At 35.4% G+C, this 72089-nt stretch overlaps 1 protein-coding gene, 1 non-coding gene and 1 pseudogene across 2 annotated transcripts; 2 read left to right on the top strand and 1 right to left on the bottom strand.

Moving 5' to 3' along the window:
* The first annotated feature begins 669 nt into the window (after positions 1-669).
* On the top strand, positions 670-10163 carry GULLO3 (D-arabinono-1,4-lactone oxidase family protein). Its single transcript, XM_028083245.2, has 3 exons — positions 670-1482; positions 7270-7528; positions 9200-10163. Exons 1-3 carry the CDS (start codon positions 733-735, stop codon positions 10027-10029), a joined length of 1839 nt encoding a protein of 612 aa, XP_027939046.1. The 5' UTR covers positions 670-732; the 3' UTR covers positions 10030-10163.
* Positions 10164-40697: 30534 nt separating this feature from the next.
* Positions 40698-46155, top strand: LOC146884209 (uncharacterized; annotated as a pseudogene).
* On the bottom strand, positions 41241-41347 carry LOC114172935 (small nucleolar RNA R71). Its single transcript, XR_003602420.1, has one exon. It is a non-coding gene; the product is annotated as a small nucleolar RNA R71 (small nucleolar RNA).
* Positions 46156-72089: the final 25934 nt, after the last annotated feature.

Genomic DNA, 72089 nt, shown 5'->3' on the forward strand with positions numbered 1-72089 from the left:
AATAAAGAAAATATTATCATAAATTAATTTTCTTATAGACTTTTCAATTATAGTTATTATTGTAATTATTTATTTCTTAATATACTAAAATTTGTAATTATTTGTTTCTTAATATAGATTTATCACAATAAATAATAAAATTTCAGTCAACAACATTACAAAAATAACTTTTATTGTTGTTAATAATTGTAATTAATATTGACTGAAAATAATATCAATAATCAATGTTTATCAAGCAAAAATTATTAATTTCATTAAAAGAAATGAATCAGGACTAAATATAATTAGTGTATATAATATAATAATTGATATAAGAAATAATTATAAATTATTTTAAATATTAGTAATTTTGAATTTATAAAATGATATAACTTAGTTAATGTAAATGTAGTGACTAATTATTTTGGCTTTTAACTATTAATTCTTTTTCATATTTTTGTAATTTATGTTAATGAGTATCTAAAGAGTGAATTATCGGAGTCTAATCGGCCTATTTACCTTTTAAGAATATATTATATTAAAAGTGAATTCTCAAATATCAAAAGTAAAAAAGTTTACGTTGTAATTAATTATAATAAAGTCATACAGGTAAAATTTCCAATGTTTTTAAAATTAATTTATTGTGGAAAGAAAGTATATCCTTATTTGCACTCCAAGCAACTTTTAATAACTTGTTTTTCCTCACAAAGATTTATCTTTCTTGAGTGCTTCTACATCCGCAATATACCACTGATGATACCTAACAAACCGAAAAACTTTCCCTCGACTCCATCACCACCATCATCAATTTTCAAGATGGCCGGTGGCCACCGGCTTTGTTCTCAGATTTTGGGATTCATTCACGCACTTCAATTTCTGTGTTCAATCACAACCGTCCACGGCAAGGTCCCACAGTCCCCGGTTGAATGCAGCAGTTCCGGGTGCATTCTCCGCAACTCCTACGGTGCGTGGGGTGACCGCAGGGACTGTTCTGCCATCAACGTCACATACCCAACTACAGAAGAACAGCTTCGTTCGGCAGTGTCCTACGCTGTCCGAAACAACCTCAAAGTCAAGGTGGTCACCAAATTCTCGCACACCATTCCCAAGTTAGCATGTCCCCAAAGTGCAGGCGCCACTCTGCTCATCAGCACAGAGAAATACGACTCCGGCATCGAAATCGATGCTGTGAATATGGCGGTGACTGCGGACGCGGGTGTGGGGCTCCGGCAACTTATCGACGCGGTTGAGAGTGAAGGGTTCAGCTTGGTGGCTGCGCCTTATTGGGAGGGTGTGACGGTTGCCGGAGTTATTAGCACGGGGGCACACGGTAGTTCGTGGTGGGGTAAAGGTGGTTCTGTTCATGATCATGTTGTGGGGATTACTGTTGTAGTCCCTGGTTCCAGATCTGAAGGGTATGCAAAGGTTTTGAGGTTGGAGGCGCAGGACCCCATGCTTAATGCGGCCAAACTGTCTCTGGGAGTGCTTGGTGCCATCTCCAAGGTCAGGGTATTTTCGTCCTTTACCTTTTTTAATGCTCAATTGAATAATGATATTTTACTCTTTTTTTTTTATATTTATTTTTAATTTATCATTTTAATCATTTCGAAATTATTATATTATATTATTAAAAAAATTCAAGAAAAATAATTAAAAAGTAATTAAAATAATAAGTTAAAAATTAATAAAAAAATATGTTAAAATATCATTATTATATTATCATTCATGATTTCTTTGTCTCATGATTAAGATTTTCTGTCGCTTAGTAAATAGGTGCATGATGAGAGATTTTTTTTTTCTTTTATATCTTTATTATTTAAGAAATAAATTATTATTGTTTAAAATTAGTTAGGACAGTCGGTTTACATGTGAATGAACTGATGTTAATACAATAATATTGTTAAATGAGTAGTTTTTAAAATAACATTAAATAAATATTACATCATGACTTAGTACGATAAAATCTTATAAATTCTTAAAACTCAAAATACAAATAGAAAGAAACATATTAATAATATTTATTTTAAAATTTTAAGATATATAAAAATATTTTCTGAAAATAAAATAAATACTTTATTTAATATTTTTAAGAAAAATATATAAGTAATATTTATTTATTTTAAAAAAAATTGTTGAAATGTTTTGAATTAATTTTACCAATTTATCCCTTTTTGACCCGATTCTGTTCAATCAGGTTATCCTTAAACTAGTCTAAAAGTAGAACTTTATTATGTCAGAATTTTATTCTGTCATATATTTGTTCCCCAAACAAATCTCAAATGATTTCTTTATTTTTGTAAAGATTCATTTTTCAATTTATCAAATTACTTTCTTTTATTTTAATCTTTAGTTTAAAAATAGTATATATATATATATATATATATATATATAAGAATTGCAATAAAAATATCAATTTCAAGATATAATATTTTAAAATTTCAACAATTTATTTAAATTTGTATAGTACTTTAATGACGGAATTACTTGTTTCCCCGTTATTTTATATCATAAAACATAATTTATTTTTCCTATTTAAAAATTTATTCAAACTTATCTGGTCCTTATTTTCAAAACTCCATTATTGTGTTAAACTGGTTCAAATGTTAGCAAGTCTTTTCAGTTTGGGCGCAGCTCACTGAGAACAGCGTCTTGCATTTATTAAGAAATAATACTTTAAAGATAACTTTTACAGGAATTATTACTTCCTTAGTCTCTTGAAAATTTGCTTTTAAAAGTAATATAATCGTTGAAATAGTAAACTTTTATATTTGTCAAAGAAATTAAAAACTTGAAAGTTTAACTTTAAGAGTAATATACTCATTAAAATAGTAAATTTTTATATTTATAAAGAAAAAGAAAAAGTAAAATAGTGAAAATAAAGTGACCTATGAAAACTTGAAAACTTATTAAGTGTAAAAGTAACATGTTTCTAAGTTTTATAAGGATTGTATTATGTCAAATAATCAGTACCGTATAAACGAATTATATATGAGTATACATAGTTTTTTATGCACATTTAAAATTTATATTAATTCATGTATTTAATTCAATTAGTGATTTATCGTTGCAATAATTTCACGGGTTCAATACTATACTAGGTTTTAATAACATTGAGAAGAAGTGAGGATAAAGGGAAGGGTTTTTTTAACGCTGTTAAAGTATATAATGCTGTTTTTTTAAGATAAAAAAGAAACAAAAATAAAGAAAATATAGTTATTAATAAATAAGATAAAAACAAGTAAAAAATGGAAAAAATATTTTAAATTATGTAATCTGATTGAATAGTGTTTTGGCCTTTGAATTTTTAGTTGAGGGAAATATAATTAGTTATTTGATTTAGAAAATAGGGAAGAGAAAAATTGTTAAAAGCCATTTCTTTTATCTCCCATTTATTTATTTTTATCTGTTCTTACTATCTATTAATTGACTTAAATTATTCATTTTTCAAAGTACTTTCTTTCACATTTCTACTGTTGTCATATATTAAAAATTTAATTTTATTATTTTATGTATTTCTATTTCTTGACGTTTCTTTTTTTTTCTATTTTTTTTAAATAATCATGCTTGATTAGTATAATTAATAATGCAGTTTTATTTTTATAAAAGTAGCTATTTGATTATGACATTAAATAAATTTTGATCTCAATAATCATTAATGTAATTTTATCTTAATTAGAGGACAAAGATGTTCATAATTGTTATATAGTTGTAATTGATAATGGATTTGATGCACACTAAAATTTATCATCTATTTATCATTCATACATATTCAAAAGAAACAAAAAATAATAATTTGAATGAGTGACAGAAAGCAATATAAAAAAAGGGGAAATGTTTCCATAAAATAGTGCAATCCTCCCATAAAAAAGAATATGAAGAAGTGCTAGAAATTCAAAGAGATTGCTTTTTTTTTTTTTCAAAAAGTAAATGCTTTACCTTTCAAAAGTTTCAAGCCTTCATCCTTCAAGTCTTCAAAATTGAAGCTTTTATTGAGAGGTCTTCGATCATTAGAGAGATATTTTTACTTATTTCTTGACAGAGAATTTAGAAATTCTAAAGTCCTTGTTTTGATTAAAAAACAAATATATGAATAAAAGACAAAAAATGATATTTTTGTCTTTAAAATGTATGACATTGTTTAAGGTATAATTGGTAATCTTTGATTTCATTATAATTATATTGAAATCTGGAATAATTAACTCCACTAATTAAAAATCAAAAAACGATATTTTTGTCTTTAAAAAGTTTATTATATGAATTTATATTATTTTAATTAGTGGAGTTAATTATTCTATATTTAAACATAATTGTAATGAAATCAAAGATCATCAATTATACCTTAAACAATCTCATACTCTTCAAAGACAAAAATACCCTTTTTATTATCCATACATTCATCTTTTAAATACAAAACAAGCATTTTAATTTCTAAACTCTTCTAAACTCTCTACTAAGAAGTAAACAAATATCTCTTTGATGCTCGAAGACTTCTTAATAAAAGCTTTTGAATGTGAAGACTTGATAGCTGAAGACCGAAAACATTTGTAAGGTATAAAAGTCTTTAATTTTTGCAAAAGAAAAATATTTCTTTGAAATTTTTAGTATTTTCCAAATTCTTCTATGCCAAGAAGATTGCATGTAACGTCCCATTTAATTTATAAACGCAATTAAAGGAAACGCCACACATAAGATAGCATAACAACGCAGTCCTGGGGTTCCCAACATCACCCCTACAAAACTAGGCACACCACGATGCCAACAAAAGAAGGATAGCTGTTTAACTAAAAGTTACAATCTAAAAACCACGAATACAGGAGTCATGGCCCTAAAGAAAACACGAAGGAAAGAAGTGTGAGATCCAGCCCAGATGGCTAAGTAGCGGAGTCGCCATTCCCTTGTTGCCCATGAGAACCTCGCCCATCTGCTCCCATCAACCAAGTTGATGATCATCGCAAGAGAGAACAGCTACATACATCACAACCATGCAACAAAACGGGTAAGCTAGAGCCAACAACGTATTCATCATGCAGTCAAATATATATTTTTCCTCATCTCAAATCCACATAGCAACCAAACATGTTATGACTCTTCATCCAATACACTACGACTCGACTCGACTCATCCGGATACGTATAACTTAGTCGGATTCAGCGGATGCTTGCACTTGTGGTGGATATCCCTGCTCGACTCTGAGCTGCTCATCTCCGAGCTATGTGTTACAAGTGTTACGATAAATCAAATCTCCCTCACCACAAGGTTAGCCCTAAATGAATTACAGGCCTCCTGCTACTCTCACCACAGGAGTCAGTCCGCTCTAAGTGAGACTAACTGGCCCCTTAGAGTGTCAGGATGCAGTCCTTATCTTGAATCCTTACCTAGTTATACAAATGGGGCACCACCATGGGCACCCACTAACAGGGGCCATGGAATTACGTCCCGACCACTGAAGCGTAGCCCCGGAGGTCTCACCTAGAGACCCCAAGGAATTACACGCTGACACGGACCAACATTCATAATTCAGCAATAAGAGAATATTAAAATCCTAATTTACAATTCCATATCAACCCTTGAAATCAATTCCTCATAGGCATCACATCTCAAATCCATACCTCTGATCATCACCACCCCAATGAGTCTAGGGCCTCGTCCCATATTAACACCAGGTTCCTTTAGTTCCACACTACTCATTCATTTCACATGCCAAGTTCCCACAATACCCATTATTCATCATTTATGAATCATGTCATGCATATATATCAATTCGTTAGGCATATAAACATACATACGTACATGTATTTCATCATCGCAGTCATACCCAAGCAATTCCAATCATAAGAGAGCAAACACCCTACCAACCACCACACTGTCTCGCCCAAATCCCTCGCTCAGGCTGAAGGGTCTCGCTCAAGCGAGACGTGCTTGCTCAGGCGAGTTCCTCTTCGCCTAGGCGAGGGCTCACAAAAAGGGCAGGAGCACGCACGGGATCTCGCTTAGGCGAGATCCCTCTCGCCTGGGCGAGTTGCCTGCTCGCTCAAAACGTTGAGCTGGTCGCCTGGGCGACCTTTCGCGCAGAAGCCCTAGGCGAGCTCCCTGTTTCATCTCGCCTAGGCGAGACTGACTCGCTTGGGCGAGATTAACAGGTCTCGCCACATACAAGGCATACAAGGCATCTTCACACATCAAATCGAAGCATTCATCCATAAAATCAATAACTCACTCAAGAACAGCCAAGACAACACCAAAAGACTGGAATCCTAACTTCCCGTACCTGGAAATGGGTTCGTACAGGACGTTCGACGCGTAACCAAGGAGCACAGCAGCTCTAGAACGCACTAAGGAGTTGGAAACAGAAGGTACACGGAACAACGACAGATTAGTACTAAACCCTAATTGCGAAAATACAAGGGAAAAGCAAAAAGGGGCTCCGATGATCTAGAGGGGGTACTTACGTGGAGTAAAAGCTGATTCGGAGCTAGCTCGAGGGGCTTGGGGAGGAACCCTAGCAGAGCTCTAGTGCGGAAGGTGGCAGTGACGGCTGCGGAGGTTCTGCAAGAGTGGGAGTGAGCGTGGAATTAGGGCAACCTGAAGGCTTTTATACTATGGACCGGCCTTTAGGCCCAATACTGTAGGGCAGCCCACTAACTTTTAGGACAGGAAAAATGGGGCCTTACATTGCACTTTTTTTATAAATTTTTTTCCTTCCTTCATATTGTTTTCTGCCGCTCATCCAAATTAGTACTAATCAAATAAATTATTAATAACAACTGAATAATTCTTATGAATATTTTTGTTCTTCAAATAAAATAAAATTGCATTAATGATGGTTGATGTCATAATTCATTCACATTTGATTATGAACATTTGTAAAAGTAAATCTGCATTATTAATTATTCTTAAGTAGTACCACACCTCTTTAAATTATTGGGTATTTTAAATTAAAAATATTATGAGATTTTAATTTTTTAATTAATGATTATACGATGTTGGAAACTATGGAAACCGGACATATGATTTAATTAAATATTTGCTGACAAAAATTAGGAATTCTTAAATAATAAATTAATATTTAACTAGCGTGTAGAGTAAATATTCCTAACTACAGTGAGATTATCATAACATATTTTTTAAATAGTCATATAATATAATTGACTTTTAATACTAAATATGTATGGTTAAAAAAACTCCCTTTTGTATTCGATAAATATATATAAAAAATGATTTATATAATAATTTTATTATATATCTATGGTTGGTTAAGTTTGATAAATGAATGTGAATGTTGAAGTACAGGTAAAATTATCAATCGAGCATAGGTTGAAAAGAAGCATAACGTACAATTTCACAGAAAAAGAGGATCTGATCGAAGATGTATACGTAGAGCATGCGAAAAAGTACGAATTTGCAGATATAACTTGGTATCCATCAAGGCACACAGTGGTGTACAGATATGATTCCAGGGTTCCCTTAAATGCCTCCGGTGATGGTCTTAATGACTTCATTGGATTTCAACCCAATTCCATCCTCATATCAGAATCAGTTAGAGCAGCAGGTATTTCTTCTATTTTCTCCACAATTTTTATTTTACTTTTTTATCATCACACACTGCCTTTTATTTATACAAATAATACACTTTACTCTCTTACGCAATCGATATGAATAGAGTTATAGCGATCCAAAATTAAGCACAAGCCATCACAATAGCTTGTTGATTTGCCAACCAAACTCTTTTGTATGTGATAAGTATGAGTGACTGAGACTTAGTCCAATTATTTTTACAACAAAATAAAAGAAGTCAATCAAGAAACAACAAACTGGATTAACGAAATTCCTAAACATAAATAGGCATTTGCATGGGACAAAGACAGAATCCATAAATTCAATCTTAAAAAAACATGGAATCTTCGAATTTCCTCCTTGATCATAGTAAACATAAAAGATGCGATAAAATTTTCACAGAATGAAGGAGGGAAATGTCAACAATGATTAATGCTAATTATGTTTATTCTGGTCCTGAAAGATATTGGAAGGTGCTATTTCAAAATTAAACCATCACAAGATGTTTGAATTTAATAGAAGTAGTAAAGGATTCTTGGTCAACAAGAAGGTCAACCCAAGAGAAATTTTACCAGATTGAAAATCTATCGTTAGATTAAATGAAAGGTGCTATAAAAAGTTTCACCTCTCTGTGTTGTCTTGTGCTTGCAACATGCAAACTTATCTACCGTGATTTTGACATGTACATTAATCTTGTGTATAGACCAGATTGAATCAATAAAATTTACTACAATTTGTTCGGGGAGCTTAGACACAAAGTTTTACATTTAAAATTCAGTTTTGTGGATATCAAATTCTAAACTAGCATGTTAAAATATGTTATTTGTACAAAGGAAAGTCACAATGTGTTATAGGGGAAAATGGAAACTGATGTAATTATGTTAAAATTTAAAAACTTATGCTAGTGGATGAAAATTTCACACTTCTATTATCTTCCTAGATTGTTAAAATTTAGAATGTGTCATCATTTTCATTTCTTGACGAGAATTGATTAAGTTCTTAAATGTTTTAGATAAGGTAAGTTTAGTCTCTTCATGAATAGTTTTTTTTTTTTTAAACTCTGGAATTCTTATCTTGTATTATATGTACTGGTAGAGATTAATGGTGAATTTGCAATGAAATAATTTCAAAAGATAAAAGAAAAAGTTAATAAAAAATTCATAGAAGTTAAAGTTAGTGAATAATTTAATTTATTGACTTAATCAAATCTCATAAGTTTTTATAATTTTATTTATAATTACAAAAGTACCACATTTTGTGGTTAGCGTTTTTTTTTTTTTTTGTAAAATAGGAAATTTTGAAAATAAAGTTTTTAAGTTAACTTCACGTCTTCTTACAAAAGCTTTTACAAACGAAAAATATACATGGTAAAATATGGTATATTCATAATTAAAATTTAAAACAGAAAATAAAAACATAATTCAGGTCAAATAAATCTTGGTGATCAAAATCATAATACATGTATATATGAGATATAATGGACGAATCATATTTATAGGTACGAAAACATATTTGATCAGACATTAATACTTTAACACAATAAATTTTTACACTGGTATTACCTTCACCACTTTCATGTTTTTTAGTTATTATCGATTAATGTGAAATGAATTTCTTTTCTGTCAAAGAATCCTTTTCTTATTTCACCCGAAAAAACTACATGCAGAAAAACTACTTGAGAGAACGAGAAACGCGAACGGGAAATGCTTAACGGCAGCTACAACTTTGGGCTTCAAGAAATTAGTAGGCAATGGGTTGAAAAACAATGGCCGAATGTTCAGTGGCTACCCTGTGGTGGGTTACCAAGGAAAAATGCAAACTTCAGGTTCATGCTTATATTCAACAAGATTTGACACATCATGTGCCTGGGATCCACGAATCAAAGGGCTATTCTTCTACGAGAGCACAGCAATCTTCCCTGCATCAGCATTTGGAGACTTCATCCGTGACGTGAGAAAACTTAGAGACCTAAAACCAGAAAATTTCTGCGGGGTGGACAACTATAACGGGTTGCTAATTCGTTTCATCAAGGCCTCAAGTGCATATCTAGGGCAACATGAGGATTCTGTAGTGGTTGATTTCAACTATTATCGTGCAAATGACCCATCAGATCCCAGACTAAACCAAGATGTGTGGGAGGAATTGGAGCAATTGGCATTCTTCAAGTATGGGGCTAAGCCACATTGGGCTAAGAATAGGAAGGTAGCGTTCTTAGGGGTGCAGCATAAGTATCCAAAGTTTGACATGTTCATTGCAGCAAAACAGAAAATGGATCCGCAAAATGTGTTCTCCAGTGAATGGTCTGATGCTGTACTTTATGGGAAGGAAGCAGAAAAAGTTGATGGGTGTGCGTTGGAGGGACTGTGCATATGTAGCGAAGACAGACATTGCAGCCCACAGAAAGGGTTTTACTGCAGCCATGGCCTTGTGTACAAGGAAGCTAGAGTTTGTAGATATTTACAATCATCCATGTCACCGTCATCAACCATAGCATGATGTGTCTTTTTGTATCATATAATTGTTTGAAAGATATTGATAAAAGATGAAAGTCAAAAAATGAAAATGATAGTATAATTTTCCTTGTTTGAAACTGTTTCCACTGAATAAAAGTGTGACATTTATAATGTATATATGTATGACTACAAATGCAGTAAATAAACTACGATATCCTGCTAAATAGTTTGGTTTAACATTCAGGGTTCTGTATGTTCGTTTCAAATATGAAAAATGAAAATTGTTTAACTAAAATTTGAAACTAGTTAAAGTAGTGAAACAACCCCTTTGATATAGCTTTATTGAAACCAATAAGGGCACCGCTCCAACTTGAATCATTAATTCCACGTGGAATAGAATGTAGCAGAGATGAATTTTGATAGAAGAAGCGTGAAGAAGAATCAGGTTTCAGAGAAAGGGGGCGCATAGCAGAGAGAAGAGTCAGAGAGAATTTTCACCTAGACACCTCAGCATGTGCAGTCTTTCCACCATATATTCTCTTTCTGCATTCTAGCACTTTTCCTGACTTTCATTCCATATGTATCCGCCGACACTTTTCCTGACTTTTGCCTCAACCAAAGAAGTTGTCAACCACAAAAGAAAGAAGAAAAACCATTTTTGATGATTCAAAGCCATGTAGTGAGCGCTAAACGTCAGAAAGCCAACACTCAACGCTATTCTTCTCGTAATTTTGTGCGTTGAGCACTAAGCTACCGCTTAGCACTATTCTTCTCGCACTTTTGGGTGCAGTGCCAGTGCTAAGTGTAAGATCTGAGAAATTTAAATAATTAAATAAATAATTATTTAATAAATGCGGGTAGTAGGAATCTTTATGACATTTAATATGGATTGTTATGACGTGAAAAAGTACTAGCTCAAATGGTTGAGAGTACTTGATTGTGTGAAAGGACTTGGGTTGAAGTCCTAGGTATGCCAATTGCATGATATTTGAATGCTATATTTGAATGTGTCTAGTGATAATGTAATCCTAAAACTATATGAGAATTATCACAAAACATATATTTGTTGAATTGGTTATGCATTGACTTTGTAATTAAGTGGTTGTGGGTTCAAAACTTGCTAAACACAAATTTAACTTTTTTTTTGCCAAATTTTCTTTTGGCATGAATGTGAAAAGGCAGAGGAACCCTAGCTGCTAAGAGGGGCAGCCAAGTGGGCTGAGAAACACCTTGTTAATGACTAATGAATAGCCATCAAAGCCTTCTTTAATTATTTTTCGTTTTGGAGAGTAAATGGAGACTTTTACTATAGTAATTGTGATAGAAAGGAGTGGTAAGGGTGTGTAAACGACTATTTTGAGTGCACTATGAGAAGAGATGATCAGAACAACCACTTGCAACATAGGCAAGAGGATCTCAGACCAAATTGGTGGTGAAAGAAAGGAGCACTTTTGTGGATCACATAATAAGCTTGGAATTTCAAATTGAGCAAGAATTAACAGGTTAGGGGAGTTCCTTTAAGTGTGTATATGCTTTGTAATTGTTTTCGTGTTATACTACATGAATATGATGCCTCTACATGATTAAAATCCATTTGTTTTCGTTTTTCTGGAAAATCCACAGAAACCGCCTGGCGGCTTTGAAGGTGCCGCATGAGGGTTAACCAATTCTGGGTTTTCGAGATACAAAATTCAAAACTCACACAAAACAGAATCCAACTCACAATTTTGTATCCCTTTTCTCTTCCATTGTTCCATTTGTAAGTGTGTGCTCTCCATGACAATGGAAAGCTAAACCCATTCTTGTTGGGATTAGATGTAGCCACTAAATTCTTGTGTATTTGCAAATGTTTTGAATATATATATGCCTCTTTCATTAAATGCTAGTATTCTTCTTTCTTCACTTAATGCTTGCTTTGATGTTGCCATTCATTGCATGATATCTGATTCATTGGATGTGGAAATATCTTTTGAAACTTTGATTTGGAACAAGAAAAGTCAATTAGGCTTGTATCTAGGAATGGGGCTTTACTCATTGGTTATCTTAAACCTTAATGCATAAAGCTGGTTTTGTAACACCCCAATTTTGGGATGTCACGGAAAGTTAGAAACTGAACGCATTTGGTGAAAAGGGATTATCATTGAAAATGTACTAATGAAAAAAACATTTTATTTGATTTAAATTACATATTTCAAAACGCCAATTTGTCCAAAAAAAATTTCAAATAACAATTGCGAAAAGAAAATTACATTGTCTTCAGTATCTTATTTACAACAACTAAATGAATTATAAAACTCCCGAGTTCACTCTAGCCTCTCGTCAGTCTACTCCATGCCAAAAACATCTGCATTGTCATTTGCTTCCGTAAAACACACGTTGTAAGATCATCGCACACACAACAAACACCCAAACAAACAAATAGGTGTAACCTAACCATAAACAATGATATAAAAAAAACATCCAGAAATAAAAATGACAAATAATACTCAACATCTCGTCCATGTAAAACACTTAAGCATTACAATCACAATCAAGTTTTGGTTTTAACAGATGACTACCAAAATCCAAACAACCATCCCAAACCAAACAGACTATCACATTCATCTAGAATTCTTAAACATAGTAATCATAATCAAGCTTTGGTTTTCCACGACCTTTTACCCCACAACAACATCTAGTTTCCTAGAAATAGATGGTCTGATGTGTCTCGCTATCGCAACCAGACTATCTCTCTTATTCCTCAAGGAATTATGAGTAAAAACGTCGATGCATCGCATACCATGCACTATACTCGCAACGAGCTGAAATAAGGTGAAACATCTTTCTCCTCCCCACTGCTTCACACAGGCGAGAGAGTAAAACACTCAGACTAATCCTCTACTATTGCTTCACACAGGCGAAGAGGACCACTTTCCAGTGCTTCACATAGGCGAAAAAGTCTTTACTGGGTCTCTAGGTACGGAAAACATCACACAACACTTAATTCCACCAAAAGCCTTTAAGCAAGGCAAAACACTCCCAACATGCAACACATGAGAATTACACATTGCCAGCAAAATACACACCATCACATCATGCACGGGAAATAAAGTTTCATAAAAAACCCATAAACTTACTAACCAATACATTCAAGAACGAACTCAACGTGTGACATTCATTCAAACACAATATAACATCACATACAAGTAATTATCCTCAAACCACCGCTTAAACTCCATAACCATGCAACCTATGTCTCTTACTATACCCTTACGTAGCAAGAACGAATCCCCATGAAACTGTTTATCACAATTCAAAATATTTTATGCACAAGTCACATCACCAGTAAGAAGAAAAAAGATTAGGGTTGTGAAGAGAAAGAAAATGTGAATAAAGCATAATCACATACAAACTAGATATCTCTTCAAGCACTAAAAGAAGTATAATAACAAACTAGTGGAAGTAATTAAAATGCACCACACATCGAACTTGTAATGGTGGAAGAAAGAAACCAAAGAACCCCACATAAACAAGTAAGTATTGCAACCCCAAAATCTTACAAAGAAGTACATGATTATATGTGGGTCCCCTGAAACTAAAGGTGTACTAAATGAGAGAAAACAAAGCTATTAAATAGTTTTTAAAAAAAGAAACGTGGCTGCACTTAAAACAAAGGGGAACAATAAAAAGAAAAATCCTACCGAAACCATTCACAACTAATCATCATGTGCCCATGAACCATGCAAACCAAGACCACCAATTTACGTATGATAGTTCTGGAACACAATACCCTCTCAGCCCCATCATCCCATCACTTATACAGGATTTTAACACTTTAGGTTGCCAAGAGAAAAAGGAAGAGAAAAGTAACTATACATGTACGTGGTTAAAGAAAAGAAATAAAAAACATGTGGGCCTCAAGGTATTCCACCAACCAATTAACATGAAAAATGCAAAAAGAAAGAAAGAACCACAAATAAAGTGGTTGCACCAACCCTTACATAACGTGATGCATGGCCAACAATTTGGAATTCTCTCTACACTGTAAACATGCACATTATCATAGTTTCTAATGCCCAAAGTGCTAAACAATTATAAAGCCATTGATGGATAATATTTGTGAAAACAAAGGACTACAACATGGCAAAACAATCAACATTAATGTGGTTGCTTGAGTCATATGTCATATGCTTCTTTGAGTTTTCTTATTCTTGTTTCTAAGTATTTGAGCTATTGCATGAGATCTATGCCTTTTGTTGTAGCATGCTCCTTGAAATTGATTTTGACCTAATTTTAAAGGAACTAAGTGTTCAAGACACCCTAAAATATCCTTCTCATCATCTTAAGTACCTAGTTTTGAAAAGAAAAATTATTTTCATGACCAAAAACAGTTTGGCCGAGAGCTAATATGTTGCTTGGTGAATCCATTTGGCCATTTTTACTAGGTGTTATGCTACCAAATTTTATACTTGGATTTTGGGTGATATTGGCAAATTAGTTCCATGCTTTAACTTGGTTATGATCTTTCTTGGTGTATGCATAATTTGAGGTATAATCTTGGCTTGTTCAGATGCTTTCCATAGAGTCTTTAAAAGTGTTTTTCATTGCTTTAGTCTTGTTCAAGTTTTGTCTTTAAAACAAAATTTTCTTAGAAGTTAAACTTTCTTATTTTTGTGCTTTTCTTCCTTGTCACTAGGTGTTCTTTGTTGTGTCATAGTAGTTTTCTTTTCTTGAAACTCTTGGGATGTTGTGGCCGAATCACTTGTCTTGCATTTGAAAGGTTTTGAACAAGTTTTTAAAAGTGTTTGCTTCACTCCTTTGGTGGATTTTGAGTGCTAGCCTTGCCTTGTTACTTTGGGAGTGTGATCTAAACACTTGGGTTGCATTTTGGGTTGGATTTGGTCTCGATTTTCATGTTGTCTAACCCCTAATCCATTTATTTTGTTTCGGATTTGAGTGTTTTTGTTGTAGGAATCATGGCAAGTTCATCAAATGCACCTACACCAAACAAAAACAATACATTGATGAGATTGCTTCGGGATTTGGAGTTGTCTAGGAAGGAGGCCTTTGAACAATTGAGAAAGGACAAGGAGCAAAGTGACCTAAGAATCCAAGAGCACATTCAAAGGCTTGAAGCTAAAGAGCAAGAAAGAGAGGCTAGGATTAGAGCGTATTCTAGGCGCAAACCATCACAAGAGAAGCAAACTCCAAAGATTCCTAAGTTCAAAGGAGAAAATGACCCAAACATCTACATTGAGTGGGAACAAAAAGTGGACCAAATTTTTACCATTCATGTAGTTAGTCATCAAAAGCAAGTAGATTTGGTAGTCTTAGAGTTTAAGGATTATGCCATGACTTGGTGACATCAATTATGTATAGACAATATTAACCAAGAGTCACTCTCGACTTCTTGGAGGGACCTTAAAAATTTGATGCGGCTAGATTTGTTCCTTCCTACTATAGGAGGGAGACTCTTTTGAAGCTCCAAAGGCTGTCCATGCGTGTGGATGAATATTACAAGTTAATGGAGTCTATGCTTCTAAAAGTAGGACTCCAATTTGAAAGTGAAGAGGAAAAGGTAGCTAGATTTGTGAGTGGGTTAAGGAGGGACATACAAGATTTAGTAGAGTTATATGAGTACTTCTCTCTTGACAAAGTTTTACATTTGGACATCAAAGTTGAAACTCAATTGCAAAAGAAAAAAGAGGCCAAGAGGAGTGGTTAATACAATGACTACTATTCTAGTACTTGGAAAGATAAAGAAAGAAAACATGATAAATCACCACTCAAGAGTTCCAAAGACCCACCTCCTAGGACTAATTCGTCTAGGCCTTCTAATGAAACTCCTAATTCTTCTCAAGGTACAAGGATAAGTTCTATAAAATGTTTTAAGTGTTTGGGATATGGGCACATAGCTTCAAATTGTCCTACCAAAAGAACCATGGCCTTAAACCTTAAAAGAGAAGTAAAGAGTGAACATTCTTCTCCCCCTTCCCCCAAAAGTACTTCTTCCCACACTTCTTCTTCAAGTGAAAGGATTAAACCCCTTGAAGGTGGATTGTTAATGATAAGGCACCAACTAAGACAAGTTTCCAAGGAACTTGACCCTTCTCAAAGACAAAACCTTTTTCATTCAAGGTGTCATATCAAAGACAAACTATGTCCCCTCATAGATAATGGAAGTTGTGTAAATGTGGCTAGCACAAGGGTTGTGGACAAGCTTGGCTTGAAAACTATCCCTCATGCCAAGCCCTACAAGCTATCATGGCTTAAGAAAGAAGACACTAAAGTAACTCAACAAGTCCTCATTAACTTTTCAATTGGAAATTTTAAAGATGAGGTGTTATGTGATGTTGTGCCTATGGAAGAAACTCATATTTTGTTAGGTAGGCCATGACAATTTGATAGAAAAGTCTTTTATGATGGCCATGCTAACACCTAAGCTTTCTCCTTCCAAGGCAAGAAGTTCACACTCCTACCTCTCTCACCCAATCAAGCAAATGAGGACCAAAATAAAGTGAAAGATAAGAGAAAAGATGAAAAAGAAAAAGAGCAAGTTACCTCCAAAGTGTTACTTGCCTCTAAAAAAAGATTTTCAAAGCAAGATGGACATCACCATTCTTTCTTCTCTTGCAAAGCTCAAAAGAAAGACCCAATGCGCAAGCATAAGAAGAAGAGTGATCTAGAAAAGAGGGATGGCCTAACCAAAGCTAGGGGTAGTATCCTTAGAAAAGATGGAAAAAGAGCTCATAAAAGGGAGATGCAAAACCTCCCCCAAATCAAGTCAAGCCCCATCTACAAAGGCTTAAAGAATTTGTGGTCAAATTCTCTCCAAGAAGGGGAGAATGATGAAGGATTGACCCTAACCAAGGATGAAGGCACATGCTTAAGAAGACTAAGCATGTTTAGAAAGGAAGTTCACTGATCCTTCATCCCTTTCATTTGTGTTTGTTATTTTTGATTCCCTAAGTTGACTTAGTTGAATCAACTTTAGTTGACTTGTTGACCTTTGACTAGGTTTGACTTGTTGACTATAGTTGACTTGACTTATGCCAACATGCTAATCTATGTTTATTTGCTTTGTAGGTTAATTAGGAGTAAGAAATCAATGCTAGGTGGCGCATGGTGATTGGGGAGCATAAATGATGTGGATGAGAGAGTAAAGCAAAGGCATAAAGCATAAAGTAAAAGGCATAAAACAAGTGTACCTATGTACCTTTGGTCTCCTTTGTTTTTAGCACACTTTGGCCACTTTTTGGAGACATATGAGACACATTCTTTGTCTCCTTTTGTGCTAGAACGAAATTATCCTTGCACACACCATAGTTGGCTCTTTTGTCTCTCATTTTTGTAACCTTATTTGACCTAGTTTCTAGAAGCTACGGTTAGGTTTTTGTAGAGACATCCTTAGTTATCTTTTATTTTCTTAGAGGCCCTTAAACTCTTCTATATAAGGGGTGCTCCTAAACATGTAAAAGGGTTGAACATTTTGAAGTAAAAACACTCTTGTGTCTCAACCATTTGTGAGAGTTTCCTCCCTAGGGAGTGAATACTTTTAAGCCTTATCTTGCATAGCAAGTGGCGGCACACATCCACTCATCTTCAAGGTTGCCATGGCTTCTAGCCTAGCCTTGTAGTGGCGTGCTTCTCACATTTTTACCATTTCTTTCCTTTCCATTTTATGTTTTCTTCTTCCTTTAATTGTTCTTGGTTTTCTATGGTTTATGTGCTTTCCATTTCCTTTTTGTTTGAATCAATCCATCATCTTCTTCTCTTGAGCTTTGTGAAAGGAACCTTCATATCTAGATAGCATGCTATCTTAATGTCCAGTGGGGATTTCACTTAGTTTTCTTAATCAACTCACACCATATTCAATAATCTTAAAAAGAAACAAGATAATCCTTCATTAGATAATTTGATGATTCGAGCAGAGGCGAAACCAAGGTCGTGGCTGGGTTTTCTCATGGATGTAAGTACAAAGGACTTTTGCTAGAGATATGAGTGATATCTTCTTTATCCATATCTCAAAAACTTTAAAGAAAGGAAAAACAAGAGAAGTTAAATGAAAACGAAAGAAGACAAGAAAAACTATATCATAGTAGCGATGCGTAGTAGAGCCCTTCAAGAGACTAGCTTTGATACCATCTTATATATCACGTTTTTTATTGATATTTCACGACAAAACTACAAAGCATGATGTGTAAAGGGCATTGATGTTGACAAAAAGGAAGATGAAATAGCACATGACAGAAGGAAGAAATAATTTCATTTATTTGTGTATTTGTGTGTACAAGAGAACAAAAGGAAATATATATATATATATATATATATATATATATACAAAATATAGTAAAAATCTCCTAGCTCTAATCCCAAGCTAGCCCTCACTCCGTCATTTGAGCATCCTCAGCATCACCTGTATCAACATCTGCTCCCGTGTAACGAATTACACGATCATCGCCATACACAAACAGAAAGGGTGAGCTGATAAAAATACAATTAAATATAACATCACAAAAATATAAGCAAGACACCCATCTTATTCAATTTAATTAATTCTTGGCCAAGACCTTAAACCCCAAGGCTTTTCAACCTTTAATCACACAAATAGCTAGCCTTGGACTGGGGAACATGATGCTCACACGAACCTACCCGCTCGTGGTCCTGCCTTTACGAACCTCCCTGCTCGTAGTCCTGCTCTACGAACCTCTTCGCTCGTAGTCCTACTCTACGAACCTGCCCGCCCGTAGTCCAACACATGTGATCCACTATCCACATACCTCCCTGCACGCAGCATCTCTCAAGCGTGAGCGCGGAACATACGAACCTACCTCGCTCGTAACCCCACGCGAGAGTAACTGGATATGAACCTCCCCGCTCATAACATCACATGTTAATCACCATCCATGAACCTACCCGCTCATGGCACAACATCTCCCGATCAAAGTATAACATCATTACTTAACACGCAACACGTACACGAAGCATAGTTAGCGGGATTTCCGCCTGGCTTAGCCCCAGCACCCCCAAGCGAAACAAGTCCAGACCGCTGGCGAGACCTCCTCACCGCCAGGTACCAGCGCTCTCTCAGACCCACTGTTTTATAGTCACCGCCTGGCGGAGCACACCATGCCGCCAAGCGCCATGCGGTGCAGGGACCTCTGACGCTAGTCCTATTGCCTGATGCGCACACCCGTGCCGCCAAGCGCTACACTAGTAGCATACCCAATGTCTAATTTTTCTTACACATGACAGAGCATATGGACTTATACTACGAAAATAATCCCTTGATGATCATGTTCTCTAATTCTTCAACCTCGAATTAGTGGAATATGGTCACACCATACATGGTCCATTACCTATGATTCACTTCCTTATTCTCTTTAGTCATGACTTGGCATTTAGCAAATATAATATCACATTCTCCAAGGATTTGTTTAACTTAGAACCAATATCATCTAATCCAGCACCTTCAAGGCATTTAACTGGTATTTCCATGCAATATTACCTAATCAAATATCATCTATCTATGCATATAGTCCCGAATGACACCTAAAGCCAAAAATTCATGATCAACAATTATCCAATCACACATATGCAAGACTGTGCTTCCAGAGACTGAACTATTAATTAAAAATTATCCTTCTCCCTTTCTTTCATTAATATTCCTACCAACACACCATACCCGAGTCATACTTTCAAATCCATTACCCTTCACAAACTTAATTACCATAATATTTTGCCCCTCCCAATGTTACCAATTAAATTCTAAAACCACGCACTCACCTAGGTTCCTCCCCCATTTCTTTTCACTACCTGAAATTGCCAAACACAACACCTAGGCCTCATCATCGCCTGGCGGCAAGCAAAGCGCCGCCAGGTGGTGTATCAGTACCCAGCCTAAACTAGACTTCTTCATACCTGTGATAGATTCAACCCTTTTTCCAGTATTCGTCCCTACCACTTACACTCACCAAGATGCGACAATGCATATATAATGGACTAACTTTCTGATCTGAATTCAATTCATAAAGGTTTTTCGATCTTTACTCTCTTGAATAAATCCAATTTTCATCCCCTTCCACCATTACACATATAATCATGGATTATCATGCACGAGTATATCTAAGACTTTGCCATACCCACAATTTTAATTAATTTCAGACCAACAAGGCATCCAATAAAGGCTGCACGGATCAATTCCAGAAACCACATGGATTCCCGTACAAACAACATTTAAAACAAGCAAAAAGAATGCGAACAGTGTCACGCCGCCTGGTAGATATTCATCGCTTCCAAGCGGTTCAAGACAAAATCAAGAACTTAACCACTGTCTGATGTGTCGCCTGGCGGTAGGGGATGAGCCGCCAGGTGGTTTTTGGGAAAAATCCAGAAACCTCTATCAAACAGTGCAGAACAAAGTGGGAATCATGCAATCTTTCATGGCAAGCCACAATTATTCAAATACACATCACCAAACGCAAGAAACAACTCCCCTTACCTGGAATCCTTGCACAAACTCGAATTTGGTGTGTCTCTAATCCAAAGCACTCTTATTCTTTGCTTTCCTTCCAACAATGGCCTCACTCCTCAATCTCTCTACAGCCCAGCACGATTTGCTCTTGGAAAATCTTCTGCCAATTGACCCACGCAATTACAGTACCTCTCCCCTTGTTAATTCCCTCTCTCTCCAATTTACCACCTCTCTAATTACCCTTTACTCCACCAAAAACGAAACTTAATTAAAAGTGTGGTTTGATGGTTAATCAAGGCTCATAAACAGAATGTTTCTAGCCTCTAAGCTACCTCTCTAGGCTGCTAGGGTTTCTAAACCCTTTCATATCCATGCCAAAGGAAAATTTGGCAAAAAGAGAGTTAATTAGTTCTCGGCAAGGTTTGAACCCACAACCCATCAATTACCAAGTCAAATGCACAACCAAATCAACCAATTCATATTTGTAATAATTTGTACAATTTTAGGATTTTATTATGACGTCTAGCATTCAAGTACATCATCAAAATAATGCATAATTTAAAATAACACACAATTGGCATACATATGACTCTAACCCAAGTCCTCCCACAAAAACCAAGTACTTTCAACTAGTTGAGCTAGTACTTTTCCACATCATAGCTCTCTGCATTAATGTCTTAAAGGCTTCTATTACTCGCATTTATTAAATAATTATTTAATTAACTATTTAATTTTCTCGGGTTTTACACTAGGTGTACTGAGCCTTATCAGTACTCTAAGAAATGATTTCATTGCCTTGGGGCTTCCCTTCAGCATTGGGGAGTAAAAAACTTGGGTTTTTTTTTTCCCATAATGGTGTAATTTATTTATGCAATAACCAAAGTGGTGCAATTTTTTTTTAAATTCCAGCGAAGGGTAAGTCGTGCCAAGATGATGTGGTTTGATAATAAAGAAGTCGTGCCAACATCAGGTGATTTTAATTAAAATATGCTGAAGTCGTGCCAACATGGAGAAACTTCTGTGTTGTTGAGAGTCGTGCCATATCGAGACGACTTTAATTAACACTCTAAGCAAAGTCGTGCCAATATGGGAAGACTTCAGTATTAAATTGTTAATGAATAAGTCTTTCCATATTGGAGAGACTTCAATATTATATTGATAATGAAGAAGTCGTACCATTTTGGGACGACTTTAGTTTCACTGAATAAAAATTAAATATTTTTAGTCATATTAATTAGTTAAATAATAATGCATATAACTAATTAAAAATTTCATGATGATTTTGGTTTCTTATAATAGGGCATGAAAGTTATCTATGAGAGCCTATGCCACGAGGAGGTCTTCTTCGGTGCCAAATAAATAGTGAAATTTTATTTTATGTAACTCTCGTAACTTCGGTTTACCGACTTTGTTGTTCACTTTTATTATAATATATATCAACCAAAAAATTATTGGATCTCATATATTTTTTATTAAAAAACTCTTTTTCTTTTCTTTTCTTTACCTTTGTATATCTTGTATAATTTATATATACAATAAAAATTTTAACTTCTTTATTCAATTTAATATTATCATAACGAAATAATTTTTTCTCTTTTTTAACTTTTATTTATTTTTTCTTAATTCACTTTTATTTTACGTATGCATTAATATTAACAATGAAGTCGTATCATTATGGTAAGACTTTCTTTATAGCCCAACACATTGAAGTCGTGCCATTACAACAAGACTTCCTTTATAGCCCAATACACTGAAGTTGTGCCATTATGGCAATACTTTCCTAATAACCCAATACTGAAGTCGTGTCATTATGACAAGACTTTTCTAATAACCAATACTGATGTCGTGCCACTATGGCAAGACTTTCCTAATAACCCAATACCGAAGTCATGCCACTATGGCAAGACTTTCCTTGTTATGAAGTCGTCCCATTGTGGCAAGACTTTGGTTTCGACGAAGTAATTAATTTAAATGAAGTCGTTTCTATTTGTGACGACTTCATGAAAGATATTCAAGTCTTTGTGATTTGGAACGACTTCATCCCAACTTAATCAAAGTCGTCTCACTTTGGCACGACTTCTTCAGGACGAAATTTTCACACGAGTTATCTCTGCCGGGAATTTAAAAAAAAGTGCACTAGTTTGGGAAATTATGATTAAAATTGCACCATTTAGGGAAAAAAACCAAAAAAACTTGTTCAAAGTATTCAATGTTATTCATAGTCCTTTCAACATCCATTTGTTTTCTTTAAAATTTTATTTTTTACATAAATATATTTTATACTTAACTCATTATTTATTATCTTTATCTTTTAAATAGACAAGAAAATTAGAATCTATATGTTAGTAAAAGTAGGAGTTTGATTTTTTTGAGTTACATTACGTTTTGTTAATTAAAATATGATTTGTATTGATTTGTATTTATTTATGTTGATGGTAGGTCCATGGAGGATATTTATTTATGACTTAAGGAAGAAGCCCTGCATTCGAAAATAGCTCCCGCCACTGAGGTGGGACCCATGGAGGATATTAGTAAAAAATTGATAATATAATAGGTGGAAGATGAATTTATTGTCCTGGTTTCAATAACCAACTAGGTTCTGACTTGTGTGTATACGCACGAGTCTTTGTTTTTTTTTTTTTAACTTAGACATCATATTCATATATACATATTTAATTAGTTAATATTTTATTTTAGGTAAGATTATTATTTAATAATTACTTTAGTACTAAATTTGTAACATCCTAATTTGATAGAATAATTCTAATAAATTGAAAGTCGCATGTTCATGATATAAAATAGAGCAATAAATAGAAAGTATATAGGAATCAACCATTACAATTATTCATACTATACTAAAAGGAATACCCAAAGGCACAACACAATGTCTTGGACAAAATATGTAACATCCCGTCAGGATATTACGGATTTAAAGTGAAAATAAAAATAAAATAAATAAGAAGTCACATTTAATAATAAACCTCATTTCCCAAAAGCGTGAGAAATTTAAAATTTTATTAATGCCAAATATAATTGCAAATCCATAGTTTATAAAACTGAAATAATAGCAAAACGACTCATGAGAGTTTACAATTTATTTCCAAAATATAAATAATAAAAAGACTCCCATGCTATTCCCTGCTCCGTGTCTAAGCATCACCAGCACCACCTGCATCAACATCCTCTGCTCACGTGTACCGCGCACACGATCATCGCCAAACACAAATAGATAGGGTGAGCTTAATAAAATCAACTTACAATCATATTGATATACATATAAGTAGTCATATATATATATATATATATATATATATATATATATATATATATATATATATATATATATATATATATATTTCATGCAAAGACCCAAAATAAAGTCTCTCACTCTATTCTGTATCACCTAGCCACAACCAGATCATTCTTGTTTTACCTCTTTTAGTGATTACCCCAAGGTAATTTGCTGTCAAACCTATCAGCCACAACCGACAGAGCACGTGCGTGAAACCATTACTACGGATCATACACCGTAACGCCAGGTGGAGTTCCCAAATACGAACATAGTTCGTAATGTCCCAAGACTACCAAACCCTATTTACTAAGGAGGGCAATCTATCTGGACCCATCCGTACTGGCCATAACCAGCACACTCACACCGACAACACTCGCCAACCCGAGCTCAACTCAAGGGTTCCTCGTGTTCATCCGCCATCCCAAGCTCAACTTGAAGGATGCCATTCCGAGCTCAACTCGAGGAATGCTACGTGCTTAACCCCTATCCTGAGCTCAACTCAAAGGATACGTTCCGAGCGCAACTCAAGGAACCGAGTAATCTTACCTTTGAAGCATCGCCAAAGCTCTCGTAGATCACGCCTACAAAGTCCAACGACTAGGACTTACAACAGCCAAATCGCCTAGCGGGGGACACGTACTGCTAGGCGCTACCAGCTTCTCAACTGCCTGGTAGGGGACACGTACCGCCAAGCGCCAAGCGCCTCAAAATTCTCAAACACAACGCCACCGCTTGGCGGGTCAGCCCCCACCGCCAGGCGCCAGCGCTCCAGAACCCCACTATTTCTGCCTTTATCACCTGGCGGGATCTCTCGCTCCGTCAGGCACCACTCGCACCAGGAGCCCCTGTATACTGGCTATCGCCTGTCGGTCTCGACTCTACCGCTAGGCGCCCTGCACTTCAGATGTTCCTGTTTTTTATCGCTGTCGTCTGGCGGTCCCTACTCTGCCGCCAGGAGTTATACCAGTAACTTGCACTGTACTGACTTCCAGACTTAGTTATTCACTCAAACAAGTTCAATGGTTATATCCAAGTTCTATAGCAGTACCCACAATGCCTTGCATCCATTACGATCATTAGATCCAAAATATTCGCTTAATCTCATACTAGTATTAAGATTCTCAGCCTTAAGTTTACCACTCTATTTGCATCCAATGCTAGGCCACCCTTGTTTCGAGTGACAGTATTCTCAACATGCACTCACATAATCCTATTTCGATATTCAACACTGTTCCACTAAACTTACTACCATTTTCTCATTGCTACCTCAACCCCAAAGCACGTCCATTTCCTTCCTGAATTTCTAACATGATCCAGGTTCCTCTAATTACCAATTAATCCAAAATGCTTGAAGTTAATCCAACAAACTGGTTGATTATACTTATGGAACCTATACCAGCTGCTGCGTCATTCTACACCTCAACCACAAGTTCCTTATATTTAATTCTTGTTCCTTGCTTGCATAATTCATTCCCCAAGTTGCTATCCAATATTTGCTCTACCCGTCATATAACAAAACATCCTGACCATCCCAAAATCTTAGAGCCTTCAATATATCAGCAACCACACAGGGAGAGATATCTCTACAATAGCGCCTGGCGGTAGATCCCGTGCCGCTAGGCGGTGCGTATAAATTCTGGATTTTTCCAGGAATCCTCCTCCTTGCAATAGCCCCAAATCTCACCATTCAACCTTCGTCCTGTCTAATTTCTCCTAATTCACGCTCTAACTCAGTCATATACAGCCTAATGAGCACACCACCCTCAACCCTTACAATTTTCCCCTTAAAATTTCAGCACTAATTTACCTAACAGCAAAAATCCCCAATCTTTCCAGCCTTAACACTGTTCCATTCGAATTATCATCCATTACATGAAATTTAAAGATAGTTCAACATCAATTCATCCTTCAATAATTAACCCTGGTTTCCCCTCCGATCAAAATCACCCCAGAATCTCAAAATCATCAAAAACTGAACCAGAGTGATTCGCGTCGCCTGGTGGGTATTCATCACCGTCGAGCAACTCAACCAGAACCCAGAAAATTGGGTTTTCCAACACGCATCGCCTAGCAGTTGGGAGTTTACCGCCAGGAGGTTCCTTATCAGGAACCAAAAAATGGCAAAAAGATATGTGCCGCCTGGCGGGCTGTTCATAGCCGCCAGGCGGTTTCCAGAAAATTTCCAGAAACTCAGATTTTCAATGCAATAGTTAAGGGCCACCCACATACATATTATCAATCATACAATTATGCATAAAACTAGATAGAGTGTGGTTCAACTCCCCTAACCTGGTCTCCTTTGCTTAGAACTTGAAATTCTCCCTACACCAAGTGCCTCCTTAGTCTCCTCTCAATTCAGCCCCCAAGAATCTCACTCAAGCCTCACCACAACTAATGAAGTATTATCTTGTTTCCTTTTATAGTTATGAACATGGTGAAGTTGTTTAAGAAAGCTTTTTGAAAATTCCCACTGGACATTAAGATAGCATGCTATCTAGATGTGAAGGTTCATTTCTCAAGCTCATGAAAGGAAGAAGAGAGTTGGATTCAAGCTTAAACACACACGACAATAACAACACTTAAAGAGCAAAATGAAAGAAGAAACAATAAAAATGGAAAGCATAGAAGATGAAGAGTGGAAGAAGCACGCCACTCATAGGGGGGATCTAAGCCAACCAAGCCCTAGAGATGAGTGATTGTGCCGCCACTTGCAAGCAAGATAAGGCAAAGGTGAGTTCACTTCTAGGAAGGAGAGCTCACAAAAATTGGTGGTTGAATGCACAATATTTATAAAAAAATGATCAACCCTTTTACAAGACAAGGAACACCCTTTAAATAGGAGTTCATAGGGGTCCTTTAGCAAATACAAAAACATGAAAAATGATTAACTAGCAAACCCTAAACCTAATGTGAGAGTGAGTCTTGGCCAAGTGAAGGGAGATGATTGGTGGAGGCATTCCCATGAGGATTCTAGGCCAAAAGAGGAAGGAGACCAAGTGACCTTCTAAGGCATAAACCACAAAGGCAAAAGGAGACAAGGTACATGTCTACTTTTGCTTTTGCTTTATGCTTTTTGCTTTCCTCTCTCTTCCACTTCATCCAAGTGCTCCAATCACCAAGTGCCACCTAGCCATACTCTACTTTCTCTTAATTACCTACAAAACAAGACAAACAAGGATTAGCATGTTGGTTTAAGTTAATCTAATCTTGGTCAAAGGTAAACTTTGGATCAAAGTCAACAAGTCAACCAAAATAAGTCAACTAGAAACCAACTTAGGAAATCCAAACTAAAGTAATGCAAAAGAAAGATAAAGGTGATGGAATATAAGACTCCCCTCTAGACATGCTTCTAGTGATCCTTCTTAAGGGAGCTTCTAAGGAGGTGGTCACGCCTTCATCATCCTCCCCTTCTTAGAGAGAATTCGACCACAAATTCTTAAACCATTCTTTGGGGGAGGCCAACCCTTGATGGCTATCACTTTTTCTTGGTCCACATAGACCCCATGTTGATTTATTTTGAAACCTAGGAAGATCACATGATCCATCCCAAACACACATTTCTCCATGTTAGCATACAAAAATGCCTTCCTTAAGGTCTCTAACACACTCCTTAAATGATGCAAGTGGTCATCTTGAGACATTCTATAAATGAGAATGTCATCAAAGTACACCACAACAAAGTTCCCTCAGAACTCTCTAAGAACATGGTGCATGAGTCTCATGAATGTACTAGGTGCATTGGTCAAGCCAAAAGGCATGACTAACCACTCATATAATCCAAACTTAGTCTTGAAAGAGGTTTTCCATTCATCACCTTCTTTGATTCTAATTTGATTGTACGCACTCTTCAAGTCTATTTCGGAAAAAATGGTTGCACCATGTAACTCATCAATCAAATCATCTAATCTAGGAATAGGATGCCTATACTTGATGGTATTGATAGCCCTAGAATCTATGCAAATTCTCCATGTTCCATCCTTTTTGGGGACAAGAATTGCGGGCATTGCACAAGGACTCATGCTATGTTGCACCCACCCCTTTTCTAACAACTCATTCACTTGTTTTTGAATTTCCTTAGCCTCCTCGGGACTAGTCCTATAGGCTGGCTTATTAGGCAAAGATGAGCCTTGTATGAAATCAATTTGGTGTTCTATACCTCTTAGGGGTGGGAGACCCTTTGGAGGTTCTTGAAAAACATCTTTGAACTCATCTAAGACTAATGACAAGTCTAAGGGACATCTAGAGTGAGGGTTTTGGAAGGAGGGGGAAGATTCACTAAGATAAGCTAGGAAGATGGGTTTTTGGGCAAGCATTACCTTCTTCACCCCTTTGAGGGTGATCATGCTCTTCTTGGACTCATTGCCATGCCCTTGCACCTTCTTTTGCGCCTTCTCTTCTTTTCATTTCTTTATCATTTGCAATTGGTCCTCATTGACTTCTCTTGGTGAAAGAGGTAGTAATGTGATCTTTTTGCCTTGGAAGCTAAATGTAAATTTGTTGGCATGGCCATCATGAAAAGCTTTTCTATCAAATTGTCATGGCCTTCCTAATAAAATATAGGTTGCTTCCATGGGCACTAAGTCACATAATACCTCATCTTTGTAGTTTCCAATGGAGAAGTTAATAAGGACTTGTTTGTCCACTTTAATCTCACCTTCCTCACTAAGCCAAGAAAGCTTATAGGGCTTGGCATGAGGGATGGTTTTCATGCCAAGCTTGTCCACAACCCTTGTGCTAGCCACATTAACACAACTTCCACTATCAATTATGAGGGAGCAAGTTTTGTTGTTGATTTGGCACCTTGAGTGAAAAATATTTTCTCTTTGGTTTTCAAATTCTTTAGGCACTTGGCCTAGCATGCGCCTAACCACCAACAAACCTCCTTCATTAGGTTTGATTTCATCATCACTTGAAGATTGGGAAGAAGTGTGGGAGGAAGAACTTTTAGGGGAGGGGGGAGAAGAATGTTCACTTTCAACCTCTCCTTTAGGGTTCAAGATCATATTCCTCTTTTTTGGGCAATTTGAAGCAATGTGACCATAGCCCAAACACTTAAAACATTTGATGGAACTAGTTCTTGAACTTTGAGAAGAGTTTGCACTTTCATGGGAGGTTCTAGACAAATTAGTCCTAGGTGGGTGGTCTTTGGAAGGTGGTTTCTCATCCTTTCTTTCTTTTCCTTTCCAAGTTCTAGAGTAGTATTCATTGTATGAAGTATTCCTCTTGGCCTCTTGTTTCTTTTTCAATTGACTTTCAACTTTTAAGGCCAAGTGTAAAATTTTGTCAAGAGTGGAATACTCATACAACTCAACTACATCTTGAACTTCTCTTCTAAGACCACTCACAAATCTAGCTACCTTTTCTTCTTCACTTTCAAATTGGAGTCCTACTTTGAGAAGCATGGACTCCATCATTTTAAAATATTCATTCACACACATAGACCCTTGTTGAAGCCTTTGGAGCTTCAAAAGAGTCTCCCTCCTATAGTAGGAAGGAACAAATCTAGCGCGCATCAATGTTTTAATGTCCATCGATGAGGCCGCGGGTGGCTCTTGGTTAATATTGTCCATACACAATTGATGCCACCATGTCATGGCATAATCTTCAAATTCTAAAACTACTAAATCTACTTGTTCTTGATCACTAACTAAATGAATATTGAAGATTTGGACCACTTTTTGCTCCCACTCTATGTAGAGGTTTGGATCATTCTCCCCCTTGAACTTTGGAATCTTGATTGGTGGAGGTTGTCTTTGTGGGAGTTGATTGCGCCTTCCACCACCATCATAGTCGTGTCTTCTTCTTCTTCCACCATGGCTAGAGTCCTCGGAAGATGACCTCCTCCTTCTCCTCTCATCTTCCCTAAGCTCAAGTCTTTGGATGTGCTCTTGTAGGAAGATCTCACTTTGCCTCCTATCCGCCCTCAATTGGTCAAAAGTTTCTCTCCTACTCACTTCCATCTCACATAAGATGTTGGCAAGGGTCATTTGTCCACTTTCTTGAGCCATAGGAGTCACCATGGGAGGGGAATAAGGTGAGGCCGACTCCTCCTCTTCTTCTACCTCCAAGATTGGATCCATATTCATGTTCCCACACCAAAAACTCACCAAAAACCGAGACAAGGAAGAGGTTAGCTAACAAACAATTCCAAACCCGAGACCAAGTGTGGTCTTCTCAAGCACCCAAGTGTTTTTTATTACACTCCCAAAGCACACAAGCAAGGCTAGCACTAAAAAACCTTCCAAACAAGTGAAAACACCTTTAAAGAGATGAAAACCTTTTCAAAGCTCAAACAAGTGGCTCGGCCACAACACTCTAGGAAGACAAGGAAAAGAAAACTACTAAGACAAAACAAAGATTACCTAAAGACAAGCAAGCAAAGCTAAAAAAAAAACAAGAAAGTTTAACTTCTAAGGAAACTTGTTTTTAAAGACAAAACTTGAACAAGACTAAAACAATGAAAAACACTTTTAAGGACTCTATGGAAAGCATTTGAACAAGCCAAGATTATACCTCAAATTATGCATACACCATGAAAGATCATAACCAAGTCAAAGCATGGAACTAATTTGCCAATATCACCCAAAATCCAAGTATAAATTTTGGTAGCATAACACCTAGTAAAAATGACCAAATGGATTCACCAAGCATTGTAAAAGCTCTCGGCCAAACTGTTTTTGGTCTTGAAAACACTTTTTCTTTTCAAAACTAGGTACTTAAAATGATGAGAAGGATGTTTTAGGGTGTCTTGAACACTTAGTTCCTTAAAATTAGGTCAAAATCAATTTCAAGGAGCATACAACAACACAAGGCATAGATCTCAAGCAATAGTTCAAAAACTTAGAAACAAAAACAAGAAAACTCAAAGAAGCATATGACAAGAGACTCAAGCAAAAGTTAGACACATTTGAAGACTTAACATGACATACACAAAGACACAAACATGTAGCTATCATGGATTTAAACTCATGGATTTGAGGCTCAAAGAGTAAGCATCAAAAGACATGTTATCCAACCACATTTAGGAGCAAAAGAGTCACAAAACCGAAGCCAAAATTGCCACAACATAACCTGAAAACGTTGTTTTTCGTATTCTCGGCAGCTCTGACCTTTTCTCACTCATTTGATCATAACTCTCTCCACAGAACTCCAAATGCATTAATTATTTTTTTGTTGGAAACTAGACTCACAGAGCTTTCTTTTGATATAAAGAACGTTACTTTTGGACCACTGAGCTAGCTGCAGTATTTTTTTCAAAAACGCACACGTTGTTGCCAGCACAGTTTTTATGTGGACCATTCAAAGATAACTACACAAGACAAGGTTAGAACATGAAAACACCATATTCAAGGACAACCAAAGCTCAAGATACCAAATGATGAAGGATTATCTTGTTTCCTTTTAGAGTTATGAACATGGTGAAGTTGTTTACGAAAGCTTTTTGAAAATTCCCACTGGACATTAAGATAGCATGCTGTCTAGATGTGAAGTTTCATTTCTCAAGCTTATGAAAGGAAGAAGAGAGTTGGATTCAAGCTTAAACACACACGACAATAACAACACTTAAAGAGAAAAATGAAAGAAGAAACAATAAAAATGGAAAGCATAGAAGATGAAGAATGGAAGAAGCACGCCACTCATAGGGGGGGATCTAAGCCAACCAAGCCCTAGAGATGAGTGATGGTGCCGCCACTTGCAAGCAAGATAAAGCAAAGGTAAGTTCACTTCTATGAAGGAGAGCTCACAAAAATTGATGGTTGAATGCACAAAGTTTTTAACAAAATGATCAACTCTTTTACAAGACAAGGAGCACCCTTTAAATAGGAGTTCATAGGGGTCCTTTAGCAAATACAAAAACATGAAAAATGATTAACTAGCAAACCCTAAACCTAATGTGAGAGTGAGTCTTGGCCAAGTGAAGGGAGATGATTGGTGAAGGCATTCCCATGAGGATTCTAGGCCAAAAGAGGAAGGAGACCAAGTGACCTTCTAAGGCATAAACCACAAAGGCAAAAGGAGACAAGGTACATGTCTACTTTTGCTTTTGCTTTATGCTTTTTGCTTTCCTCTCTCTTCCACTTCATCCAAGTGCTCCAATCACCAAGTGCCACCTAGCCATGCTCTACTTTCTCTTAATTACCTACAAAACAAGGCAAAAAAGGATTAGCATGTTGGTTTAAGTTAATCTAATCTTGGTCAAAGGTAAACTTTGGATCAAAGTCAACAAGTCAACCAAAATAAGTCAACTAGAAACCAAGTTAGGGAATTCAAACTAAAGTAATGCAAAACAAAGATAAAGGTGATGGAATAGAATACTCCCCTCTAGACATGCTTCTAGTGATCCTTGAGGGAGCTTCTAAGGAGGTGGTCACGCCTTCATCATCAACTCAGAATTCGTGCTTAGTTTCTGGTATAACTTCAGCCTTGCAAAACCCTATCTATTAACCAAATTTGGCTTTTTAAAGGGTGCCTAAAAGCTAGGTTAATAATCCAAAACTAAAATGCAACTTAATTGGTGGTTAATTGCCATTCATTGTCCCATTATGGCATGTTTTACAGCCACCCTTGGTTGCTAGTTCCTCTAGAACTTACGTTAACCCTTCACATTCAAGCCAAAGCCAAAAAATAGCAAAAAGAATGTTTAATTTGGGTTCTCCAAGGTTTGAACTCACAACTATGCAATTGTCAAATCAATGCTAAACCATCATGTCAATTCACGTTTCTTTCTAACTAATATAATCCAATTACTATATTATTCCATACCATGATCATATATGTAAAAATATAAAAATCACATAAAGCACACATAAATGTCATGCATAGGACTCGAACCCAAGTCATCTCACATAATTAAAGTACTCTCAACCACTTGAGCTAGTACTTTTTCACATCATTTAAGTTAAAATTAATTACCATAAATGCTCTCCCTACCCGCATTTATTAATTATTTATTTATTTAATTAATTAAATTTCGCGGGTCTTACAGAATCTAAACACAGATTAGATGAAAGTAGAAATTTTCTCTCACAGAGCAAGAAATTACAAAGTAACAACACACAAGGAAAAAGGCTCAATATTGAGCAATTAAAGGATCCAGGAAGCCTAACTGAACAACAACTTTCCCCCAACATCACGATCACCAAGAGTTTCCACATCTGTTCATACCAAGAATTTGGTGATCATCGCAAAAAGAAAAAGCCAAACAGAAACATAGACACAGACACGATCACCAAGAGTCTCCACATCTATTCACACCAAATATGCACTTGTGTTGGTTTCTAAACTTTGTAGAGTCTAGACACAAGGGGTTATCACCCATCACAAGGTTAATCCCATTATGTCTCAGGCTCAAACACCTCCCAAAACTAGGATCTCCTGCCACTCTCACCACATAATTCATTCTACTTGGTTGTTCCTAACAAATGATAATCTTTAAGACTCTATCACAGTATAACCGTCTACCACAAATTGTTAAAATAATCTCTTAGATCTTAGTAGTGTTTGTGCTTCATTTTGTCGTGTCTGAATTCTACAACTGAACCATTCTCTAATTGTTAGGCGATTTCTTTTTGTGTTGTTTGAAATAGTTGTATCATGATGGCTAACATCATGTCTATATCCACCTACGCCATATGGGAATAGTAAAGGATACTGAAATTCTAAGTAACTGGTGTGTAACTCATTATTTTTTTTTGCAATCTTCCACTTTTGTTTTCCATTATAATATCCTTGAAGAAGCAATATCAATATCACCAACTATCAATGTTGCTACTTTTGAAACGTTAGGAATATTATATATCCTTCCATCTTTAGTCCTATCAACAATAAGTCGTAGATTAAGCTTATCAAATTGTTGTTCTCTGTAACGATCTGTTGCCATTCTAAATGATTTTGCATGAACATTGTGTTCATCTAACATGTGTGTTATTTTTTTCACAATTTCCACATCTATCTTTTTTTTTATTCTTGAAATGTAAATAGATCAATTAGCAATGTACATAATTTGATGTTGTTGTATACAAGGCAAATTATTCAATTAAATTACTGTAATGAATTTTGTTCCTAGTATGGTAGATGTAGAATTGGGAAAATTTTGGTACATGTCCTGCAAGTGGAAGAGGACTTCCAATCTTATGATAAGTTTGGCCTTGCATCCGCAAGTTAGGTGGACCATGACAATTGTTATAGTTGTTATCAACTTTGGCCCTAGGTGATGTAAATGCAAACATCATATTATATGTTCTGATATTTTGTTGATAATTTCTTGATTCATTTGAGTGTGATTTGAATAATAGCTTCTGCAAAACAATGGGCGGATCTTTCAACAATGGTAACTGTAGTTTGCCATTTCCACAACACAATTGAAATTTGGGATTAGCAATATGTGGATGTTTCTTGATCCTCTAGTTTTTTGACCCATGCAATGCATGTGATTATTTTTATTATTCATTACAAATTATAAATGTGTAAGAAAAAGTTTAGATTAATATTTTATTATTAATTTAATTTAAAAATTTAATGATGTATAAATTAATATATAAAATGTTAAACTTAGATAAATGTAATTAGAGATAACAACGCAAAAGAATGAGAATGCTATCTGAATGATTCAATTGAACATAAAAGTTTTTGATAAAGTTATTAGTATAATGTTTTATGTTTAACATACTGCAGAAATCATATTGTTTACATAATAATAATTAAAAATTCCGTTCCAATAAAATGATTTATTCCTTAAAATCAAATATTTTGTTTCATCAATATATTATATTCTGAAACACACATAATTTTTGTTGACAATTGAAGCCATATTCATGAAGCGTCAAAGAAAATATGTCATATAACCAAGTTCAATAACCATAACTGATGAAGTACACCATCTTCAACAACAACATTACAGAATTAAGCTTAATCTAATCACAACAACAACCATTAACAAACACTTCAATATTTGGTTCGATGAAATCATTATCTACTTGAAAGACAACAATATCACCTTTTTTTAGTCATTTTTAGAACAAAATAGCTTCCAACCTTGGCCTATCTTTGTTGAACTTCTATGTTTCTTCGATATTAGGATTTTGCAATTGACTATAGTTTTAGGCCCTATAAGAACACATCTTCTACATTCTCCTCCCGAATGAAGTTGGCAAACTTTGATGGCAAGTGTTGCATGATTCATAAAGTTATTGTTAGTACATTCAGTATTTTCATTTAATTACATGTAAATTGATATTAAATTATACTTGTAAGGATAAAAAAAAATCAGAAGGCATATACCAAGTGATTTGCTTTGCTTTGATACTTTGTCAATTTTACTGAAAATATAGATCTTGTATCTTGATGACTGATACGACACATAAATGTTGTCAAACTCCTTGGTGTACAACCACCTTTAAACACGGTTAGGTGAAATAAAGAATTTCCCAAATACTGATACTGGATGTGAGAGTCACTTTGGCTGTCATACAAATCTCTCATATTACTCCAACCTTTAGTGATTCTTGGGTTATCTGAATCCATGATATAGGTAATTGTCGTGCTCTTACCATTTACATCTATCAAGTGGCATTGTGGACCTAATTCGTGTGCATAACCAACAACAAAGTGTCAATCGATAAATCCAAATGGCTACAAATTAATAAAGACAATAAATTATTTTCCAACAATAAATAAAAACATGAACAATTTTTTCTCTGCAACGAAATGAAAACATAAACACAAACATATATAAGTTATGAACTAACTCTTATATATCGCTTATAAGTACAAAATATTATTCTTCAAAATATAATTAATGGTTAGAAAACAATGATATTAAAAATTTAAAAGTAATACAAAAAATAAAAAATAAAGTCGTATGTATTTATTATAAATAAAAAAAATTAAAAGTTTAAAAAGTAATACAAAATATTAAAGCCAGTAAATAACAAATAAAATAAGAACAAATTTTAAATCTTTAGAATAGTTGCAACGAAAAGAAATTTCAGTACTATATTAACCTACAAAATATTTAAAAATTAATAATAAAAAAATAAAACACAAAATAAGAAAAAACAAATAAATAATTAAATAATGAAAGGAAGTCTATATTATATATATTATGTATTTATAAAAAAATATTAAACAAACGTTGATACAATTAAAATAAAAAAGAATAATTCTTTAAAGTTCACCTAATTAAAATAGAAACCAAAACTGATTGTATAAATGGAAATGAATGTGTGTGTCTGTTTTGGTTCAATAATTTTGTATCTAAAAAAATTAATTAACCAAATGAAAAATATATAACAATCAGAAAATTAAAATCAAATGACAATACATTTCAACTCTTCCCATCTCCGCCTTCCACCGAAAGATTAGGCATCAGTACATTCTCTTCCACGGATTGTTTTATCTCCATCTCGACTACATATTTTCCTATTTAATCCTACTACATTGATATTCTGTGTTTAGCATTCTAGCAAAAATCTTACCTTTTTAATGAGGATGATATAGTGGGAATGAGGATGATAAAGTGGGAACACATACCACTAAATCGTTGACAACACAGAACACATACAACAACAAATATCAATGCTTTTCAACAATGTATTTCTGTGGTAAAATTTACAGCATACCTGACAACATATGTAGATGGTGTTGAACTTCCAAAGTATTGTTGTGTGGTTTTGAGTTTGCTCCATCTCCATTTCTCTAATTGAAGAAGAAAGTCACGGTTGAAATATATGGGAAAGTGAAAATTCTGGATGGAATGGTAAAGTGAAAGTTGGAAATGGAATGGGAAAGTTGATCACGTACAAACAGTGAAAAGGAATCCTAGTTCAAACTGCCAACACAACTTCAGTAACATACAATTGTACAAAAGTTTTTTGGAAATACTTTAATATATAAAGTAACTGAAACATAAAGTATTTAAAAATAACTATAACATATCATTTTTCATATTCGTTTTAGAATTTATTCAAATCTATAAATTTTATAAGGTTCATTATTTAACGTTTATATAATTAAAAGAAATAATTAGATGTAGTTCAAACATGTATCGATGACCAACTACTTTTCAATATCGTTGCAACTATAAAAAAAAATTATCAAAGTGTATATTATACATTATTGCATAATCATTTCAGTTCTGTTGAAGTCATTATAATTTGCAACAAAAGAAAGGAATTAGAGGTAAAGCTACAATAATTGACAAATTATAAGAATGTTGTTAAAGTAATTTGTATACCTCTTATCAAAGATTTTCAAATATTTTTTTTGTAAACCACATTTGTAGTTGTAGTGGTTACTTCATCCAGAATTAAGATTTTTAGTCCTTTCTTTGATGTCACTCTAGAAATTGCTATGTACAATTGTCTATGAGTAAAAACTGGGCGAGAAAGATAAAGTCCAACTTTAGAAAGAGTTTGGCCTTGACTTTTGTTTATTGTCATTGCAAAGCATAGCGATATTGGAAATTGCCTCCTTTGAAATTTGAACGGGATGCTGGAATCATAAGGTGTCAAGTTCATTCTTGGTATGAAAATTTTGTCACCAACATTTTTGCCTATTATTACCGTAGTAGAGATAACATTCTTTTCCAAATCATTAACTTGCAACCTTGTACCATTGCAAAAACCATTTGGTTGATCAATGTTTCTTAAAAGCATAATTGGTACGCCAACTTTCAATTTAATCCTATGATTTGGAATTCCTGAACATTTGATATCATTTAGAAACTCTTGAGTAAACCACTCACCTTGAATCTCTTAATCATCATCTGATTGGCAAGGTGTGTCTGAACTTAAATAACTTTGTTCTTCACCAGAAATCGAAGATAAAATGAAGTCATTTACTTGTTCAAGACTATCAATAGTAGGGCAAAGTATAGTGTCGTCATCAAAGAAGCCAAGAGTTGTTATATTTTCAATTAGACCATCATAAACAAATTTGACTAAAGAAAGTAAAGGTGTTTCACTTTCTTGAATTAGAAGATCTGTTGGTATTGAAATGTTCGCTTCACCATTTTCATTCAAATTCATATTTGCATCTCCAATTTTAAGAATCCAATCAACAAATTCTTGTATATCTATTACACTATCATTTGAAACAACACTCTTTAACCTCATGTTTTGTGATAGCTTAAGAATTGTGGAATATTGCCATAAATCAGAGTAGTTAATTAATGTGGTGTGTTTGGGCTTGTCCCAATTATTGATAAAAACGGATGGAGACTTCAAAATTTGCCCCAATTCGAGGGTATAGATTGGTCTCGGGGTGCAAAATGTGTTTGAGCTTACCCTAGTTGCTGATAGCATGAGAATGTTGAAAATAATTGGAGACTTCATACTAGTTGCCCGAATGTAGGCCTGACAATCAAAGTTAATAATTGTCCAAATTCAAGATATCTAACTATAATGTATGAACAACAAGTAAAATGTCTCCCCAATTTATTTCAAGGTGAGAATAATGAGTAATGGTAAGAGAAAGGTAGATCAAAGTTTAGGCTCAAAGCAGAAATTATGATAGGAAACAAATGAAGAATGAGAGAATGAGAGGGCATGACCTTGATTTAACTTGACTACTCATGCTAATTTTGATCTCTATGGAAACATGTCAACCAAAATTAAATTGCCCCAGTGTTTGAAAGCAAATCTTTGAACACTTTTCCAATTTTTTTGACAAACTTCTTAACATGACAATATATTTTCCTTTAAATTAAAGTTTTCGAAAAACAACAACCAATCATTGATTTGTGTGGACTTTATTAGGCTTGTATTGCGGCCAAGGCTAAGGGATATATAAAAAAATGGATAGTGAAGACTTAAAATAAATGGTATAAAGCCTATTTAAAACAAGGGTCTTTATCTAACGTTGCACCTAAAATTCATTTGACTACCTTTGTTCACCACTTTTTTCCACTTTCCAACTCTTGTTTCTCTTTTTTTTTTGCATAACCAATTTTTTACCCACACACTTATCTTTTTGCACTCCTGGGCAAAATTGAGCAATCTCAAAACTTGTTATGAGGTATTTTATTTCACATCAACATTGGATCAAAGGAATAAACATCACTGAAGACAAATTAATCTTAACTTTAGCTGCATCAACAAACGTTAAAATATCCAAAAATAATTTATGCAGCTAAAAATCACTTTTTAACACATTTTATCACACAAGCTCAAACAGCCTAATTAGAAAAGAATTGTTAATTAAACCACTCTTTAAGCACACAAATTTAATTAAATGCCCACAATTAAACATTAAATGAGGGCAAAAATATGCACTTAGGAAAATCGATTATCCTGAGCTGAGTCAAATTTTTCAGAAAAGCGCTGGAATAATCGATTATCACCTCTGATAATCGATTATCTGCTCAAAATTTTGTTTTCAGATAATGCATTGGAATAATCGATCATCACTAATAATCGATTATCCTTGTCAATTTGAACGTGTGATAAGTGCCAAAAATGAGTAATTTTCATATGAAATGAGGGCACTTATGTTCTCAATTTGTATTTATATCATGATTAATTCTCCTTAAACCTAGAATAGAATGAGCTTCCAAGTTCTTTTTGTTGAAAAGAAGTCACTTGATCCCTGTTTTGGTAAATTTCAGGTACAATAGAGTAGAGAAAGGAAAGAACTTAGGAGGAGCAAAGGAGAAAGCAAGAAAGGAAGAAAATAGAAAAAAAATGTTGTCAAGGTCGCTCAAATTTAAGCATGCTCGCTTAAGCTAAAACCATTGCCGCCATTCTCGCTCAAGCGACGCAGGAGCTCGCTTAAGCGAGCGCTCGTGTAGTGAAGACCTTCCTTTGCCGCCATTCTCGCCCAAGCGAGTTCAGATGCTGCCAATCTCGCCTAAGCGAGATCCTTTCTTCAGCTTGAAGTACTCTTGCTCGCCTAAGCGAGATGTTGGCTTCAGCACATCTCGCCCAAGCGAGAGGCTTTCTTTGGGATGAAGAATGCTGTCTCGCTCAAGCGAGACTTAGGTAGCTTGAGCGAGACTTCGTGGGTATATATTCTTCATGCATCAGAAGGTGATTTTTTAGCTTGGAATTTTTGGAGAAGAAGACGTTCGTGCTGCAGAGCTGCTACCAGGAGCATTACAGTTTCTCATTTTCTTCTTCTTCTTCTTCTTAGCTCATAGGATTTTGTTGGCTACCATGAGTGGCTAATCTTCTCCTTTGGGATTGAATGTAATCTACTCGAACTTGGATGTAATCTGGTGATATTTATATATAGCATTTCTGTTTTACTCAGTATTGGTATTATTGTTTTGCTCTTAATGCTTACTTCTATTTGATCAATAGATGTTTTGATTTTGATTTTTAGATCTGACTGGAAAGTATTTCTGAAAATCTGATTTGAACAATGATACTTGATATACTGTGATGCTAGGAATAGATCTCAATATATCAATTGCTTTTAACACTCGACCGTAATGTTGGATAGTTTGTTGAATATGTGAGGAATCAATATTCAGGAAACTAATCTTATGAATTTTATACGCGAGGGATCGGTATAAATGATTTTTGAGTGTGCATCAATATTGGTATTTTCAGATGTTATATATTATATTCATCCAGATTACAAACAAGGGAGATAGATGAAATTCAATCCCAGTTTCTTTTACTGTATTTTTCTAAACTTTTCTGCTTTTACTATATTAATTTCATGCAATAGTAATGTCAAATCAAATTAAAATCTTTGTATATATATGCTGATTGAGATAATTAGTTATTTTAACTGAATCCGTTCCTCGTGGGTTCGACACTCCTACTTTAAATCATTATACTACAGTTGACTTTTGGTACGCTTGCCAAAAGGCCAACAAGTATTTTTGGCGCCGTTGCCGGGGAACGGTGTTCTTTTGAAATTTCTAGTTATCTCATCCAGCTTTGTATATATTTTTTTTTCTTTATTAGATAGCTTATTAAATTTTCCCTTTGTACTAATCCTTGCTTGAGCTATTTGATTTATGCTCTTAAGAGGTCAGGTTCCTGAAGATCGATTAGCATTTGACCCGGAGATAGAAAAGACAGCTAGAAGGAACAGAGGCAAAAGCAAAAAGAAGCAAGGAAAGACAAGTGAAGAATCTTCCAGTACTTCAATCACACCTCAATCAGAAAACATGGAGAATTAAAGACCAGCTCCAGCCAGGAAGACACTTGGAGACTATGCTATGCAACAAGGACCGAGATATTTTTCTAGCATAGCAATACCATCCACCACTAAAACTCTAGAGATGAAGCCAGCTTTCCTCAGCTTGATTAGTTCTCATCAATTCACTGGAATGGATAATGAAGATCCATACACTCATCTCTCTACATTCTTTGAATTGATAGGAACCATGGGCTTTCAAGAAGGAGATCTTGAGCATGTATACATGCGGTTGTTTCCTTTTTCTTTGGCAGGTAAAGCAAAGGAATGGCTTAAGTCACATCCAAATCAGAGTTTGAATAGCTGGAAGGATGTTGAGGAGAAATTTTTGAACAGATTCTTTCCACCATCTCGCTACATCAAAGCCAAAGCTGATATTTCGACGTTTAGGCAAGGACCAGATGAGCCATTCTGTGAAGCTTGGGAGCGGTTCAATTCCTTATTGAGGAAATGCCCAAATCACGGATTTGAGGATATTGCTCAGTTGAACATATTCTGTAATGGTCTGAGGCCTGACACCAAGATGATATTAGATGCAGCAGCAGGTGGAACAATGATGAGTGTAGATGCGGAGCAAGCAACAAGAATCATTGAGGCATTAGCATCCACAGATCATCAAGCTCAGCATAATAGGCAAATTGTTCAAAGGAAGGGAGTGCTTGATCTTAGTACTACAGATGCGATTTTAGCTCAGAATAAGATTCTGACTCAACAGATTGAAGCACTGACGAAGCAAATGTCTAAATTACCAGAGCAGTTGCAAGTTGTGCAATCTTCTCCTAGTCAACAACCCATGAGATGTGACTTCTGTGGAGGAGATCATCCAAATGGTCATTGTTCTTATCAGAGTAGCTCACAAGGAGAAGTTCAATATGTGAGCAACCAAGGAAGACCAGGAAATTTCTCCAACAATAACAACTTTTCACAGGGGTGGAGAAACAATCCAAATCAGAACTTTGGATGGAAGCAAGATGCTGGTCCTTCAAACAGACAACCTCCTTATCAACAACAACAACAACATTATCCTTCGGTGCATGACAGAACATCTAAACTGGAGGATACTTTAGAAAAGTTTATGCAAGCTTCTTTGACTAATCAGAAATATACAGAAGCTTCAATCAGAAATCTCGAAACACAGGTTGGACAGTTGGCGAAACAATTATCAGATCAGCAGACAAGTCAATTTTCAGCCAACACACAGACTAATCCCAAGGAGCATTGTAAATCTATTACCACCCGAAGTGGTAAAGTTGTGGGAAGAGGGATTGGAGACAACCTGGGTGTAGAAGAGGAGGTGTTGGAGGAAAAAGAGAGAGAGAATGAAAAAATGAGTGTGAGGGAGAGGAAGGACAAAATAAAAGAGAGTTTGTAAATAAGAGAGAAGAAAAGGAAGAAAAAAATAAAAGTGAGGAGAAAAAGAGGGAGAAGGGTGAGAAACAGGTGTCTCAGTTGAAGAGCCTACCATACCCTCAAAATCCCTCCAAAAAAGACAAGGAAAGGCAGTTTGCAAGATTCATGGACATTTTCAAGCGACTGCAGATTAACATCCCTTTTGTGGAAGCTATGGAGCAGATGCCGACATATGCAAAATTCATGAAAGAGCTCCTAACAAAAAAGAGAAGATTCTCTGAAGAGACAGTGGAGCTTGAAGTAGGGTGTAGTGCTATAATTCAGAAATCATTACCTCAGAAATCTAAAGACCCTGGGAGTTTCACTATTCCAGTTACAATCGGGACATTACCAGTGGGAAAGGCATTGCTTGATCTGGGTGCTAGTATAAATCTGATGCCTTTGTCTATGCTAAAGAGAATAGGAGATCTGGAAGTAAGGCCTACACGGATGACATTACAGCTAGCTGACAGATCCATGAAGTATCCCTATGGTGTGGCAGAGGATGTCTTGGTTAAGGTTGACAAATTCATGTTCCCAGTTGATTTTGTAGTAATGGATATTGAGGAAGACACTGAAGTTCCTCTAATACTGGGAAGACCTTTCATGAAGACGGCCAAGGTCATTATTGATGTTGATGATGGCAAATTAAAGGTCAGGGTGCAAGATGATGAAGTCAACTTTAATGTATTTGAAGCAATGCAGCACCCGAAAGACAAGCAACAATGCTTCAGGATGGATGTGATAGATGGATTTTTTCTAACATCCAGGAAGCAATTAGCAAAGGCAAGCCCATTGGAAAAAGCTTTGATTGGTGCTTGTGATGATCTGGAGGAAGATGAAGAAAAGGAAGTTGATGAATACATGACACATCTAAATTCAGCAAAAGAAATTGCATCAAATGATATACAACCTGAGAAATTGCAGCAAGAAAATAGAACTGAAAGTCAGAAGCTGGAGCTAAAGGTATTACCTCCTCATTTAAAATATGTTTTTCTTGCAGATGGAGGTAACAAACCAGTGGTGATCAGTAGTGCTTTAACGGCTTCTGAAGAACAAAAGTTGATTTCAGTTCTTAAAGCCAATGAGGGTGCAATAGGTTGGACTTTATCCGATCTTAAAGGAATTAGTCCATCCTACTGTATGCACAGAATTCATATGGAGCAAGACTACAAGCCTGTAGCACAGCCTCAACGGCGATTGAATCCAACCATGAAAGAGGTAGTCAAGAAAGAAGTAATGAAGTTACTTGATGCAGGTATGATCTATCCAATCTCCGACAGTGCCTGGGTCAGCCCGGTCCAGGTAGTTCCAAAAAAAGGAGGTATGACTGTTATTTGTAATGATAAAAATGAATTAATTCCTACTAGAACAGTCACAGGTTGGAGAATGTGTATAGATTATAGAAAATTAAATCAGGCCACTAGGAAAGATCATTTTCCTTTGCCTTTCATGGATCAAATGCTAGAAAGGTTAGCAGGGCAAGCTTTCTATTGTTTTCTGGATGGATATTCTGGTTATAATCAAATTGCAGTGGATCCAGAAGACCAAGAAAAAACTGCTTTTACTTGTCCTTTTGGTGTGTTTGCTTACAGGAAAATGCCGTTTGGATTGTGTAACGCACCAGCAACTTTTCAACGATGCATGCTTGCAATTTTCTCGGACTTAGTGGAAAAATGCATAGAAGTCTTTATGGACGACTTCTCTGTATTTGGGGCTTCATTTGATCAATGCCTGGAAAACTTAAACACCATACTGAAGCGGTGTGTTGATACTAATCTGGTTTTGAATTGGGAAAAGTGCCATTTTATGGTAACTGAAGGTGTGGTGCTGGGCCACAAAATCTCTGCTAAAGGTATTGAAGTTGATAAAGCTAAAGTGGAGATCATTGAAAAGCTGCCACCACCCAAAAATGTAAAGGGTATCAGGAGTTTTTTAGGCCATGCTGGGTTCTACAGACGATTCATCAAAGATTTCTCCAGAATTGCCAAACCACTCAGCAATCTGCTCAACAAGGATACACCTTTTAATTTTGATGTTGAATGTTTCCATGCATTTGACTTGTTAAAACAGAAATTGGTTTCAGCTCCTGTGATAATTGCTCCTGATTGGAATTTAGGCTTTGAGTTAATGTGTGATGCAAGTGACTATGCCATAGGAGCAGTTTTAGGACAGAGGAAATCCAAAGTTTTTCATGCTATACACTATGCTAGCAAAGTCCTTAATGAAGCTCAAATTAATTATGCAACAACTGAAAAGGAATTGCTAGCTATAGTTTATGCATTGGAAAAATTTAGAGCATATTTGATTGGTTCATCTGTCACTGTATATACTGATCATGCTGCAATTAAATATTTGTTAACCAAATCTGATTCAAAACCAAGACTAATTAGATGGATTTTATTGTTGCAGGAATTTGATTTGGTGATCAAGGACAAAAAGGGAAGTGAAAACTTTGTAGCTGATCATTTGTCTAGATTGGTGAATACTGAGGTGACCAACACTCAATCAGAGGTGCAGGAGGAGTTTCCTGATGAAAAATTGATGATGGTGCAAGAAAGGCCATGGTTTGCTGACATGGCCAATTTCAAAGCTGCAGGGGTCATACCTGAAGATTTTAATTGGCACCAGAAGAGGAAATTTCTGAAAGATGCACACCAATATGTGTGGGATGATCCTCATTTGTTCAAAATTGGAGCTGATCAATTGTTGAGAAGGTGTGTATCCAATGATGAGGCAAAAAGCATTCTGTGGCACTGTCATAGTTCCCCATATGGAGGGCATTTTAATGGAGAGAGGACAGCTGCAAAAGTCCTCCAGTCTGGATTTTATTGGCCCACCTTATTCAAAGACGCACACAAATATGTGCAACACTGCAATAGCTGTCAGAGAATAGGGGGAATTTCAAAAAGACATGAAATGCCACTGAATATCATTTTAGAGGTTGAGGCTTTTGATTGTTGGGGAATTGACTTTGTGGGACCACTGCCATCTTCTTTCACAAATGAATACATTTTGGTGGCAGTTGATTATGTGACAAAGTGGGTTGAAGCAGTAGCAACTCCTAAGGCCGATGCCAAAACTGTAATCAAATTTCTCAAGTGGAACATCTTTTGCAGGTTTGGTACTCCAAGAGTGTTGATTAGTGATGGTGGTTCACACTTTTGCAATGCTCAACTTCAGAAATGTTTGGAACATTATGGAGTGCGGCATAAAATTGCATCACCTTATCATCCACAGACCAATGGACAAGCGGAGGTGTCAAACAGGGAAATCAAGCGTATTCTAGAGAAGACTGTAGCATCTTCAAGAAAAGATTGGTCAATGAAGTTGGATGATGCACTCTGGGCATACAGAACTGCTTATAAATCTCCCACAGGTTTATCCCCATTCCAGCTGGTATATGGTAAGTCATGTCACTTACCGGTTGAACTGGAACACAAGGCATTCTGGGCCTTGAAATTCTTGAATTTTGATCCAAAGGCAGCAGGAGAAAAGAGAAAATTACAGCTGCAAGAATTGGAAGAAATGAGACTCAGCGCTTATGAGTCCTCTAAGCTCTACAAGGAAAAGATGAAAGCTTATCATGATAAGAAAATTCTCAAAAGAGAATTTTATCCTGGTCAATCAGTGTTATTGTTCAATTCCAGGTTGAGGCTATTCCCTGGAAAGCTAAAATCAAAATGGTCAGGACCATTTCTTGTCAAGAATGTGAGACCTTATGGAGCCATTGAACTAGAGGATCCTGAATCTAAAAGGAGCTGGGTTGTAAACGGGCAAAGGTTGAAGCCCTATCTTGGTGGTGAGATTGATAGGCTCGCCACAATCATTCAACTTGATGAACCTTAAATGAAACAGGCGTCAGGCTCGTGACGTTAAACAAGCGCTTCCTGGGAGGCAACCTAGTGTTTTAATTATGTTTTTGCACTTTAATTTCATCTTGTGTGATTAAATGTGTTTGTGTATTTAAGTATGTGTTTGTGTTTAAAGTTCTATGTTTATGTGTAAAAAGGTCAATTTTAGCATCCAATCATCTCAATAAGGCAAACCATGCAATTTTGGTTGTTTTCAAGAAAAACTGGTATTTTAAGCATGGGAATGAGTTTTGGTGCCAGAATTGAGATTATCAAATGCTAAAAATTGCCTTGTTTTGGCCAAATTGTGAAATTTGAGTTTAAAAGCTTGATTTTGAGTTTGTTGATGTGACACCTTTTGGAATGATAGAGAATTGACTGAAGTATGGTTTGATGTGTGTTTTCGAGTTATTTGGATTGAAAGGATCATGAATTAAGTGAGGAGAAGTTGAGCAAAAATTTGAGAAGTGGCAAAATCAGAGTTTTCCAAAACTGCACAAAATCTCGCCCAAGCTAAACATGTCTCGCCTGGGCGAGATATGCAGAACCTGAGCCAACCAATTTCTCTGATATACTCGCTTAAGCGAGTAGTGGCTCGCCTGGGCGAGAATGCCCTGCACCAGGGGTGATTTGGGCGACACAGCCTCGCCTGCGCGAGACTTCTTAATTTTTCCTCTCACGCTCATCTCGCTTAAGCGAGAATGGCTCGCTTAAGCGAGAATTCGCGTTTAAGTGGGGGACAGTGGCAGATTTGTTCACTTTCTCTCTTCTCTCCAAACCCTCGCTCACCTTCTCTTCTCTTCAATTTTGAGCGCGCCTTCACTCATTCAATTCTCTGCATTTTAACTCACAAATTTTGTCTCCTTTTGCTAATTTCACTTCAAGGTAAGTTCTTCTTCCTCATTTTCTTCATTTCCATCAAGCATAGTCATGTTTTTGTGCTCTTGTAAACCCTAGGTAGTATCCATGCTATAATTTGATGCGTTTTGTGTTTATACTGTGGGGTTTAGTTTGAATTGATGCTGAAATTGAAAAATGTGGGTTGCTTATGGTTGACTTGTTTCAAAAATGTTCACCATTTGAAAATGCACTCCATGTGTTTGATAAAATGCCATGTTGAAATTGTTCTTGTTTGTGATTGGTTAGTGAATTAGGCTGAATTGGTCATGTTTTTGGTGGGTTAATTCTCATACTTGCAGGTCAATGGCTAGAATGAAGACAACAGCTAAACATCCCGTTATTGAAACCAATAAAGGGAAAAGGAGAAGACGTGCAAGCAGCTCTTCTCCTGAAAGGCCAATTACTAACCGTTTTAGAGACCCCGAAAGAGAAGAACGTTACGAAAAGATAAAGAACTGGGTCTTTATCAAAGAAAGAAAGGTGGTTCTACTTCCAGATGAATATGATCCTTTCTTGAATGGTCTTATCAGGAGGAACTAGATGAAGTTGGCTGACCCGCTTCCCAAATTTGACCCAGAAATTGTCAGGGAGTTCTATGCAAATGCTTATTCTGAGGACAATCTTAGTGAAAAGAGATCTAAAGTTAGGGGAAGGTGGGTAAATTATGATCGAGCTGCCATCAGTGATTTCCTTGGTAATCCACTACCTCTACAACCAGGGCAACGCTGTGACTTCACAACAAGAAGGAGGAGTCATGAACCTTATGACGAAAATGAAGTGGCCCTCCTTATATGCGCTGCAAATCGATCTTATCAAGTCGGACCCACTGGCAATCCTCTCAGAATTCTAAGAGGAGATATGAAAACCTTAGCCCAAGTCTGGACCACATTCTTACTTGCAAACATAGTGCCCATTGGCCACGTGTCAGACTTGAACGTCCCTAGATGTCATCTCCTTTATTGCATAATGAGGGAGGATCTGACTGTTGACGTCGCCACAATTATCTCTGAAGAAATCCACAAATTTGTGAGATACGAAGTCAACAGTAGGAATGACAAGGCAAAAGGTGCTTTGGGTTTTCCGGCTTTGAACACAGCTCTTTGCCAAGAACAAGGGGTGGAGGTAGAACTAACTGAAAAGATACGACCTTCAATTACCAAGAAATTCATTGAACACTTTTGTACCCACCCAGAGGACTTGGAGCAGCTAGAAGAGTCCCAGCTGGATCAACAAGCTGAAGACCAACCAGCTGAAGACCAACCAGCAATGGAAGAACAACAAACAGGGCCCACACAGCAACCTCAACTCAACATGAATAATGAATTGCTTGAGCAGATGAGATATCTGAGGTTGCAGATGGAGCACACTCACCAGCAAAATGCTTCCATTCATATAGGACAACTCCACCTTCAGGAGTACCTCTATCAGAATGTCCGCGGACCATACCCAGGCATGACTCCACCAGAATTCTTCACTTATCTACAGTGGCCTGGGGACAGTCCTATTTTCCCAGGGGGAGGTGGACCTGATGCAGGTGAGGGACCATCAGGAGCTGCTGACGCAGATGGAGCAGACATTGAGGATGAGATTGATTTTGGAGGAGATTGATTCACAGCACCATTCCACCCTTCAAACTCTATTAATACGGTTTCATTGTTCTTTTTCTTTTAGTATTCTGCAGTATTTATGTAATTACTACTAGTTTGCTTTAGTTGTTGTGGTTAGAATGTTATATTTTCTAGTTAATTAACTGTTTAACTTTACCTTTTGGCTTAGTATTTTGTGCATAATACTTAGAAATAGCTAAAATTTTTTGGGAATCATTTTGAAAACCTTTATTGAGGAAGTTGGTTAAAGAGAAATCTGATTTCAGTAAGTATCCTGAGTCTAGAACAACTGAGTGAACTGAACACAGAGGTGAAAAAGGAAAATTTTGGTTGAATTCATAATTAAACAAAATTAGGATATTAGTGCTGCATAGTTAGTCAAGATAATCAGTTGTAACAACAAGTGAGATACCAAGGAAATAAACCAGAAAACCCAGTGAGTGCGTGAATCCTTAAACAGTTTGAGTGTTTCCACTGTTTGTTAACAAATTGATATTGCTTGAGTTTTCATTTGATAACATCACATTTAAAGCATGGAAATGATTAAGGCAATTTTGTTGAATTTATAACTCAGTGCCAAATAGCCAACCTGTAAATAATCATCCTTTGTTGATAGCCCATTTGAGCCTAATTGTTTGAATTATGCACCTTAACCTTAACTTGAATTATTATCCTTTCCCTTTGCACACTTAGGGATAGAGAGCATAGGTGTATTTTTCAACTGTAAGGGTAATTGGTTGGTAGAATTGCACTTAAGGAAGAAAAGGGCTGAGTATCATAATTCACTCTCTAGTATTGTGTAGGAATGTATATATTTACTCAAAAAAAAAAGGGAAAGAAAAGAAAAGAACAAAAAGAGATAAGAGTGAATTATGAATGAAAAAGAAACTTGGTGTATTGAGGTCTGAATTGTGAGGAATGGAGAGTAGAATTGGGTTTGAATTGTAGTAATGCTCTCTTTCTAAGTTGTGCTTTTTGTGATCTTGAAAAACCATTATTCTTGAAAGCCTAGCCTCATTACAACCTTGAAAAGACCTTAAGATCCATGCTGATTGTGTGTTTGTGGTTGGATTGAAAATGACTAGCAATTTTGATTTGTTGAAATTCAGTGGAAAATGAGAGAGACACATGCCTGTGAGACTTAAGAGAGAATTTCCTTGGTTATAATCACTTGTTCTTATAATTAGTTTTCCTGAAAAATTGGCTGCACTCTTATCCTACTGCTGTTTGATAATTGGACTCACCATTTGCTTTTGATTTTGAATCTGTGGTTTGGAATGCAAAAGTTGTCTGGTAAGGAAAATTTGGCAAAAAGAGAGTTAATTAGTTCTCGGCAAGGTTTGAACCCACAACCCATCAATTACCAAGTCAAATGCACAACCAAATCAACCAATTCATATTTGTAATAATTTGTACAATTTTAGGATTTTATTATGACGTCTAGCATTCAAGTACATCATCAAAATAATGCATAATTTAAAATAACACACAATTGGCATACATATGACTCTAACCCAAGTCCTCCCACAAAAACCAAGTACTTTCAACTAGTTGAGCTAGTACTTTTCCACATCATAGCTCTCTGCATTAATGTCTTAAAGGCTTCTATTACTCGCATTTATTAAATAATTATTTAATTAACTATTTAATTTTCTCGGGTTTTACACTAGGTGTACTGAGCCTTATCAGTACTCTAAGAAATGATTTCATTGCCTTGGGGCTTCCCTTCAGCATTGGGGAGTAAAAAACTTGGGTTTTTTTTTTCCCATAATGGTGTAATTTATTTATGCAATAACCAAAGTGGTGCAATTTTTTTTTAAATTCCAGCGAAGGGTAAGTCGTGCCAAGATGATGTGGTTTGATAATAAAGAAGTCGTGCCAACATCAGGTGATTTTAATTAAAATATGCTGAAGTCGTGCCAACATGGAGAAACTTCTGTGTTGTTGAGAGTCGTGCCATATCGAGACGACTTTAATTAACACTCTAAGCAAAGTCGTGCCAATATGGGAAGACTTCAGTATTAAATTGTTAATGAATAAGTCTTTCCATATTGGAGAGACTTCAATATTATATTGATAATGAAGAAGTCGTACCATTTTGGGACGACTTTAGTTTGACTGAATAAAAATTAAATATTTTTAGTCATATTAATTAGTTAAATAATAATGCATATAACTAATTAAAAATTTCATGATGATTTTGGTTTCTTATAATAGGGCATGAAAGTTATCTATGAGAGCCTATGCCACGAGGAGGTCTTCCTCGGTGCCAAATAAATAGTGAAATTTTATTTTATGTAACTCTCGTAACTTCGGTTTACCGACTTTGTTGTTCACTCTTATTTTAATATATATCAACCAAAAAATTATTGGATCTCATATATTTTTTATTAAAAAACTCTTTTTCTTTTCTTTTCTTTACCTTTGTATATCTTGTATAATTTATATATACAATAAAAATTTTAACTTCTTTATTCAATTTAATATTATCATAACGAAATAATTTTTTCTCTTTTTTAACTTTTATTTATTTTTTCTTAATTCACTTTTATTTTACGTATGCATTAATATTAACAATGAAGTCGTATCATTATGGTAAGACTTTCTTTATAGCCCAACACATTGAAGTCGTGCCATTACAACAAGACTTCCTTTATAGCCCAATACACTGAAGTTGTGCCATTATGGCAATACTTTCCTAATAACCCAATACTGAAGTCGTGTCATTATGACAAGACTTTTCTAATAACCAATACTGATGTCGTGCCACTATGGCAAGACTTTCCTAATAACCCAATACCGAAGTCATGCCACTATGGCAAGACTTTCCTTGTTATGAAGTCGTCCCATTGTGGCAAGACTTTGGTTTCGACGAAGTAATTAATTTAAATGAAGTCGTTTCTATTTGTGACGACTTCATGAAAGATATTCAAGTCTTTGTGATTTGGAACGACTTCATCCCAACTTATTCAAAGTCGTCTCACTTTGGCACGACTTCTTCAGGACGAAATTTTCACACGAGTTATCTCTGCCGGGAATTTAAAAAAAAGTGCACTAGTTTGGGAAATTATGATTAAAATTGCACCATTTAGGGAAAAAAACCAAAAAAACTTGTTCAAAGTATTCAATGTTATTCATAGTCCTTTCAACATCCATTTGTTTTCTTTAAAATTTTATTTTTTACATAAATATATTTTATACTTAACTCATTATTTATTATCTTTATCTTTTAAATAGACAAGAAAATTAGAATCTATATGTTAGTAAAAGTAGGAGTTTGATTTTTTTGAGTTACATTACGTTTTGTTAATTAAAATATGATTTGTATTGATTTGTATTTATTTATGTTGATGGTAGGTCCATGGAGGATATTTATTTATGACTTAAGGAAGAAGCCCTGCATTCGAAAATAGCTCCCGCCACTGAGGTGGGACCCATGGAGGATATTAGTAAAAAATTGATAATATAATAGGTGGAAGATGAATTTATTGTCCTGGTTTCAATAACCAACTAGGTTCTGACTTGTGTGTATACGCACGAGTCTTTGTTTTTTTTTTAACTTAGACATCATATTCATATATACATATTTAATTAGTTAATATTTTATTTTAGGTAAGATTATTATTTAATAATTACTTTAGTACTAAATTTGTAACATCCTAATTTGATAGAATAATTCTAATAAATTGAAAGTCGCATGTTCATGATATAAAATAGAGCAATAAATAAAAAGTATATAGGAATCAACCATTACAATTATTCATACTATACTAAAAGGAATACCCAAAGGCACAACACAATGTCTTGGACAAAATATGTAACATCCCGTCAGGATATTACGGATTTAAAGTGAAAATAAAAATAAAATAAATAAGAAGTCACATTTAATAATAAACCTCATTTCCCAAAAGCGTGAGAAATTTAAAATTTTATTAATGCCAAATATAATTGCAAATCCATAGTTTATAAAACTGAAATAATAGCAAAACGACTAATGAGAGTTTACAATTTATTTCCAAAATATAAATAATAAAAAGACTCCCATGCTATTCCCTGCTCCGTGTCTAAGCATCACCAGCACCACCTGCATCAACATCCTCTGCTCACGTGTACCGCGCACACGATCATCGCCAAACACAAATAGATAGGGTGAGCTTAATAAAATCAACTTACAATCATATTGATATACATATAAGTAGTCATATATATATATATATATATATATATATATATATATATATATATATATATATATATATATATATATATATATATATATATATATATATATATATATATATATTTCATGCAAAGACCCAAAATAAAGTCTCTCACTCTATTCTGTATCACCTAGCCACAACCAGATCATTCGTGTTTTACCTCTTTTAGTGATTACCCCAAGGTAATTTGCTGCCAAACCTATCAGCCACAACCGACAGAGCACGTGCGTGAAACCATTACTACGGATCATACACCGTAACGCCAGGTGGAGTTCCCAAATACGAACATAGTTCGTAATGTCCCAAGACTACCAAACCCTATTTACTAAGGAGGGCAATCTATCTGGACCCATCCGTACTGGCCATAACCAGCACACTCACACCGACAACACTCGCCAACCCGAGCTCAACTCAAGGGTTCCTCGTGTTCATCCGCCATCCCAAGCTCAACTTGAAGGATGCCATTCCGAGCTCAACTCGAGGAATGCTACGTGCTTAACCCCTATCCTGAGCTCAACTCAAAGGATACGTTCTGAGCGCAACTCAAGGAACCGAGTAATCTTACCTTTGAAGCATCGCCAAAGCTCTCATAGATCACGCCTACAAAGTCCAACGACTAGGACTTACAACAGCCAAATCGCCTAGCGGGGGACACGTACCGCTAGGCGCTACCAGCTTCTCAACTGCCTGGTAGGGGACACGTACCGCCAAGCGCCAAGCGCCTCAAAATTCTCAAACACAACGCCACCGCCTGGCGGGTCAGCCCCCACCGCCAGGCGTCAGCGCTCTAGAACCCCACTATTTCTGCCTTTATCACCTGGCGGGATCTCTCGCTCCGTCAGGCACCACTCGCACCAGGAGCCCCTGTATACTGGCTATCGCCTGTCGGTCTCGACTCTACCGCCAGGCGCCCTGCACTTCAGATGTTCCTGTTTTTTATCGCTGTCGTCTGGCGGTCCCTACTCTGCCGCCAGGCGTTATACCAGTAACTTGCACTGTACTGACTTCCAGACTTAGTTATTCACTCAAACAAGTTCAATGGTTATATCCAAGTTCTATAGCAGTACCCACAATGCCTTGCATCCATTACGATCATTAGATCCAAAATATTCGCTTAATCTCATACTAGTATTAAGATTCTCAGCCTTAAGTTTACCACTCTATTTGCATCCAATGCTAGGCCACCCTTGTTTCGAGTGACAGTATTCTCAACATGCACTCACATAATCCTATTTCGATATTCAACACTGTTCCACTAAACTTACTACCATTTTCTCATTGCTACCTCAACCCCAAAGCACGTCCATTTCCTTCCTGAATTTCTAACATGATCCAGGTTCCTCTAATTACCAATTAATCCAAAATGCTTGAAGTTAATCCAACAAACTGGTTGATTATACTTATGGAACCTATACCAGCTGCTGCGTCATTCTACACCTCAACCACAAGTTCCTTATATTTAATTCTTGTTCCTTGCTTGCATAATTCATTCCCCAAGTTGCTATCCAATATTTGCTCTACCCGTCATATAACAAAACATCCTGACCATCCCAAAATCTTAGAGCCTTCAATATATCAGCAACCACACAGGGAGAGATATCTCTACAATAGCGCCTGGCGGTAGATCCCGTGCCGCTAGGCGGTGCGTATAAATTCTGGATTTTTCCAGGAATCCTCCTCCTTGCAATAGCCCCAAATCTCACCATTCAACCTTCGTCCTGTCTAATTTCTCCTAATTCACGCTCTAACTCAGTCATATACAGCCTAATGAGCACACCACCCTCAACCCTTACAATTTTCCCCTTAAAATTTCAGCACTAATTTACCTAACAGCAAAAATCCCCAATCTTTCCAGCCTTAACACTGTTCCATTCGAATTATCATCCATTACATGAAATTTAAAGGTAGTTCAACATCAATTCATCCTTCAATAATTAACCCTGGTTTCCCCTCCGATCAAAATCACCCCAGAATCTCAAAATCATCAAAAACTGAACCAGAGTGATTCGCGTCGCCTGGTGGGTATTCATCACCGTCGAGCAACTCAACCAGAACCCAGAAAATTGGGTTTTCCAACACGCATCGCCTAGCAGTTGGGAGTTTACCGCCCGGAGGTTCCTTATCAGGAACCAAAAAATGGCAAAAAGATATGTGCCGCCTGGCGGACTGTTCATAGCCGCCAGGCGGTTTCCAGAAAATTTCCAGAAACTCAGATTTTCAATGCAATAGTTAAGGGCCACCCACATACATATTATCAATCATACAATTATGCATAAAACTAGATAGAGTGTGGTTCAACTCCCCTAACCTGGTCTCCTTTGCTTAGAACTTGAAATTCTCCCTACACCAAGTGCCTCCTTAGTCTCCTCTCAATTCAGCCCCCAAGAATCTCACTCAAGCCTCACCACAACTAATGAAGTATTATCTTGTTTCCTTTTATAGTTATGAACATGGTGAAGTTGTTTAAGAAAGCTTTTTGAAAATTCCCACTGGACATTAAGATAGCATGCTATCTAGATGTGAAGGTTCATTTCTCAAGCTCATGAAAGGAAGAAGAGAGTTGGATTCAAGCTTAAACACACACGACAATAACAACACTTAAAGAGCAAAATGAAAGAAGAAACAATAAAAATGGAAAGCATAGAAGATGAAGAATGGAAGAAGCACGCCACTCATAGGGGGGATCTAAACCAACCAAGCCCTAGAGATGAGTGATTGTGCCGCCACTTGCAAGCAAGATAAGGCAAAGGTGAGTTCACTTCTAGGAAGGAGAGCTCAAAAAAATTGGTGGTTGAATGCACAATATTTATAAAAAAATGATCAACCCTTTTACAAGACAAGGAACACCCTTTAAATAGGAGTTCATAGGGGTCCTTTAGCAAATACAAAAACATGAAAAATGATTAACTAGCAAACCCTAAACCTAATGTGAGAGTGAGTCTTGGCCAAGTGAAGGGAGATGATTGGTGGAGGCATTCCCATGAGGATTCTAGGCCAAAAGAGGAAGGAGACCAAGTGACCTTCTAAGGCATAAACCACAAAGGCAAAAGGAGACAAGGTACATGTCTACTTTTGCTTTTGCTTTATGCTTTTTGCTTTCCTCTCTCTTCCACTTCATCCAAGTGCTCCAATCACCAAGTGCCACCTAGCCATACTCTACTTTCTCTTAATTACCTACAAAACAAGACAAACAAGGATTAGCATGTTGGTTTAAGTTAATCTAATCTTGGTCAAAGGTAAACTTTGGATCAAAGTCAACAAGTCAACCAAAATAAGTCAACTAGAAACCAACTTAGGAAATCCAAACTAAAGTAATGCAAAACAAAGATAAAGGTGATGGAATATAAGACTCCCCTCTAGACATGCTTCTAGTGATCCTTCTTAAGGGAGCTTCTAAGGAGGTGGTCACGCCTTCATCATCCTCCCCTTCTTAGAGAGAATTCGACCACAAATTCTTAAACCATTCTTTGGGGGAGGCCAACCCTTGATGGCTATCACTTTTTCTTGGTCCACATAGACCCCATGTTGATTTATTTTGAAACCTAGGAAGATCACATGATCCATCCCAAACACACATTTCTCCATGTTAGCATACAAAGATGCCTTCCTTAAGGTCTCTAACACACTCCTTAAATGATGCAAGTGGTCATCTTGAGACATTCTATAAATGAGAATGTCATCAAAGTACACCACAACAAAGTTCCCTCAGAACTCTCTAAGAACATGGTGCATGAGTCTCATGAATGTACTAGGTGCATTGGTCAAGCCAAAAGGCATGACTAACCACTCATATAATCCAAACTTAGTCTTGAAAGAGGTTTTCCATTCATCACCTTCTTTGATTCTAATTTGATTTTACGCACTCTTCAAGTCTATTTCGGAAAAAATGGTTGCACCATGTAACTCATCAATCAAATCATCTAATCTAGGAATAGGATGCCTATACTTGATGGTATTGATAGCCCTAGAATCTATGCAAATTCTCCATGTTCCATCCTTTTTGGGGACAAGAATTGCGGGCATTGCACAAGGACTCATGCTATGTTGCACCCACCCCTTTTCTAACAACTCATTCACTTGTTTTTGAATTTCCTTAGCCTCCTCGAGACTAGTCCTATAGGCTGGCTTATTAGGCAAAGATGAGCCTTGTATGAAATCAATTTGGTGTTCTATACCTCTTAGGGGTGGGAGACCCTTTGGAGGTTCTTGAAAAACATCTTTGAACTCATCTAAGACTAATGACAAGTCTAAGGGACATCTAGAGTGAGGGTTTTGGAAGGAGGGGGAAGATTCACTAGGATAAGCTAGGAAGATGGGTTTTTGGGCAAGCATTACCTTCTTCACCCCTTTGAGGGTGATCATGCTCTTCTTGGACTCATTGCCATGCCCTTGCACCTTCTTTTGCGCCTTCTCTTCTTTTCATTTCTTTATCATTTGCAATTGGTCCTCATTGACTTCTCTTGGTGAAAGAGGTAGTAATGTGATCTTTTTGCCTTGGAAGCTAAATGTAAATTTGTTGGCATGGCCATCATGAAAAGCTTTTCTATCAAATTGTCATGGCCTTCCTAATAAAATATGGGTTGCTTCCATGGGCACTAAGTCACATAATACCTCATCTTTGTAGTTTCCAATGGAGAAGTTAATAAGGACTTGTTTGTCCACTTTAATCTCACCTTCCTCACTAAGCCAAGAAAGCTTATAGGGCTTGGCATGAGGGATGGTTTTCATGCCAAGCTTGTCCACAACCCTTGTGCTAGCCACATTAACACAACTTCCACTATCAATTATGAGGGAGCAAGTTTTGTTGTTGATTTGGCACCTTGAGTGAAAAATATTTTCTCTTTGGTTTTCAAATTCTTTAGGCACTTGGCCTAGCATGCGCCTAACCACCAACAAACCTCCTTCATTAGGTTTGATTTCATCATCACTTGAAGATTGGGAAGAAGTGTGGGAGGAAGAACTTTTAGGGGAGGGGGGAGAAGAATGTTCACTTTCAACCTCTCCTTTAGGGTTCAAGATCATGTTCCTCTTTTTTGGGCAATTTGAAGCAATGTGACCATAGCCCAAACACTTAAAACATTTGATGGAACTAGTTCTTGAACTTTGAGAAGAGTTTGCACTTTCATGGGAGGTTCTAGACAAATTAGTCCTAGGTTGGTGGTCTTTGGAAGGTGGTTTCTCATCCTTTCTTTCTTTTCCTTTCCAAGTTCTAGAGTAGTATTCATTGTATGAAGTATTCCTCTTGGCCTCTTGTTTCTTTTTCAATTGACTTTCAACTTTTAAGGCCAAGTGTAAAATTTTGTCAAGAGTGGAATACTCATACAACTCAACTACATCTTGAACTTCTCTTCTAAGACCACTCACAAATCTAGCTACCTTTTCTTCTTCACTTTCAAATTGGAGTCCTACTTTGAGAAGCATGGACTCCATCATTTTAAAATATTCATTCACACACATAGACCCTTGTTAAAGCCTTTGGAGCTTCAAAAGAGTCTCCATCCTATAGTAGGAAGGAACAAATCTAGCGCGCATCAATGTTTTAATGTCCATCGATGAGGCCGCGGGTGGCTCTTGGTTAATATTGTCCATACACAATTGATGCCACCATGTCATGGCATAATCTTCAAATTCTAAAACTACTAAATCTACTTGTTCTTGATCACTAACTAAATGAATATTGAAGATTTGGACCACTTTTTGCTCCCACTCTATGTAGAGGTTTGGATCATTCTCCCCCTTGAACTTTGGAATCTTGATTGGTGGAGGTTGTCTTTGTGGGAGTTGATTGCGCCTTCCACCACCATCATAGTCGTGTCTTCTTCTTCTTCCACCATGGCTAGAGTCCTCGGAAGATGACCTCCTCCTTCTCCTCTCATCTTCCCTAAGCTCAAGTCTTTGGATGTGCTCTTGTAGGAAGATCTCACTTTGCCTCCTATCCGCCCTCAATTGGTCAAAAGTTTCTCTCCTACTCACTTCCATCTCACATAAGATGTTGGCAAGGGTCATTTGTCCACTTTCTTGAGCCATAGGAGTCACCATGGGAGGGGAATAAGGTGAGGCCGACTCCTCCTCTTCTTCTACCTCCAAGATTGGATCCATATTCATGTTCCCACACCAAAAACTCGCCAAAAACCGAGACATGGAAGAGGTTAGCTAACAAACAATTCCAAACCCGAGACCAAGTGTGGTCTTCTCAAGCACCCAAGTGTTTTTTATTACACTCCCAAAGCACACAAGCAAGGCTAACACTAAAAAACCTTCCAAACAAGTGAAAACACCTTTAAAGAGATGAAAACCTTTTCAAAGCTCAAACAAGTGGCTCGGCCACAACACTCTAGGAAGACAAGGAAAAGAAAACTACTAAGACAAAACAAAGATTACCTAAAGACAAGCAAGCAAAGCTAAAAAAAAAACAAGAAAGTTTAACTTCTAAGGAAACTTGTTTTTAAAGACAAAACTTGAACAAGACTAAAACAATGAAAAGCACTTTTAAGGACTCTATGGAAAGCATTTGAACAAGCCAAGATTATACCTCAAATTATGCATACACCATGAAAGATCATAACCAAGTCAAAGCATGGAACTAATTTGCCAATATCACCCAAAATCCAAGTATAAATTTTGGTAGCATAACACCTAGTAAAAATGACCAAATGGATTCACCAAGCATTGTAAAAGCTCTCAGCCAAACTGTTTTTGGTCTTGAAAACACTTTTTCTTTTCAAAACTAGGTACTTAAAATGATGAGAAAGATGTTTTAGGGTGTCTTGAACACTTAGTTCCTTAAAATTAGGTCAAAATCAATTTCAAGGAGCATACAACAACACAAGGCATAGATCTCAAGCAATAGTTCAAAAACTTAGAAACAAAAACAAGAAAACTCAAAGAAGCATATGACAAGAGACTCAAGCAAAAGTTAGACACATTTGAAGACTTAACATAACATACACAAAGACACAAACATGTAGCTATCATGGATTTAAACTCATGGATTTGAGGCTCAAAGAGTAAGCATCAAAAGACATGTTATCCAACCACATTTAGGAGCAAAAGAGTCACAAAACCGAAGCCAAAATTGCCACAACATAACCTGAAAACGTTGTTTTTCGTATTCTCGGCAGCTCTGACCTTTGCTCACTCATTTGATCATAACTCTCTCCACAGAACTCCAAATGCATTAATTATTTTTTTGTTGGAAACTAGACTCACAGAGCTTTCTTTTGATATAAAGAACGTTACTTTTGGACCACTGAGCTAGCTGCAGTATTTTTTTCAAAAACGCACACGTTGTTGCCAGCACAGTTTTTATGTGGACCATTCAAAGATAACTACACAAGACAAGGTTAGAACATGAAAACACCATATTCAAGGACAACCAAAGCTCAAGATACCAAATGATGAAGGATTATCTTGTTTCCTTTTAGAGTTATGAACATGGTGAAGTTGTTTAAGAAAGCTTTTTGAAAATTCCCACTGGACATTAAGATAGCATGCTGTCTAGATGTGAAGTTTCATTTCTCAAGCTTATGAAAGGAAGAAGAGAGTTGGATTCAAGCTTAAACACACACGACAATAACAACACTTAAAGAGAAAAATGAAAGAAGAAACAATAAAAATGGAAAGCATAGAAGATGAAGAATGGAAGAAGCACGCCACTCATAGGGGGGATCTAAGCCAACCAAGCCCTAGAGATGAGTGATGGTGCCGCCACTTGCAAGCAAGATAAAGCAAAGGTAAGTTCACTTCTATGAAGGAGAGCTCACAAAAATTGATGGTTGAATGCACAAAGTTTTTAACAAAATGATCAACTCTTTTACAAGACAAGGAGCACCCTTTAAATAGGAGTTCATAGGGGTCCTTTAGCAAATACAAAAACATGAAAAATGATTAACTAGCAAACCCTAAACCTAATGTGAGAGTGAGTCTTGGCCAAGTGAAGGGAGATGATTGGTGAAGGCATTCCCATGAGGATTCTAGGCCAAAAGAGGAAGGAGACCAAGTGACCTTCTAAGGCATAAACCACAAAGGCAAAAGGAGACAAGGTACATGTCTACTTTTGCTTTTGCTTTATGCTTTTTGCTTTCCTCTCTCTTCCACTTCATCCAAGTGCTCCAATCACCAAGTGCCACCTAGCCATGCTCTACTTTCTCTTAATTACCTACAAAACAAGGCAAAAAAGGATTAGCATGTTGGTTTAAGTTAATCTAATCTTGGTCAAAGGTAAACTTTGGATCAAAGTCAACAAATCAACCAAAATAAGTCAACTAGAAACCAAGTTAGGGAATTCAAACTAAAGTAATGCAAAACAAAAATAAAGGTGATGGAATAGAATACTCCCCTCTAGACATGCTTCTAGTGATCCTTGAGGGAGCTTCTAAGGAGGTGGTCACGCCTTCATCATCAACTCAGAATTCGTGCTTAGTTTCTGGTATAACTTCAGCCTTGCAAAACCCTATCTATTAACCAAATTTGGCTTTTTAAAGGGTGCTTAAAAGCTAGGTTAATAATCCAAAACTAAAATGCAACTTAATTGGTGGTTAATTGCCATTCATTGTCCCATTATGGCATGTTTTACAGCCACCCTTGGTTGCTAGTTCCTCTAGAACTTACGTTAACCCTTCACATTCAAGCCAAAGCCAAAAAATAGCAAAAAGAATGTTTAATTTGGGTTCTCCAAGGTTTGAACTCACAACTATGCAATTGTCAAATCAATGCTAAACCATCATGTCAATTCACGTTTCTTTCTAACTAATATAATCCAATTACTATATTATTCCATACCATGATCATATATGTAAAAATATAAAAATCACATAAAGCACACATAAATGTCATGCATAGGACTCGAACCCAAGTCATCTCACATAATTAAAGTACTCTCAACCACTTGAGCTAGTACTTTTTCACATCATTTAAGTTAAAATTAATTACCATAAATGCTCTCCCTACCCGCATTTATTAATTAATTATTTATTTAATTAATTAAATTTCGCGGGTCTTACAGAATCTAAACACAGATTAGATGAAAGTAGAAATTTTCCCTCACAGAGCAAGAAATTACAAAGTAACAACACACAAGGAAAAAGGCTCAATATTGAGCAATTAAAGGATCCAGGAAGCCTAACTGAACAACAACTTTCCCCCAACATCACGATCACCAAGAGTTTCCACATCTGTTCATACCAAGAATTTGGTGATCATCACAAAAAGAAAAAGCCAAACAGAAACATAGACACAGACACGATCACCAAGAGTCTCCACATCTATTCACACCAAATATGCACTTGTGTTGGTTTCTAAACTTTGTAGAGTCTAGACACAAGGGGTTATCACCCATCACAAGGTTAATCCCATTATGTCTCAGGCTCAAACACCTCCCAAAACTAGGATCTCCTGCCACTCTCACCACATAATTCATTCTACTTGGTTGTTCCTAACAAATGATAATCTTTAAGACTCTATCACAGTATAACCGTCTACCACAAATTGTTAAAATAATCTCTTAGATCTTAGTAGTGTTTGTGCTTCATTTTGTCGTGTCTGAATTCTACAACTGAACCATTCTCTAATTGTTAGGCGATTTCTTTTTGTGTTGTTTGAAATAGTTGTATCATGATGGCTAACATCGTGTCTATATCCACCTACGCCATATGGGAATAGTAAAGGATACTGAAATTCTAAGTAACTGGTGTGTAACTCATTATTTTTTTTGCAATCTTCCACTTTTGTTTTCCATTATAATATCCTTGAAGAAGCAATATCAATATCACCAACTATCAATGTTGCTACTTTTGAAACGTTAGGAATATTATATATCCTTCCATCTTTAGTCCTATCAACAATAAGTCGTAGATTAAGCTTATCAAATTGTTGTTCTCTGTAACGATCTGTTGCCATTCTAAATGATTTTGCATGAACATTGTGTTCATCTAACATGTGTGTTATTTTTTTCACAATTTCCACATCTATCTTTTTTTTTATTCTTGAAATGTAAATAGATCAATTAGCAATGTACATAATTTGATGTTGTTGTATACAAGGCAAATTATTCAATTAAATTACTGTAATGAATTTCGTTCCTAGTATGGTAGATGTAGAATTGGGAAAATTTTGGTACATGTCCTGCAAGTGGAAGAGGACTTCCAATCTTATGATAAGTTTGGCCTTGCATCCGCAAGTTAGGTGGACCATGACAATTGTTATAGTTGTTATCAACTTTGGCCCTAGGTGATGTAAATGCAAACATCATATTATATGTTCTGATATTTTGTTGATAATTTCTTGATTCATTTGAGTGTGATTTGAATAATAGCTTCTGCAAAACAATGGGCGGATCTTTCAACAATGGTAACTGTAGTTTGCCATTTCCACAACACAATTGAAATTTGGGATTAGCAATATGTGGATGTTTCTTGATCCTCTAGTTTTTTGACCCATGCAATGCATGTGATTATTTTTATTATTCATTACAAATTATAAATGTGTAAGAAAAAGTTTAGATTAATATTTTATTATTAATTTAATTTAAAAATTTAATGATGTATAAATTAATATATAAAATGTTAAACTTAGATAAATGTAATTAGAGATAACAACGCAAAAGAATGAGAATGCTATCTGAATGATTCAATTGAACATAAAAGTTTTTGATAAAGTTATTAGTATAATGTTTTATGTTTAACATACTGCAGAAATCATATTGTTTACATAATAATAATTAAAAATTCCGTTCCAATAAAATGATTTATTCCTTAAAATCAAATATTTTGTTTCATCAATATATTATATTCTGAAACACACATAATTTTTGTTGACAATTGAAGCCATATTCATGAAGCGTCAAAGAAAATATGTCATATAACCAAGTTCAATAACCATAACTGATGAAGTACACCATCTTCAACAACAACATTACAGAATTAAGCTTAATCTAATCACAACAACAACCATTAACAAACACTTCAATATTTGGTTTGATGAAATCATTATCTACTTGAAAGACAACAATATCACCTTTTTTTAGTCATTTTTAGAACAAAATAGCTTCCAACCTTGGCCTATCTTTGTTGAACTTCTATGTTTCTTCGATATTAGGATTTTGCAATTGACTATAGTTTTAGGCCCTATAAGAACACATCTTCTACATTCTCCTCCCGAATGAAGTTGGCAAACTTTGATGGCAAGTGTTGCATGATTCATAAAGTTATTGTTAGTACATTCAGTATTTTCATTTAATTACATGTAAATTGATATTAAATTATACTTGTAAGGATAAAAAAAAATCAGAAGGCATATACCAAGTGATTTGCTTTGCTTTGATACTTTGTCAATTTTACTGAAAATATAGATCTTGTATCTTGATGACTGATACGACACATAAATGTTGTCAAACTCCTTGGTGTACAACCACCTTTAAACACGGTTAGGTGAAATAAAGAATTTCCCAAATACTGATACTGGATGTGAGAGTCACTTTGGCTGTCATACAAATCTCTCATATTACTCCAACCTTTAGTGATTCTTGGGTTATCTGAATCCATGATATAGGTAATTGTCGTGCTCTTACCATTTACATCTATCAAGTGGCATTGTGGACCTAATTCGTGTGCATAACCAACAACAAAGTGTCAATCGATAAATCCAAATGGCTACAAATTAATAAAGACAGTAAATTATTTTCCAACAATAAATAAAAACATGAACAATTTTTTCTCTACAACGAAATGAAAACATAAACACAAACATATATAAGTTATGAACTAACTTATATATCGCTTATAAGTACAAAATATTATTCTTCAAAATATAATTAATGGTTAGAAAACAATGATATTAAAAATTTAAAAGTAATACAAAAAATAAAAAATAAAGTCGTATGTATTTATTATAAATAAAAAAAATTAAAAGTTTAAAAAGTAATACAAAATATTAAAGCCAGTAAATAACAAATAAAATAAAAACAAATTTTAAATCTTTAGAATAGTTGCAACGAAAAGAAATTTCAGTACTATATTAACCTACAAAATATTTAAAAATTAATAATAAAAAAATAAAACACAAAATAAGAAAAAACAAATAAATAATTAAATAATGAAAGGAAGTCTATATTATATATATTATGTATTTATAAAAAAATATTAAACCAACGTTGATACAATTAAAATAAAAAAGAATAATTCTTTAAAGTTCACCTAATTAAAATAGAAACCAAAACTGATTGTATAAATGGAAATGAATGTGGGTGTCTGTTTTGGTTCAATAATTTTGTATCTAAAAAAATTAATTAACCAAATGAAAAATATATAACAATCAGAAAATTAAAATCAAATGACAATACATTTCAACTCTTCCCATCTCCGCCTTCCACCGAAAGATTAGGCATCAGTACATTCTCTTCCACGGATTGTTTTATCTCCATCTCGACTACATATTTTCCTATTTAATCCTACTACATTGATATTTTGTGTTTAGCATTCTAGCAAAAATCTTACCTTTTTAATGAGGATGATATAGTGGGAATGAGGATGATAAAGTGGGAACACATACCACTAAATCGTTGACAACACAGAACACATACAACAACAAATATCAATGCTTTCCAACAATGTATTTCTGTGGTAAAATTTACAGCATACCTGACAACATATGTAGATGGTGTTGAACTTCCAAAGTATTGTTGTGTGGTTTTGAGTTTGCTCCATCTCCATTTCTCTAATTGAAGAAGAAAGTCACGGTTGAAATATATGGGAAAGTGAAAATTCTGGATGGAATGGTAAAGTGAAAGTTGGAAATGGAATGGGAAAGTTGATCACGTACAAACAGTGAAAAGGAATCCTAGTTCAAACTGCCAACACAACTTCAGTAACATACAATTGTACAAAAGTTTTTTGGAAATACTTTAATATATAAAGTAACTGAAACATAAAGTATTTAAAAATAACTATAACATATCATTTTTCATATTCGTTTTAGAATTTATTCAAATCTATAAATTTTATAAGGTTCATTATTTAACGTTTATATAATTAAAAGAAATAATTAGATGTAGTTCAAACATGTATCGATGACCAACTACTTTTCAATATCGTTGCAGCTATAAAAAAAAATTATCAAAGTGTATATTATACATTATTGCATAATCATTTCAGTTCTGTTGAAGTCATTATAATTTGCAACAAAAGAAAGGAATTAGAGGTAAAGCTACAATAATTGAAAAATTATAAGAATGTTGTTAAAGTAATTTGTATACCTCTTATCAAAGATTTTCAAATATTTTTTTTGTAAACCACATTTGTAGTTGTAGTGGTTACTTCATCCAGAATTAAGATTTGTAGTCCTTTCTTTGATGTCACTCTAGAAATTGCTATGTACAATTGTCTATGAGTAAAAACTGGGCGAGAAAGATAAAGTCCAACTTTAGAAAGAGTTTGGCCTTGACTTTTGTTTATTGTCATTGCAAAGCATAGCGATATTGGAAATTGCCTCCTTTGAAATTTGAACGGGATGCTGGAATCATAAGGTGTCAAGTTCATTCTTGGTATGAAAATTTTGTCACCAACATTTTTGCCTATTATTACCGTAGTAGAGATAACATTCTTTTCCAAATCATTAACTTGCAACCTTGTACCATTGCAAAAACCATTTGGTTGATCAATGTTTCTTAAAAGCATAATTGGTACGCCAACTTTCAATTTAATCCTATGATTTGGAATTCCTGAACATTTGATATCATTTAGAAACTCTTGAGTAAACCACTCACCTTGAATCTCTTAATCATCATCTGATTGGCAAGGTGTGTCTGAACTTAAATAACTTTGTTCTTCACCAGAAATCGAAGATAAAATGAAGTCATTTACTTGTTCAAGACTATCAATAGTAGGGCAAAGTATAGTGTCGTCATCAAAGAAGCCAAGAGTTGTTATATTTTCAATTAGACCATCATAAACAAATTTGACTAAAGAAAGTAAAGGTGTTTCACTTTCTTGAATTAGAAGATCTGTTGGTATTGAAATGTTCGCTTCACCATTTTCATTCAAATTCATATTTGCATCTCCAATTTTAAGAATCCAATCAACAAATTCTTGTATATCTATTACACTATCATTTGAAACAACACTCTTTAACCTCATGTTTTGTGATAGCTTAAGAATTGTGGAATATTGCCATAAATCAGAGTAGTTAATTAATGTGGTGTGTTTGGGCTTGTCCCAATTATTGATAAAAACGGATGGAGACTTCAAAATTTGCCCCAATTCGAGGGTATAGATTGGTCTCGGGGTGCAAAATGTGTTTGAGCTTGCCCTAGTTGCTGATAGCATGAGAATGTTGAAAATAATTGGAGACTTCATACTAGTTGCCCGAATGTAGGCCTGACAATCAAAGTTAATAATTGTCCAAATTCAAGATATCTAACTATAATGTATGAACAACAAGTAAAATGTCTCCCCAATTTATTTCAAGGTGAGAATAATGAGTAATGGTAAGAGAAAGGTAGATCAAAGTTTAGGCTCAAAGCAGAAATTATGATAGGAAACAAATGAAGAATGAGAGAATGAGAGGGCATGACCTTGATTTAACTTGACTACTCATGCTAATTTTGATCTCTATGGAAACATGTCAACCAAAATTAAATTGCCCCAGTGTTTGAAAGCAAATCTTTGAACACTTTTCCAATTTTTTTGACAAACTTCTTAACATGACAATATATTTTCCTTTAAATTAAAGTTTTCGAAAAACAACAACCAATCATTGATTTGTGTGGACTTTATTAGGCTTGTATTGCGGCCAAGGCTAAGGGATATATAAAAAAATGGATAGTGAAGACTCAAAATAAATGGTATAAAGCCTATTTAAAACAAGGGTCTTTATCTAACGTTGCACCTAAAATTCATTTGACTACCTTTGTTCACCACTTTTTTCCACTTTCCAACTCTTGTTTCTCTTTTTTTTTTGCATAACCAATTTTTTACCCACACACTTATCTTTTTGCACTCCTGGGCAAAATTGAGCAATCTCAAAACTTGTTATGAGGTATTTTATTTCACATCAACATTGGATCAAAGGAATAAACATCACTGAAGACAAATTAATCTTAACTTTAGCTGCATCAACAAACGTTAAAATATCCAAAAATAATTTATGCAGCTAAAAATCACTTTTTAACACATTTTATCACACAAGCTCAAACAGCCTAATTAGAAAAGAATTGTTAATTAAACCACTCTTTAAGCACACAAATTTAATTAAATGCCCACAATTAAACATTAAATGAGGGCAAAAATATGCACTTAGGAAAATCGATTATCCTGAGCTGAGTCAAATTTTTCAGAAAAGCGCTGGAATAATCGATTATCACCTCTGATAATCGATTATCTGCTCAAAATTTTGTTTTCAGATAATGCATTGGAATAATCGATCATCACTAATAATCGATTATCCTTGTCAATTTGAACGTGTGATAAGTGCCAAAAATGAGTAATTTTCATATGAAATGAGGGCACTTATGTTCTCAATTTGTATTTATATCATGATTAATTCTCCTTAAACCTAGAATAGAATGAGCTTCCAAGTTCTTTTTGTTGAAAAGAAGTCACTTGATCCCTGTTTTGGTAAATTTCAGGTACAATAGAGTAGAGAAAGGAAAGAACTTAGGAGGAGCAAAGGAGAAAGCAAGAAAGGAAGAAAATAGAAAAAAAATGCTGTCAAGGTCGCTCAAATTTAAGCATGCTCGCTTAAGCTAAAACCATTGCCGCCATTCTCGCTCAAGCGACGCAGGAGCTCGCTTAAGCGAGCGCTCGTGTAGTGAAGACCTTCCTTTGCCGCCATTCTCGCCCAAGCGAGTTCAGATGCTGCCAATCTCGCCTAAGCGAGATCCTTTCTTCAGCTTGAAGTACTCTTGCTCGCCTAAGCGAGATGTTGGCTTCAGCACATCTCGCCCAAGCGAGAGGCTTTCTTTGGGATGAAGAATGCTGTCTCGCTCAAGCGAGACTTAGGTAGCTTGAGCGAGACTTCGTGGGTATATATTCTTCATGCATCAGAAGGTGATTTTTTAGCTTGGAATTTTTGGAGAAGAAGACGTTCGTGCTGCAGAGCTGCTACCAGGAGCATTACAGTTTCTCATTTTCTTCTTCTTCTTCTTAGCTCATAGGATTTTGTTGGCTACCATGAGTGGCTAATCTTCTCCTTTGGGATTGAATGTAATCTACTCGAACTTGGATGTAATCTGGTGATATTTATATATAGCATTTCTGTTTTACTCAGTATTGGTATTATTGTTTTGCTCTTAATGCTTACTTCTATTTGATCAATAGATGTTTTGATTTTGATTTTTAGATCTGACTGGAAAGTATTTCTGAAAATCTGATTTGAACAATGATACTTGATATACTGTGATGCTAGGAATAGATCTCAATATATCAATTGCTTTTAACACTCGACCGTAATGCTGGATAGTTTGTTGAATATGTGAGGAATCAATATTCAGGAAACTAATCTTATGAATTTTATACGCGAGGGATCGGTATAAATGATTTTTGAGTGTGCATCAATATTGGTATTTTCAGATGTTATATATTATATTCATCCAGATTACAAACAAGGGAGATAGATGAAATTCAATCCCAGTTTCTTTTACTGTATTTTTCTAAACTTTTCTGCTTTTACTATATTAATTTCATGCAATAGTAATGTCAAATCAAATTAAAATCTTTGTATATATATGCTGATCGAGATAATTAGTTATTTTTACTGAATCCGTTCCTCGTGGGTTCGACACTCCTACTTTAAATCATTATACTACAGTTGACTTTTGGTACGCTTGCCAAGAGGCCAACAACGTGACTGTTCAGTTTTTTACCTAATTTTTGGCACCCCTATTTAAGGAACATCGGAGTTACTTCGAACTTAGCTTTTTGAGAAGCTAGAGTGCTAGTGCTATGACTGTAAAGAGAGTTCTCTGAGTGTTCTCAAAAGAAGCTTTGAAAAACCTAGTGTGGGTAGAGCGATAACTTTTCCTGAGAGGTTTTCTAGGAGATTGAGTGTTGTTGTTGTTGCTAGGAAAGCTAAGGTCAAGGTTCTCTATGTGATTCAGAGAAAGGTGTTCATCTGTTGTGTACTCAAGAGAGGTGTTTTCTTTCCTTAATCTTTTACTATCTGATTGTAATCTAATATTTATTAGTGATTGAGTTAATCTCTTTATTTGAAGAGATTAACAACTTGAAGTAGGATCTTTTGATCTGAACCAGTATAAATACTTATGTTCAATCTTCTTCTCTATCTCTATATTGAATCTATTGTTGCATATAAAGGAACTAATATCAAATTAATCGGTAAAATTTCGGAAAAATTTTAAAGTATTAATTTTATTACTTAAAACCAGTTCACCCCCTCTTGGTTTTTGTCCAAATGCCAAACATTCTGTTGTGCTATACCAACACAATTGATGTAAATGAGAACATGTTGTAGCTTCTTATGTACTGTAAGAAATGTTGGCTTGTAGTGTCTTCACCTTTGAACAACTTTTGAAGCAATTGTGGAGGTTTCTTCAACAATGGAAGTTGGACTTTTCCCTTTTGACAACAAAGAGAGAAATCAACTTGTTTTAATCTTTTGCATTTATCATATCTTTCTTCGTACCACAATTAAGGATAACAATAGGGACACTCATTGGAACAGTCCCCTACATCAACATTTGTTGAGTACAAAAAGAACAATATGTCATTAATTAAAACATATTTATATTTATATGTACACTATAATAATATAAATTGACTAAAAAGTAGTGTAGCACCTTGAATTTTAGCTCTTGAAAACAAATCAAAGGAGAAATGACCAATTATGTAATCTGAAATAAAATAAAGAAGTAATTTTTCATAAAGGAAAATAAAAACAATATGAATTTGTTCTTTAAAATCAACCATTATTGATTACCATCATTTTCATCTTCATCAGAATTATTGTCAAAATTCAATATCTTTGAAATAGATGTAATAGCATCCTCAAAAGAAGGCTGACAAAATTTTACAACTTCTAAATATTCACATGATTTACTTGGTCTTGCACTGGCATAGGATTGCAGCTTAGATATGTCTAAATATTGATTTCAAGATTAGCAACATGAATTTGTAACAATTTAAGTAATTAAAGTAATCAAACTAATTTTGTTAATAGTAAAAATTACCACGACTTTGGTTCTCTTCAACATAAAAAAGATTAACAACTTCAAAATAAGCAAAAGAATCCAGAGAAGCAGGATTGTAGCTGCTACCAACAATTTAATTATCTAACCTGTTAGTAATTGTATTCAATAGTGGTGTGTATTAAACAAATTCGTTTTCCTTCTTCCACTATGACAATTACTTTGAACCATACCTGCAAGTATATGCATAAATTGATGAACTGAATTCAACATTTATATAGACATGAAATATAAACTGATGATATATTAGTTTGTAACTGTGTTCTGAATTTTATATTGTACGAATTTGTTTTAATTAAGTTGAATGGAAAAACATTGAATTCTTATTACATTGGAATAACTAAAATAATTTTGTTGGCTTCACATTTTACTACTGTGTATGAACTTTTTCTACTAAGAGAAAAGCTTAAAAAAAGAAGTATAAGTTGGATTGGTACTTGTGTTGTTAGTGTTGCTTTTGTGCAAAATTGGACCATTGGTGATTTCAATTGAAGTACAATCCATTCCAAATCCAATGGAGGTAGAACCATGAATTTCTTTACATGAAATGTTAGTAAATGTTAGTAATAGAAAAAGTATGAAAGGAATGGAAATAAAGATAAAATAATAATATATTTATCAGCAATGCTATTACTTTTTTCAGCAATCTTCTGATTCCTAATAACTTTCCTTCTTATTCATGCATATTTATAACTAATTTGGTCAATGTCTACAAAATGCAAAATGAAATTAAAATTAAAATGTATCTAGTTTACAATAGAAAGATTACATTAAATATAAAGATCAATGAGAAGAAACATGAAACAGAGTGATTATCAAATGCAATGATTTATTCTCCATCTCTGTCAATTTCATTGGATGTCCATTGAATATGGATAAATTGACAAAGAGATTATGCATTTCAATATCATCACTAAGAATAATACGTCTTTAGTGGTAATATTTGTTGTGAATTTGAATGAATTTTAAATTCAATGAACAAACTTACCATGATATGTCAACTCCAAAAGTGGCTTTCTATTTGAAGATTGAATTCCTTGATCA

The sequence above is a fragment of the Vigna unguiculata genome, chromosome 8, assembly GCF_037176805.1.
Source record: "Vigna unguiculata cultivar grain cowpea cultivar isolate G323 ecotype 2 chromosome 8, ASM3717680v1, whole genome shotgun sequence".
NCBI lineage: Eukaryota > Viridiplantae > Streptophyta > Magnoliopsida > Fabales > Fabaceae > Vigna > Vigna unguiculata.

What these genes read in the sequence shown, in the direction of transcription:
- GULLO3 (XM_028083245.2), top strand. Translation starts at nt 733, where the DNA reads ATGATACCTAACAAACCGAAAAACTTTCCCTCGACTCCATCACCACCA. An exon ending in TGCTTGGTGCCATCTCCAAG is followed by an intron (nt 1,483 to 7,269) that starts GTCAGGGTATTT and finishes GTTGAAGTACAG; the next exon opens with GTAAAATTATCAATCGAGCA. An exon ending in AGAATCAGTTAGAGCAGCAG is followed by an intron (nt 7,529 to 9,199) that starts GTATTTCTTCTA and finishes AACTACATGCAG; the next exon opens with AAAAACTACTTGAGAGAACG.